Below are 61,298 nucleotides of genomic sequence, written 5' to 3'. Positions count from 1 at the left end.
CTTCAGAATTTATTTTGGAAGCCCAGATAACCTTAATTTTTATAGTTTAGGGATTGAAATCCATTCAGAAGTTAAAATATACAGTAGCTTTAAAACATTTATGTTCAGAAATGTCTTCATTCTCAAAGTAATTTAAATTTACTTGAATTTTAAATCCTATAATTTCTCTGACACTGTGTGCCTAATCCTGCAGCTTTACCTTATTCCATATTTTACATGGGCTTAATCCCTACGTCCAAATCATATTCAGAGGGTTATAAAGGGTTACAATATAGATCACATGAAAATCAAGAGACTGATTTCCATGTGATCTATATTGTAACCTTTTATAATCCTTTATTATTTAACACCCATTGCAGATTAATTCATACATAACTTTAAGAAATAACATGGCTTACTTTTGGTTTAGTATGATGTCTGAAACCAACTTAAGAAATAAACCATGAATTGCTTTTGTAGCAAGTGGTATCTGGGAATTAGACCAAGGTCATGGTTAGAACCCCTGGTTTATCATATTCCTGTTTTGAGTCCAGAGCTACAGCTTTTGTTTCTGGGATCAACAGATAATTGAGGAAAATAAGCCAAAAATTGGAAAACACACCTCATTTTTATGCTTATCTGCCAGATCAACTCTGATTTACTCCTAATTTATCCTGGCCTCAGAATTATAAAGAGATGCTGAGCTTGTCGATCGAAATGTTGGCAGTTCGGCGGTTTGAATCCTTAGTGCCGCATAATGGGGTGAGCTCCTAATCCTTGTCCCAGCTTCTGGCAACCTAGCAGTTCGAAAGCACGTAAAAAATGTAAGTAGAAAGATAGGAACCACCTTTGGTGGGAAGATAACAGTGTTCCGTGTGCCTTTGGCGTTGAGTAATGCTGGCCACATGACCATGGAGACGTCTTTGGAGAGCGCTGACTCTTTGGCTTTGAAATGGAGATGAGCACCACCCCCTAGAGTCGGGAACGACTAGCACATATGTGCAAGGAAACCTAAACCTTTACCTTTACCGAGTTATATGTTAACACATCCATCAACTCAGAAGCATACTTGTCATACTGAAGATTCTACAAAAATTGTGGTCAATTGGTCACACTTCAATCTATTTGTTAAAATATCTACCAAATATGCAACTATAATCGCTGCTCTCTACATGTTGTATGGCTTATGATGAGGGTGTTATCATACAGTTCCCAGTATTATTCTGTGCTTTCTTCTTGTTGTTGCTGGAAGGAAAAAAAGCTACCAGAAAGGGGGTAAAATCCATATTTCAATATTTTGTTATTAGCAATTCTAAGAGTCTGCATCTGAAGGCACCAGTAGTGAAAGTACAGACTTGTTTATAAAGAAAGCTTGTGATAAATGTTAGGGACTGTAGCAGACTTGATTATTCCATTCTTTTCACATAGATCTCTGAACAGAGTAAGAAGGCACAAAGCTCCTCATTCATATGGTACAAAATTAGATGCCCTATCTCCCTACATGGCAATTGGAAGATGTGAGGACTTCTAAGTCTCAGAATTCCTCAGCTACAGCTACATCTTCCATTTGCCATGGTTGAGAAACACTGCCCTAGAGTAAGTTTTAGTTTCCCCTATCCCTACTAGTTTGCCTGGGTCAAAGTGTAATTATATGGAATTAACCTTGAAGCTGACAAATTGATCCAATCCCACATTTATACCATTTAAAAGTTCAAGGATTTATTACACAGGAGTTGATAAAAACATATCAGAGGAAGAGTACAAGCAACAATAAAAATCAATTCACAAATATTTCCTAACCTACGTGTAAATGTTGCACCCCTTTTTAAGGTGACAGTATTACAACACTGGCAAAAGATAAAGGTCCATTACAGTCATGAGTTTTTTTGTATGGTACTCCTATCATCCTTTTCCAGATGGGTGCAGAATATTTTTGAGAATATAAAACTGTTCAGTCCTGCTATGTAGTGTTTGTTTGTCCATGCTTGTTCGTTGATTCAGATGTGATAATTTTCTCATTCTAAGGCTATTATTCCCTTTATGAGCTGTTTTAAGTACATTCTAGAATGTTCTTGCCGGGAATTCTTTTCCAGATTGTTGGACCTGATATAGATTCAAAATCTGTAGATCGCTATCTAATCATCTTTCTCAATTTTCTCTCTCTCTTAAATGGATAAAGAGTAAATCAAAAATTCTCAAAAGAATGTTTTGAAAAATAATGCACAATAGATTAACCCATGACGATTGTTCAGCATCCTTCTGGCACTCCAGGGGGAAAGCAGAGGGCACTAGTAATTGGTTAATCCCACAGCTGTACAGGGCAGAAACCATCATGTCCTGGGAACACGGTTTTTAGGGCAAGATTAAAGTACAACTCAGAAAACAAAATCCCAAACTTGTGAGATAATCCATTAAGCAAAGCTTCATTAACACTGAAATTCTACCCATGCTTTACACGTAAGTAAGTTCTACTGAGATGAATGGCACTTGTTACCAACCAATTATACAGAATGAATGTGTTGCACCAAAACTAAAGACAGAAGGCCAAATACCTTGAACCTCTTTCACATTTCTGGTTCTTTGGCCAACGTCAGAACTTCCCTAGAAATTCTTTCACAGATGAATAATCCTGAAGTGCAAGAACTCCATTAAAGTATACAGGTAGCTCTGAACTTACAACTATTCACTTAGTGACAGTTCAAAGTTACAACGGCACTGAAAAAAAGTGACTTACAACCAGTCCTCATACTTATAAGCATCATAACATCCCTATAGTCACATGATTAAAATTTGGTTGTTGGCAACCGGCATGTACTTATGACAATTCCAACATCCCACGGTCATGTGATCGCCATTTGCAACCTTCCCAGCCAGCTCCCAACAAGCAGGGTCAATAGTAGGGGACAATCGTTTAATGATCACAATTCACTCAACAATTGCAGTGATCTGTTTAACAATCATGGCAAAAAAGTCATAGAATCTGGCCGGACTCATTTGCAACTGCTTTGCTTAGCAAGGGAGATTTTTGCCCCACTTGGGGTCATAAAATGAGGATTACCTGTATTCCAAAACTGATCCAATTCAAGCCTTAACATTTGTTTTATTCTCATAGCACAGTTCCAATAATATCGACAACGTAATTTTTTCCTATGGTAATCTTTTATACAATTATTAGAAACATAGCTTCATGTAGCTCAGTTATATCTTTGAGTTATCTTTATGTATTTATCTTTCCATTCTCTTAGCCAATATTAAAATTCAAGCATGTAAAGTACAGTATAGGTAAGTCAGAACTGAAACATAAAAAGTCGTAAGAGTTTATGTGAATAAAAACAAACTTTTAATAATGTACAACCAAAAATTTGACAGCCTCATTCTTATATTAAAACAAAAGATTTCTTTCCTATATTACATCTATTTACATTTGCATACTGAGGAGATAAAGTGTCTAAGTGGCTATTTTACAGTCTTTCTCTAGTAAAACATATAAAACCTGAAACAAATATAAAGGTCAAGAAGGAATAAATTTTTGGGACAAGAAAGACAGAAAAGAAAAGACAATAGTACCAAGAATGATCTATTCTGAAGCCTGTGTGACCCCCCCCAACTGTAAGTCATACCATATAAATTTTGGAAAAGTTTAAGGGCATTGCAAATGCAATTTTCTACTCAGAAATTTCATATCAAAACTCTTTAATGTCTGTTTTGATAAAGTTGGCTAATGTTCCCCAAATGGAATTTAACGTGGAGATTCTATCCTGCTATTTGTAACCCCATAACTGAGTTATTTGGCCACTGGACTAAAATTTCATGAAAAAAACCTCAATGTACCATGACAGTTACTGGTTTAATTTGCAATGGAACCTCCTACTAGTTTTACTTTTAAGCAACTATGAAGAAATGGTTAGAAACATTAATGGTATTGTTATCACAGTAAACAGAATATTTGCTCCTCTTAGTCAAAGATGCCAACTGCCAGTAGCCAAGATGCCAGTAGCTAACTACCACATCACTGGAGTGATACAGACACATCAAATAAATGTCTTAAAGCACCACCCAATTCTGCTTTATTAAAATGGTGCAATTTGAGGGCCCTTTTTTTGAATATGCCTAGTCTGAAATCAGGCAAATGTTCCTATTTTCCATTTAGGAAAAACAATTCTTTGGTCATTTTTACTTTGTCATGATAACACAAAATAAATAAATAAATCTTAAGAGTCCAGTTTGCTGGATTAATTTGAGGGCTTCTTTATGAATAAAATGGTTCTTGTCCTCTCTGGATTGAATGCCAGGAAGGCAGAGCCTATTGTGGGGCCTGGGGTGCCACCAGATATGATCTGGATTATTTTGAGCTGGTGAAATCCAAGGAAGCAGACAGAATCCTCTGTAGTCTGATCACCCACCATTATGTTGTATTCCTTTGGGTGGCTGGCTAGGGTGTGATCAGCTGGATCTGGAAGGTTATTTATGCTTCTTTGAGAGAGAAGCTAATGCTGCCTGCTTTGAAGGGGGTAACTGAAAAAGAAAAACCTGGGTTCAGCTGTGCTTGATAAAAGTTTGCCCTACATGTAATCTACCCTTAGGAACAGGTGTTGCAAAGTAGCAGGTAATTAGCTAGAGAAGATCCTAGAGGAAGCAGATTATCTGGACCTTGTTCAGTCAGGATCCAGACCTGGTTATGCGACAAAAATGGCACTGGCTTTCCTGATTGATAAACTTGCTTTACATGCAGATGGGGCGAAGGGACAATGCCTCTATTGGTTTTATCAGAACTAAGCAGTGTAAAAATGCCATCAAGAAAACCATGGTGTCCTCCTTACAGGGAGTTTGAGGCACCATTTTACAGTAGTTCTGCTGCTACCTGAGTGTGGTCAGTCAATGACTTGTGGGAGACACACCTGAATCCATGAAGCTTTAGTGTGGGAACCTTCAGGGCTCCATGTTGTTTAAAATCTATATGAAACTGGTGGAAGAGGTGATTTACTGGTTCAAGCTAAGCTGATAAATAGTTTCAAATAGTTTGGAAGCGTCATCTTGAGTGATGGTTTTTTGGAGAAAGAAATTGACTCCAGGATCAGCATGGATAGTTAAGCACTGGGATGGTTATGTACTAGAGTGCTCAATCAATACAGCATCCATATCTCCATGAAGCAAAAAGTCTAGAGAGCTGTGGTTAGCCCATCCCTCTTATATAAATGTGAGTCCTGGACTCTGCATCGAAGATACATCAAACTGGAGAAATTTCATATGTTCACTCTCCAATCAACCCTTGGCATTCATTGGCAACAGTCTCCAATCTGGAGGTCCTGGATTATGTGGAGTCCGCCAGCACTGAGTTCCTAATTATGAGAGGTTGGAGGAGATGGGTGGGATATGTCCTCAGCATGGATGACCACTATATGCCTTGCCAGTTGCTCTATGGAGCCTGAGAAGAGACTTCAAGGTCGACCATGCAAGCTCTAGAAAGACACTGTGATTGAAACCCTATACCACTGTGACATCCAACCATGGGAACTAGAAGCCACAACTAATGACAAAACATGCTGGCAAGTCCTGTGCTATGAAGCCTTCAAACAGCTTTGAAAATAAGGTGCCATTAAAAACTAAAAAACAAAAAACAAAACCTGGGCAGCATCAGAGAATAACATCCACACTTACTATAACAATGGACTTCCATTGCCCCCACTGCTAGACTCTGTACTTCCAGGCTGGGACTGCAGAACCACCTCTGTGTCCACAGATGAACTCTAAAACAATGCTCAATTATACATCACAATCCTACGGATGTTTTGAACCAGCATGATGAGGTTTGGATGGTGCAAGCTAACATCAAATTCTGCAAGGCAGGGTTGATAATGGTCAGTAGACCACTCTGGACTGCATTATCTCTCCCTGAAGGATGTGGTTGTCAATTTGGGGTCTGCATGGATTCACAATTCCTATCTAAATGACTGGCGGAAACTGTAGTCGGGTGGCTTTGAACTATTTACAATCCTATACAGAACAGGATGCCTTGTCTTCAATAACTCAGACTTTGACTACTATTTGACTACTGCAATGTGTATTACAATGAGCTGCCTTTGAAGACAATCTGGAAGCTGTACCTGATACAAAATGTGGCAGTAAGATTATTGGCAAGACAGCCCCATCTAGCCAGAATTACACCTATATTAAAGATCCTGCATAGGTAGGTGGTAAGCTTCTGGGCCAATTCAAAATGCTGGCCATTAGCCATAGAGCCCTAAATGGCACATGGTGGAACACATACGGGCAATATTATACCAGTGTTCACAGAAAGGATCTGTGAAAATTCGCTCCCTTTGTGAAGTTTACAATATCTTCCAATTCAGGGAATATTCTCCCCACAAAAGTACATGCAGTCCCCACCTAATGTAAACAGATTAAAGCTATTTTATTTCAGTGCACTTTTAATCTTGGACGACCGTCTTATCTTTTTATTTCTGCTCTCTCTAGTTATTTTTTGTTATTGTTAATTATTTAAATTTGGCTATTGTTATAGGTTGGGATTTTTTGTTTTGATGTTGTACAATCCCCCAGTTTCTTATGGGATTTGAGCAGATTACAAGATCTATTAAATAAATAGCCTTTCATGCAGAACTAGAACTGCTTTATTCTAAGAAGGAAGCAACTGATGTAATATTTGTAGCATAAGGCATAATTGGGGGAATTCTACTCAAATTTAAATTGAACACACAAAACAGATTTATCTGCCTCTAAGCTGTAGATCTATGAGTAAAATGTCAAGAAGTATGCAATACAAACAGTACACACATTTTGGCAAAATTATTTACCACTTAGGAATACTTGGAAACAAAATATGTTTTAAGGAAGTACACACTTTTTAGCCTCATTAATTTCATGTCTACCACTTAAAATCTTCAACTTATCTATGAAAATCAAATGGCTCTTTTTAATTGGAGGTGGATTTGACAGTAAATTATACACATGAACATTTCCATTACCTGAGCTCCAAGTGTAAATCTTCGTGATACATTGTTCTCAATTCCAACTCCAGCAATCATAGATGCCATTTCTTATTTATGAAAATATATGATTAACATAAATTTCAAGGTGCCTTTTACTTTAGATCAGAAATGCAAGGAAGATTTTAGTAAATGGTGTCCCTTTGCTAGAGATTTGCGGTGGTCTCTGGCTCAGAAATGATCAGACCAAAATAATAGAAAAAGGCAAGTTTTACAATCAGAAGCACAAATCCCACATATGCCTACAAACAAAAGCGCCTGAGATTTTCAAAACACAGCATTAAAGGAAGCTACAACTTGTTACAGACCTAAAGGAACATGTCAAATTGACTCCAATACACAATGCAACTCTGCAATGTATATAATACAATCAAAGACACAAGAAAGGTTAAGGGAGAGGGAAGGAAAGACGAACACATGCCTATTCTGACAAACAACAAATACAGGATGTTTTATATTCTTATAAAATCCCCTGTCCAAGAAGGGATAACTCCTCCTCTTAGTAGTCAAGGGCTCATGGTTTATATAGAAACAGTTCCAGTGTAAAATTGAGCTGTGTGCATTTCTCAGTTTTTTTCTTTTTTTGCAGTGATTTCTTTATAAACAAATGAGAGGTAATTATCTATTTTATAAACAATAGTAAAAAAAGTTAAAATCCAGCCCCTCCATTAAAATAAGAATTAAAAAAATTAATCAAACCACTCCAGTTAAAAGTTATGGCTTCAGGAGTTATCTCTCAAACACCCAACCTACACATAATGGAGTTTCTAATGCATTATTTGCATCACAATACAATCTCAGGCTGTCCCCCCCCCACAAAAAAAAGATGTGACAGCCTAATCAGTCCTATTATGCCCTGATCATTGAATTCAAACAAAATGCATGCAGTTAATCCATTCCCAATCCTTCCCTACCCCACCCCACCCCACGCCCAAGTGACACAAAGTAGCTTCCAGAATAAGGGAGATCATATTATATTTATCTATCTATCTATATACACATAAACGTACGTACACACATACACACACACACACGCACACACACACACACACATCAGCTTTATTTTGCAGTCATTGTTCCTTGAAAGGACAAATGTTGCCAGGAAGTCTCTGAGTGCATATTTCTCCATAGCCATTTCATTTGGTAGAGAAATGTAAAACACCGGAGTTGTTCTGCCAAAGGCACCTTGAGAAATGGAAGGGCAATGATCCTATATGGTCAATTTTGTTTGTCTTTCTTTAACTAGGAAAGCACCAATTTCAGCAGATACCCAATTCTTCCACAATTCTTTCCGCTTGCTAGGTAATCATTGCTACCCATTATGGGAGAATTTTAAACTAAAAAACAAACACGCACGAAGTATTTTCCCTGCTTTAAAAAAAAGAGGGGAAGAATGGCAGTGAAACAATTTGTACGGTGCCCCCCAAAAGTCTACCATTTGCCAGGGCAGAACCCTACTCCTTCCCAGTGAGAAGACAGCTAATTATCAGCCAGTGAGAAATAGGGAATTAGCACCTGCACTTCACAAAAGGACACTCTACATTTTCAACATGCACAGGAGCACAAGCAGACACAATACACACCTACAGGGCAAAGGGATGCACACCTTTGCACATGCACACACTGTAGTTCTGGCTTAGGATCTACTGAGCTAGAAAAGGGCCACTATCTGGCCAGACAAAGTGCACACAAGGTGCCTGTGTGTACATGTCAGTCCTCGAAACCTTCCCCTTGCCACACTTTTTAATCCACAAGAAAGTATCATCTTCTCCCAAGCCATAAGGCTTTCCCTAATCAGCACAGAACTCAAATTTACAGGGATTTCCATAAGAGAAACAAGGTTATATTGTGACTGACATTCTCCTATACAAGCCCCTCAGAACGCTCTCAAGAGGAAATTCAAAAAAGATGCGTTTCACTCTTGAATGAGGAAATGAGTGAAGTCTCTAATGTCGATCCTCCTCACCTGGCCACCTGCAGGCCAAGCTGTCCAGTTGATAGCAGCAGGCTGAATATAAAGACGAGGTAGGCCTTCTTCACCACATCAATTCTCGCACGGCAGCTTTTTGTGCACTTTCCTCAAGATGGTGCTTGCAGTCTAAATTTTCACATCTTCCTGGATACTGAGTTGAGAAAGAGTTTTCTTGATGCGTAAAGCTGTTAGCCGTGCTGCTCCATTGGCATACCAGCACTCTCGCATCATTTTCCCCATAATTCGCAAAGCCTGGGAACATGAGGAGAACGGCATCAGGAGAAATCTCTTTTTAACAGATCAAATCCATTTTTTAAAAAAATCCATGAAGAATAGGCTGCTTTTATGCTTATGATGCTGCTTTGTGCTTATTCTTTTTTATTAGTATGCATTTAAAACTGCAGTGGCATCGTATTTTCTTATTAGGACTTTTTAAAAAATCTAGTCAAAATAAAATTCAGTGTTTGCCAATTGCCTCTTAAAAGAAGCAAAGATTTGTCTTTCACAATCATGAAATAGACAATTCTTTGTCACTAACTGCATTTCCACAGAACTATGGTTTGTTAAATATTCCATATTAGATAAACACTATGCTATAATTTGGGATTTTTTTGCTTTGTATTATATGAAAACCAAGCTAGAGACAATCCAACTTTTTAATACTTTGAAGCCGAAATCTGCACTTCAGTTTTGTCTTTTGCATGTAAACTATTAATTTTTATCTTTCTACAAACAAGTAAAGAAAATCTGAAAAAATGGTTGTGTTTAAATACCATGTCTTTGGCTTGCTTTGGCTTGAAATGTGTGATGTGTGAATCCAATGTGTGTTATTCAAAGTGCCACAATTATGCAAATCTTAGCTTAATGCAATGTATAACCTAGTCCCATGTTGGCACACCTATGAAATGCATGCCGGAAACGGTATGCAGAACCATCCCGCAAGGAATGCGTGGCCTCGTTGGCTTCTCTTCTGCGTTCCTGTGCACACACATGCACCGGTCAGGTGGCTGTTGCGCATGCAGGAGTAACAATTCTGTCGCGTATGCTGGCATTCGAAGTTCCAGGTTTACATCGCGCGCATGCGTGATGGCCAGCTGTTCATTGGGCACGCGTCCGTGGCGGAAACTGGATGTTTGGGAGCCAGCTTACGCATACATGATGGACCGCTGCTCTTCCAGGTATCTGTGCTCCCACGTGCGCAAAGGTTAGCAGGGCTGCGCGGCCCAGGTGGGATGGTTTCGTGTGCCATTTCCGGCACGCAAACCGGCACGTGGTGACGTAAAAGGTTAGCTATTACTGACCTAGTCCATTTTTAACTGACTGGCTAGAACTACAATCAAAACCAGAATTTTAATATATTTCATAGAAAATTCTTTTTTGTATGTTTGGATTAACCTATAGATTGCACAACTTCATTCAATAAGACAGAATAAAATTCTTCAGTACAAAATATTAAAAAGAGAGGATGAGTTGATAACTGGAGTTCTTTATTCAATTCCTACCAAGATTTCATGCCAACAGTTTGCTGAAGCTTTCCTTGCCCCTCTAGCTAATATGACAAATACTATATTAAGAATTATGCTTTATGGCATGCTTTTTAGTTTTCAAGATCAGCTGTACCTCATAACTCTGCCACCAGTTGGGAATGTTCGGTCGTAGTTTCTGTTCACATACCACTTTTCGCATTTCTTCAATGGACGGGTCAGAGGGCACAAGGTCATAGTATGGGAGCTGATATTCTTCATGAATACCTAAAAGAAAAAAAAGAGAAACAAGCTATTATTTCTTATGAAAGTATCTTTTACATAGACATAGTAGCATTAATGATATAGGAGGAACAGCCTGCAAAAGGAGCAGGAAGTATTATATAACATGGAACTTAGCAGTGAAGCTGATATCTGATGTTGTGTGCAAGTCGGTTTTCAATAATAATAAATTACGATAATTATATAATAACAATAATGTGTATAAGAAAAGTCTGTAGCCTGCTTCTTTAACAATATTTTTATTACCAAAATAGAAAACAATATAGAAAATAAGAAAAAAGCAGTTTTATATATATATTGAACAAATATTACATGAAAAATAGTCTTGATGATCCTAGAATAAACAAGAAAATTATTATCCACTATTATATTCTTAACTCTAACAGTGCATTACAAATATTTTTTTCTCCTAAGGAGATTATAAATAATGGCCAAGTTAAACCTAGAAGTAATGTATTAATCTTTCAGTTTTGGTAGTTGAGGACTTTCCCAATATACAGAATATACTATCCAATCCATATGAAACTATTTTTCTTAGATTTCTTGCAATGAAATTATTAAGATCATTTTAGATTTCACTTCTTTTTCCAAACTATTTCACCACTGCTTTTTCCAAACTATTTTTTAATATTACATATCATGATAACAATGACCAAAATCTCTTTCCCTCCTTTTAAACACAAATTCAAAACATGTTTATGTTCATTTCAGCTTCTGTATTTGGGAACCAGTGATGTTCTTGAATAAAGAAGACATATACTTAACAACTACTACACAGTTGTATCTTGCATAAAAATCTTCAATGAGAGATTAATTGCCTATTTTATTATAAACACCACTTAGAATTACTTTGGTGATTGGAATGGCATAAAAGTAAACAAACAAGATTTTAAAAAATGCTCTTAAAATTACTATTTCTTATCGACGGATGTTTTTTAAAAATACCTAATTTATATAATATAAAAAGAGAGTTTTTAAAAACAGGAACTTGCTCTAGCAAAATTATTCCCACAACTGCTTCCTTTGCTATTCCAAAATTCTGATTTCAATACTTTTTTACAGAGTGCTAACAAAACTGTTATCCGAGTTAGCTTTTTAACATTTCAATTATATTTTAATTCTTTCTTTTTAATTAAAGTTATTAGTTTTATCCCTGAGATTTAAGAGTTGTGTTATTAGACTGTGGCAGAATAATTATTTTATCTTATTTTAAGGTGTGGCAATTTAAAAAAATCAACCATGGAAAAGAGTGCTTTTTGATTCATTATATTTAAATTGTCTTTTGTTGCCTAATTCAGTTCAATTTATTTGATTTAGAAGCTGTCTGACTGCAAAATCTTTCTTCATTTCATCCAATTCATTTTTTAAACTATATAAGGCTTGTCTTCTTTGTCATGGATCTTCTTTTTGTCTAATTTAACTTTGAATGTGTTTTTTTTTTGCTATATAACATTAAATGTGAGTTTTTCTTGTACAAATGAGTATAATTCCAATTAGCATATTCATTTAAGTATCTACAGTCTGTGTAAGCATTTCAATTATACTATTCCATGTTATCAATTTAAATTTAACCTATTTAATGAGATATGAACAATACCATGCATAGACATTAAAAAACTTTGCCACATGTAGTTTTATTGAGATGTTGAAACAGTAATATGCAGATACAATGTACTTTCAGCAGACTTTCCAGAAGTGGAAAATTTTGAACCTGGAAAATTTATGTTTCTTACTTATCTTTTGTCCTTCCTCTTTTCCATTTATGTAAATTTAAATAATACTTTTAATAAGCATAGAGTGTAACTATGAGCTATTTTCTGCTTCCTGCTTATTTCCATTTAATAAACAATATTGTTTTTCAGCTGATGACAAAAATGAATTATAATCTCATAACTAGTCAATAAAAATATAGTAAAAAATTACCTTACTTTGGAATACATTCTACAGTCATGCAGATTAAGGAGGAATGACTTTCTTAAATACTTTATGACATACCGCCTCTGTTAATTAATATACCAAAGAGAACAGGAAAATACCATTTAATGTTAATCCTGAACTGTAGCTTTGTGGTCTGAACCAATGATTATCATTTGAATGTATTAAAGGAAAGTCCTACTACAATGCTAAATGAGTGGAAAGAAAGTCAGATTTCGAGTCAGCAAATTTATTTGCTTTGCATTAAAATGTATTGAATTGGAAGATCTGAAGCCAATAGAAAACTCTTTTAACTTTTATGGGAGGGAGAGAGTGAGAGAGGGAGAGAGGGAGGGAGAGAGAGATAGATTACCTCCTGAGTTGCATCTGCGTGCAATTTCCCAGTAAACCAGGCCAAGGGCATAGATATCTGCACACTTAAATGAATCAAAATGCTTCATGTTTATTGTTTCATCAAGAACCTCAGGGGCCATGTAACTGTAGCAAAAGAACAAATCAGATTAATGGCATCTATTTGAGACACATATGCTTCACTTATGCCACATACAGAAAATCATGCATCTATTGTCTACTATTATGAATAAAAACAAAAATTCATTCAACAACTTTGAGAAAAGCCTATAATATTTTAGAATGTTTTATATTATTTGACTTTCTGTTAACAGCATTTTAAAAATATTTACCAACAAAATCAAGCTAAAAAGAATGATAGTTTTGTCTTGCTAGTTAGCAGCACTGTAAAAGTTTTCTTGGCAGGAAAGGTGAAGCAGGAATAGAAACACAAGCAATCATTCTACAAAACTTCCTCTCATTTGTCAAGTGATTTAGTTGTCTGCTCTGTAATACAGTATTTTTGTGAATTATTGGATTTAGCTCTACAAAAAGTATGTTGCCAGAAAAGCTTGTTGAAATACAGTGCACAAGATTTTACACTAAGGATATTAAGGGTTATCCAAAATATTTATTTGGAAATCATTTTGAAAGAAGAACATATTAAAACACAAAGCAAATTTTTAGTTCATATAGATAAAAGGCGGTTGCCTAATTAAATGTGTTCAGCTATCATTAAAGAATATTATTCTCCTTCTACAATTCACCATTTAATGAACTGCTCAGGTTTATAGAAATGTTAATTACGTTTCTAATGCACATGATTTTGTTAAAGAATATTTTATGCTGTAAAGTATCTTATTGGGAAACACTTTAAATTTCAGAAGTAATTTAACGCTGTAATTGATTCACAAATACCCAATCCTAATGATGCATGTGGAAAAAACTAATTAGAGTTAACAGCTAATGGCTAAGAAAATACAATTCTAAAAATGAAGCAACCAACAGGCTACAGAGAAAGGAAGCATTCAAAATTACCAGCTGTATCTTTATCTACCCAACCCAGTCAGCTCAGGTATAATTACTCACCGTTTTGTTCCAACTCTCTGATTAGGGGCAATATCAATTGTATCAGTAACAGAATCATGGCGGACAGCTAGACCAAGGTCTGCAATGGCACAAGTTCCATTCTTTTTTACTAATATATTTTTGGATTTCAAGTCACGATGTGCAATCCCAGGTTTTCCTAGAAAGGGTGAGAGAGTGAGTTCTGTTTATACACTTTGGTCAAGAAAAAAACAAAAAAGAGTGCCATGTAAAAACCTTGGCTAAGCCATGATAATGTTCATCCGAGATCTAGAAATTGTATTTATCCTGAAGGGAAAAAAAGCAAAATCTTTTACCCAACTTCAACAATGTAAGTTGAATGCGTCTTCTACTGCCAACTCCTCCTAGATTAAGACAATAGTACAGTTCATATATACTATTTCTATCTTGTTAAATCCCCATTTAAAATGTAGAATGAAGAACAGGAATTATCTATTCTCGTTTATATCCTTCCTTAGCACATCAATCCTAATTATCTTAAAGTACAATTCCTTATTACTTTGAATAAGAGAAACTATGCTTAACATCAGTTCATTAAGAGAGTCTCTAGCCCATATATTCCAAACATCTCTTCCTCTTAAATAAACAATATCAGATTTCTAAATCTTTTCAATATTAATCTATAGGCTAATTCAATCCAGCAAGGTTGGCATGATGCAGGTTCCTTTCATTAAACAATATCACCAATTGGGACCCTGGAAGTGGATCTTCTTTGCACTTTGTACTTCTTTGTACTCTTTAGAATAAGAATACTTCTTTGTACTCTTTAGAATGCTTTTTTCCTGAGAGCCAGCTGGCCTCTACTCTGCTGTAGTTTTGAGGAGCCATGAAGACCTGGTTTTTCACCCAGGCTTTTAGCAAGTGAGAATGAGATCCCTTGCTTCATTCCTCCTAGTCCAGGTGTATCAAACTGGGGCCCCATGTGCAGGTCACACCCACCCCAGCTCCACAAAAGGGGAAAAAATGTCACAATACATCATGTGATGGCAACTTGACACCACAAGTTTGACACTCATATTCTAGTCCGTTTTGCTTGGATTTTATTGTCATTTTAAAAAAAATGAATCACCCAGTCATTGAAAGTTTAATAAATTATCACTGTTGCTGACATCGTTGCTAATTCTTTTATATCAAAAGAATTTATTCTCTTTTTCAACTCATGTCTATCAATAACAACAGAAGTTTGTCTTTCTAATTTCCAGCTGTTCATTATCAAATGTACATTAGTACCCCTTACCTTGAGTCCCCACAATTTCCATGTGCAAATGTGCCAAACCACTGGCAGCAGACAGAGCCAATTTAATCATCCCTTCAATAGTTACAGTATATCGGTTGAGGTAATCAAACAGAGAGCCATGCTCATGGTAATCAGAGACCAACCATAATTGTGTCCAAGTGCCATTATCTGTTGGCAATACAAAAAAAAAAAGGAAAATATACTGAAACAAGAAAATAACAATTGTCTTTTTTAAGATGTCATTGAACAATAGCAGATTCATTACTGCTTGTTGCTATTTAGCATAGTTCAAAAATGTGTTATATTTTAACTGTATCTGTGTAGCTATTTATTGTGCGATTTATACCAACACAAGTTTGTACTATTCCTTTTCCAATTTAATCCTCACAATAATCATAATATTATGGTAGAGATTGGATTTGGCAATAATTTCCTCTTCTCACCCTTGCCCCAGAAAATGTTGCTAAAATGCCCTCTGATATGAGACCAATGGGAAATGAGGTGAGAAACAGGAACATCTGGAGAAGCAATGGCATTCCATGGAGAGCAGAGCTGACATCCACAGTAGAATGAGGAGTTGATGAATGGATCAGTAAAGATCGAACTTGGGATGGTCCATAAATTCTCTATACTATCGGTCCCCAACTATTCCAGCTCTGAGGACCGCTGGCAGCAGGGGGGAGGGAGGGATGGTTTTATGTGTGTGCACTGGTTGCACAAATGCATCTTCTCAAGCTTGCCTGCCACTTCTGAGGCCTGAGCCCTAACCCCTGGCTCTGCACCAGGGGTTAGGGACCCCATTCTATATAGTGGCTCCCTGCAAGATGATTGTAAGACACTTGCTCTGGTGAGTTTTAAAACCCTGGGAGCTGAAGGAAAAGCAAGTGATTAATTTATCTTGGATTTACAAAAGAGATGTGTTACAACTTCCAAGTTTTGGTAAACTATTTAAAGAGATTAAATATCAGGGTTTTTTTTTTTTAAAAAGGGGGGAAGGAATATAAAGTTGGACTCAATGGCAAATAGATTTTTAAATATGTATTTATAGATAAGAGATAAAATATGGGACAACATATTTTTGTTATATTTTCAGAAAAAGTGATAAGGAATTGTGTTAAAAGGAAAGAAATATGAAACTGGTTTATTTGATTAATGTTAAAATATATACGTTGTTATTTTCTCATAACAATGGATTTTGCTGATTAGGACTAAATGGAAAGGCATTAAATTTTGTTTATAGATAAGCAATGAGATATAGGAATAATTTTTGTATTAATCAAACTTATATAATCCTAGAATTTATATACATGATTTTTAAGGTAATTATTCAATATTTCAATATTCCATTTTAATACTAATGGTGTTATGAATGTACATGGTAATACCATCTTTCACCCTCTAGTCTTTCCCATCAAATTGTTACTTCTATTATATAAAAAGGGGAAAAAATTATATCTGCTGATATTCTCCCTAAATCAGGTCACTATTACTAATTCTAATATACAAAGGTGTGTATTCTTATTTCTTCCTCTATAGATTTCTAATCAGGCCATCATTATATTAGAAAAAAGAAGAAGAAAATCTATAATAATTTCTTTCTATCCATCGACTCTTGCCCGTTTTAATACTTCAATTCTTATTCGTTTTTTGGGTTGCCTCCCATATTCCTGTCTTGGATCTTTATTAACATCTGTATCTTCACCATTCAGACTGAATATTTCTCCCATCTCTATCCTTCTAAGCTGCCAGGTCTCTACCCATGCCCCATCTCCCCTTCAAAAGTATCTTTCCAGTTATCTAATTCCATTTTTAAATCTCTTAAACTGCTTTTTCCTTGGTTTATTTCATTAGTCATTATTATCTTTATCATCTTCTCCTTCCCATCTTTTGGTTTTGTTTGCTGGTTTGTCCATTCTGTCTTTTCTTCCATTCTTTCTGCTCGCTCTTCTTTTTCCTGGACTCTTTGCTCTTCGTTCATCATCTGTTGTAGCATATTTTCTATTTTCCCTCATATGCCTTGCATTAGGTACTTTATCTCTCTATGATTCTTTTCCATAGTACTCCTAATACTTTGAAACATCCACACCATTTCTCTTGAAAACTCACTCCTTTCCCCCGATGAAGCATCTTTTCTTAATTTAGTAAGTCCCACTCATACTCAAGTCCAAAAGCAATATATTCCAGTCTAATGTTAATCCTCAGAAAGTTCAGTAATCATAGTCCTTTACACCTCAGAGTTGTTAATCAATTCCATTTAAGTAGTCTAGGAAGCTTCCGCTTTACTTTGCTTCACTTAAAAAAATCTTCCTTATTCTCATAATATGATTTCCAGTAATTATAAAGTAACTAGTTATAAAACAGTAAGTGTCACCACAATCCTTCAGATGGATGTTATTTTTCTCATCAAAAAGTTTTTTTAAACTTGTAGGGGTCTGGTATATTCCATTCACCAGTAGATGGCGCCCTCAGCTTAGATTTCAGCATTGTTTCAAGTCTTATAATTAATCCAAATTTAGTTCAGTTTATGGGAACAAAGTCCACTATTCAAGTAATTTCAAGTAGATAGTCCAGAGTTGTTACGCCTTTCCAAAACAACACCTGTCCAATTTAAAAGTCCAGATTTTCTATGTTTTAAAAGGTTTTTTGCTTTTCTCTTCTTAGTTCCTTTCTTTCGGGTCTAGGATTTTTCTCTTTATGGTAGTTTGCTGCTTTAAAAAATAGTTCTAAGAGTCTCTTTTCCTGGATTTTCCTTTTTTTTCCCCTTTAAGGTTAGGGTCTAAATAAAAAGGAATCTTCTCCCCCAGCTTCAATTACTGTTCATCTGCACCGATCCTGCACGTTTTTTTGTTGCCTTGGCTATCCCAGCTTTGTGGCAGCCATGATGGCTGCCTCTTTTCTTCATTGAGGGAAGAAGACCAGAGTTCAGAAGGAGAGTTACTGCTCTCCCCGAACTACAGGGCCTCCCCTCTTTTCTTCATCACCCCTACAGGGTGGCTTTAGCTCCTTTCGGAGCCCTCCAACAGGAAGTCAGTGTGGGAGCATGGAGACCCGCTCCTAATGTCCGATACCGCTGCGATGTCAGCCGGAAGTCAGTCTGTACCCAATTTTTGTGTTCAGGTTTGCCATTTTACAATGCAGCTAACTAATCCCGGCCTATATACTTCTCTTCACAGAATAGTGATTGCAGACTGCTTTTGTGCCTATAAAAGGTATTATCGTAAAAGCAGAGAATAATAATGCTTAGGGGATGGAAATATAAAAGCTGATTCTTTGGTTTGTCAGTCTTTGCTCCATTAGAAGGCAGTTAAAAACTAATGTGCAGGAATGTTGTCATTTCATACAGCATTAGATTATTGAAGCTTGAAGAGCTTCAAAATAATGTGCTTTTCTGGATACTTTTATAGATGTTAACTGTGCCTCACAGCATACACTTGAATTAGATTACCAAGTTATTTTAATATTGTTCAGTCTTGAATTCATCACACAGTGAAAATTGTAAATAACTGATAACCAAGCCGATATTCAGAGGTGTTTCCAGTAACAAATTTGCACGAACTGCACAAGATCAGATCAGTTTCTCAATTTTGGTTTATGTTTTTGACAGGATATGTTTCCAGGTATGGAAATGCAATGAACAGAGTGAAGGAAGCGAATCTTAAGAGCTAATCTAGCACCAAACCATCATCAAACATATTTTGTTAGAATGTCTCACATTCAAGGCAAAGGAATAAAAGAAACAATAAGAAACAATCTTAAAGGTGGTAAAGTTCAGAAACTAAGAGTTTTGTGAAATTATTTTTTTCCACAGTTTCAAATGTAAATCTGATAAAAAAGTACTTTTATGAAAGTATTTTTTTATTATTATTATTATTTATTCGATTTTTATACCGCCCTTCTCCCGAAGGACTCAGGGCGGTGTACAGCCAAGGTAAAACAAACAGTACAATATACAATTAAAATGCAAATTAAAATTACATAGTTGGCCTAAAAACTTTAAAATATATAAAACTAAAAACCTCTTAAAATTAATGATAGAAAATTTAAAACCAATAAAATTTAAGCCAGCCCCGCGCGAATAAATAAATGTGTTTTCAATTCGCGGCGGAAGGTCCGAAGGTCAGGTATTTGGCGTAAACCCGGGGGAAGTTCGTTCCAGAGGGTGGGAGCCCCCACAGAGAAGGATCTTCCCCTGGGGGCCGCCAGCCGACATTGCTTGGCGGACGGCACCCTGAGAAGTCCCTCTCTGTGTGAGCGTACGGGTCGGTGGGAGGCATGAGGTAACAGCAGGCGGTCTCGTAAGTATCCAGGCCCTAAGCCATTGAGCGCTTTAAAGGTAGTAACCAAAACCTTAAAGTGCACCCGAAAGATCACAGGTAGCCAGTGCAGTCTGCGCAGGAGCGGTGTTACACGGGAGCTACGCGAAGCTCCCTCTATCACCCGCACAGCTGCATTCTGGACTAACTGAAGCCTCCGGGTGCACCTCAAGGGGAGCCCCATGTAGAGAGCATTACAATAATCCAAGCGGGAGGTAACGAGCGCATGAGTGACTGTGCACAAAGCATCCCGATCAAGGAAGGGGCGCAACTGCTGAACCAGGCGAACCTGGTGGAAGGCCCTCCTGGAGACGGCCGTCAAATGATCTTCAAACGACAGCCGTTCATCCTAAGTTGCGCACCCTATTCTTTGGGGCCAATAACTCGCCTCCAACAGTCAGCTGCGGCTGCAGCTGACTGAATCGGGGTGCCGGCATCCACAGCCACTCCGTCTTGGAGGGATTAAGCTTGAGCCTGTTTCTCCCCATCCAGACCCGTACGGCTTCCAAGCACCGGGACAGCACTTCAACAGTTTCGTTGGGGTGGCCTGGGGTGGAAAAGTACAGCTGAGTATCATCAGCGTACAGCTGGTATCTCATCCCAAAGCCACTGATGATCTCTCCCAACGGCTTCATATAGATGTTGAACAGAAGGGGCGAGAGGATCGACCCCTGTGGCACCCCACAAGTGAGGCACCTCGCGGCCGACCTCTGCCTCCCTGTCAACACCGTCTGCGACCGATCGGAGAGATAGGAGGAGAACCACCGATAAACGGTGCCTCCCACTCCCAATCCCCCCAACCGGCGCAGCAAGATACCATGGTTGATGGTATCAAAAGCCACTGAGAGGTCTAATAGGACCAGGGCAGAGGAATAACCCCTGTCCCTGGCCCTCCAGAGATCATCCACCAACGTGACCAAAGCTGTCTCCGTGCTGTCTCCGGGTCGGAAGCCGGACTGGAACGGGTCTAGATAGACAGCTTCATCCAGGTATTGGGGTAGCTGCCGCGCCACAGCACTCTCTACAACCTTCGCAACAAAGCGAAGGTTGGAGACCGGACGATAATTACCCAAAATAGCTGGGTCCAGGGAAGGCTTCTTGAGGAGGGGTCTCACCACCGACTCTTTCAAGGCGGCAGGGAAAACCCCTTCCAACAAAGAAGCGTTGATAATCCCCTGGAGCCAGCCTCGTGTCACCTCCTGAGTGGCCAGTACCAGCCAGGAAGGACACGGGTCCAGTAAACATGTGGTGGCGTGGAGCCTCCCCAGCAACCTGTCCACGTCCTCGGGAGCCACAGGGTCAAGCTCATCCCAAACAGACTCAACAAGACGTGCCTCCTCCCTCTCGCTTGGATCATCCCAATTTCGGTCTAGACCATCCCGGAGCTGAGCGATTTTATCGTTTATAGATAACCACTAAACTCCTCGGCACGTCCCTGCAAAGGGTCATCCCGCACCTCCTGATGAAGGAGGGAGCGGGTCTCCCGAAACAGGGCGGCCGGGCGGTTATCTGCCAACGCAATGAGGGTGGAAGCGTAGGAACGCCTTGCCTCCCTCATTGCCACTAGGTAGGTCCTAGAATAGGACCTAACTAGTGTCCGATCAGCTTCGGAACGACTGGACCTCCAAGTACTCTCTAGGCGTCTTCTCCGGCGTTTCATCTCCCTCAGCCCCTCGGAAAACCAAGGGGCCGGACGAGATCTACGCCGGGTCAGAGGCCGCAAAGGCACGACACGATCCAAGGCCCCAGCCGCGGCCTGTTCCCAGGCCACAACTAGTTCCTCAGCCGAGCCGTGGGCCAGATCCTCAGGGAATGGCCCAAGCTCCGTCAGGAATCTCTCAGGGTACATCAGGTGCCTGGGACGGAACCAACGTATAGGTTCCGTCTCCCTGCGATGGTGGGTGGCGGTTCGGAAGTCTAGGCAAAGAAGAAAATGATCTGACCATGACATCGGTTCTGTTACTAAATCATCTAATACCAGATCATTTAACCCCTGTCCAGAGATATAAATTAGATCCAGCGTGCCTCCTCCCATGTGCGTAGGGCCATCATTTACTCGAATCAGGTCCAAGGCCGTCATGGAAGCCTGGAACTCCCGAGCTGCAGTCGATGACAAGCCAGTTGATGGCAGGTTGAAATCCCCCATGACTATAAGTCTGGGGGTCTCAACCGCCACACCGGCAAGTACCTCCAACAGCTCGGGCAGGGCTGTGGTCACACAGCAAGGAGCCAGGTACGCGATCAACAAGCCCAACTGATTCCTATGGCCCCACCTCACATAGAGGGATTCACAGCCGGTAATCTGAGGAACAGTGACCTCCCTCGGCTCTAGATCTTCCTTAATGACAACCGCCACCCCTCCACCCCTACTTTGGGCCCTCGGTTGATGAAATGCTCGGAAACCCAGAGGGCACAGCTCAACAAGGGGAACCCCCCCCCTCTGGACCCAACCAGGTCTCTGTAATGCCCATAAGGGCCGCGGACTCCCCCTGAATAAGATCGCAAATCAGGGGAGCTTTATTGACCATGGATCGGGCATTACATAACATCAACCAAAAATCCAAGCATCTGAGGACCCGAGGAACGGGTAGGGACTGAGGGGCCGGAGCACATGATCGCTTTCAAACATCGAGCACGTGCTCCCAACACTTGATACGCCCCCCCCTCCACCATATCTGCCATTCTTCCCCCCCCCCAAAAGTAATCAATTAAACTTCAAGAACTGGTTGCCATCAAGGAAGAATGTAAGATTCTAGACAGGAAATTATCAATCATACTTTGAATTACACAGTGCAATTATGTTAACATGATGAGTTCCTTTTTCTTATAATAGTTGCTTACTAGAAGCTAAAAACTGTTTGCGCAGGTTATGTGAAAAGTAGGAAGTGAAATAAAGTGCCGGTTGCTATTCATTGCATCCTGCAGTCTAAGCCATTATAGCAGTTGTATTTTTCTTGGATAAAGCTGTCTCTGTGATGGTGAGAATAGACTGAGAGATTAACAATTAATCATTCCAATTTCTTACACACTTCTGATTGAGTCTCTATTTAACAGGGATATAGGTCCAAAGTTGATTTCTTTCCTCCTCCATGATAGATGTTTAGCTCAAATCAATGTTTGGAATTCAATTTATTTAAATACTAAGAGCTAACATTCTTGAATATTTTAGGTTAGGGTAATAAAGTAATCCCTACTGTTTATGAAATCCACAAGAGATAACTTTTTAATTATACAACATTTCAGTCTATTGTAATGACAAAAAATTGTCCTGACTGTTCTCCTGTATGTAAACTTTAACATTAGAACTTCTAATTAATTATCACCTTCAATTTTTAACAATTCTCCAGTGCTTCATGTTCCCTCAGCCACCTCTTCCTGTTGTCAATATGTATTCCCTCTTGCTCTTAAATCTGACATTGTTCCTTTTTTCTTCAAAACTCTGTTACTATTTCTAGATTCCTAGCATATAAAATGTTCTACAATATTTTATGATATTGTATCAATACAGCCAACAGATATACAAACTTTTATCACTACTGCTAAGTAATCATGCAGCCTATTAATTGGGTTTAATTAAAGCAGCATATACTAGCTATTGCTATATCCTTAATACACAATAACTGAATTCAAAATCACATTTAGTTTAAACACTGCTGTAAACAGTTCAGAATCAAGCATATGAACAAGCAAAGATAACAATTGCATTTTCTGTCTTTTTTTCTGTCTAGTTTTAAAACTGTTTTGCCATACTCTGCAGATTGGTAAGAAGTATGGGTGAGGAAAACTTGGAATAAGCCAAGAAGCCACAAACTTCAAAGCATATTCACAGATCATTCTAAGAGACAAGTCTTAATTTCAAGGTGATCTCTTTTTTATTTTTAGTACATGCTAAATCACATTAAAAAAAGGAAAATTAGATTTAAGTATGAACATATCATACATTAATATTAGGCTTCAAAGGCAATTGATGCATTTGTTCATTTACTTTATCAAAGCAAAAAATACCTTTGTTGTCTGCAGCAATAAATCCCAGAATGTTCTCATGGCGCAACATGACTGTTTGATAGATTTCAGCTTCTCTAAACCATGATCGCTCTTCCCGTGATGAGAAGATTTTCACAGCTACATCACCACCACGCCATCGGCCACGCCACACTTCCCCAAAGCGGCCTTTGCCAATGATTTCCTGGAGGACAATTGTTCGAGCCACAGTACGCTGGACAAACAGTGGTAAGCCTGAAAGCAGAGAATGAAGGATGGAAACAGAGACAAAGCAGAAGATAATGACAAGAACAATAAGCTCACCTTGATTACACATTTGATATAATTATACTAGATATCAATGTGACATTCTTCCCCCCCCCAAAAAAAATGGGAACATTTGCACTACTCAGGTGACCCTGAAGACACAGATAAACCTCCAAGTGGCCTCAACGACTCTCTAAAAGGATGCAAATGACCTGCAAGGAGTATAAATCCTTCCATTCCCTACCATCCAGGCAGAGCTGAAGAAGCTTCTTGGATGAGAAACAAAACTTCTTGAAAGAAAAGCAAGAAAGTCCAGTTGCCTCTTGAAAAAGCACCTTTGGGACCTCTCTTGGATTAAACAATAGATTATAAGATATTTTAGAAATGAATGGGTATGTTTATGTCAGTTCTAGTGTCTGTTTTTTCCCCTCCGGGTACGCCATACCTTCAAACTTGATGTAAGCCCTACCTCTTTACTCAACTAATAAACTACTCAACTTTATTCATCAACTAATTGAAAAATAGTTTGTTTTGAAGCTTCTCAGTTTTTCTTTGAGTGTAATTTACAAATTGGACCTGGATATTGGTCTCTGAATGTTAGTACTACTGGTTGCTTTTCTTTTAAAGAAACATGGGGATTTTTAAAATTAATTAAAACTTACTGTTTTGAATCTATGCCTGTGGAATTGAAACTTGGACAACTTGTGGTGGGCTCTCATGAGAACACTTTGTTTTTCTACTTAATCCTGTACTAATTGAAATGGACTTATAAACAATCTAAGTTTTCTTACTTTTCCCTTTATATTTATTTTTAGACACTAGATAGTGCTATTGACTAGAGTGCACAGATCAACCTGTAAGTAGCAGTAGCACTAAGACTTATATACCACTTCATAGTGCTTTACAGCCCTCTCTAAGTGGCTTACAGAGTCAGCCTATTGCTCCCAACAATCTAGGTCCTCATTTTACCCACTTCGGAAGGATGGAAGGCGAAGTCAATCTTGAGCTGGTGAGAACTGAACAGAATTAGCCTGCAATACTGCATTCTAACCTGCACCACCACGGCTCTTAAGTAGTCAGTTTATCATTGACTGGCTCAAAATATCACAGCATTTGGACCTGTGAGTTGGAATTCTTTAGAACTATGTTTGAAGAATTTACAATAAAAGTGACACAATCTATAGGAGCTAGATTTGAGATGCTGGAAAAACAAATGGACAATAAGTTGAATAAAATTACTGGCAAAGTTAAACAAATGAATGACAAAATGGATTTTCTGGAAAATAGAATGGGGGCTAGAGATGCTTGGCTGGATAGAAGACTAGATGATATTATGTTACTGAAACAGAGAGAAAGATTTTAGAGCTATTCCTGAAAACCCTGATAAAAGTATAAGAAAGGCAGTAGTAAATAAAAAACAAAGATGTTGGTTAAAAAATTAGTGTACAAGATCAAGAGAAAAACACTGGTTTTAAAATTAAGATGAATGTTAAATATTTGGGGATTACATTGACTAATATGAATTGTATGCTGTTTCAGAATAACTATGGGAAAGTGTGGAATGACATTAAAAAAGATTTATTGAGGTGGGACAAATACAGCTATTTCTGTAATAAAGATGAATTTTTACCAAGGATGCTGTTTTTGTTTCAGACAATACTGATATTAATATTTATTAAAATGGTAAAAGATTTTCCCTGCTAGTCGTGCCTGATTCTAGGGGGCAGTGCTCATCTCCAATTCACAGCCTAAGAGCCAGCATTATCCAAAGACGCTTCTGTGGTCATATGGCTGCCATGACTATACGCAGAGGTGCACAGAACACCGTTACTTTCCCATCAAATTGGTACCTTTTAATGTGTCTGTATGCTTTTGGACGGCAAGGTGGGCAGGAGCTGGGGCGAATAATTCTATCATGTGTACTTAGGTCTCAAATTGTCAGCTTTCTGGTTGACAAGCCCAGTGTCTTAATTGCTTGGTCACTGCATTCCCCCCCCTCCAAATCACTATCAGGCATGCCAAATTGAGGGTTTGGAATAAGTATAACCCAAGAATGACTCCCCTAAAATTCCTCTATTGTTGTCCCTCAAGAAGCCTTTTTCAAAACAGAAATGATAGTTACATGAAACTGGTTGATGTACCTAAATTAAATTCAAGAGAAGAATTGATAAGGAAGTTCATACCTGTCAGTGCTTATGCTCAGTGATAAAAAAAGTTTAAATTGGATAAAAATTATGATTTTGCAAATGAGAAACCTGACTTTGAACTAGACTAATGATGAATATGCTGTTGTTAAGAAGTATAAACTTAATAAAAGTTTATATGGAAGTTGACTAGATTAAAGATTGTATGATTACATGGACAAAACAATTTTGATACAATATAATGCTTGATCAGTGGGGAATATATGTGAAGTCAAAGATTGACATTTCATTGATTGGATGCTGAAAAGAAAAATAAAATCCAGGAATTTTTTTTTATGTTTAATGTTGGATGTTTGGGTCTTTTTTCTTTTTTTGTACACTAGTTGTTGTTACTGTTGGATATTTGGTTTTTTCTGTTTTGTATTTTATTCTCATTGATAAAACATACCAGTAATAAATATATACACAAAAAGAAATTACATTGAAATATAATTTGAAAGAGAATTTCTAGAAGATAATGTATCGTTGGTATTTAATACTGGATAAATTGTCAAAGGTATATAAATATATGTTGGAAATGCAATCAGAGTGAAGGTACTTTTTATCATTTTTGATAGACTTATAAGAAAGCTAAGAAAAATTGGGATCAGATTATGTACTTAAATTCAGACAATTCTTAAAATAAATATACAATTGAAATAAGACATTTTCCTTTTAGGTTTGATGGACAAACTGAAAGAAAACAGAACTTTATTTTTATATAAGATAATAGCAAATCTGTTGCTTGCAGAGGTGGAAGGGTTTACAAATTCTTACAACAGAAGAATAGATAGTGAAATTAATGGAATCGAAAGAAATGGCAAAACTGATTGCTTTGATCAAAGAAAGGAGTTTATCTAGCTTTGTTTCTCTTTAGAAACCACTTTAGGATTTTTTACTTGAAACAGAAAGAAATAAATTTTTTATTTTGGGATTTGGTTATAACTGTTTACAATTATGGAAGTACAGTGTATTATGATGAAATTTAGAGTAAAAGGTTACTGTACTTTATATTTATAGCTATATCAAAGAAAGCCAGAAGCTATTCTCTTCCATGTTTTTTTATATTTTTCCTCCTGTATTCTTAGTTTTTCTTGACTCTCCCATTTTCTTTCTTAATGTTTTGTTCTTTTATATTTTCTCATTTATTGAAACTTAATAGTTTTGTAAAAGAATAAGTTATTAATTACTAATATTTCATCTTGTTTGTTAGTATTCTTATCACTAACTTCAGTAGACTCAGTACTAATAGAACACTATATATCTTTGATTTCAAATACAGTTGCCTGTAGCTTTGTATGACTTATTTAAAGGAAGCATGAACTGCATGCTTTGAGGACAAATGAATTAATTTATTCTGAAGTGTAAGTTTAGTTTTTGCAGCTACAGTTTGTGGCAAACACTCCAGTACAAATAAAACATTGGATAGCCATTTAGGTGGAAGTTGTGCAAAAAACTCTAGGACGCATGGGTATTCTTAGGTTAACAGTACAGATTATTTATATATTGAAGTTTATAATAAAATAAAGCTAAACATCTTTATATAAAAGACACATTATACCTGAGCCAGAGCCAGAAGTAGACAAATCATAGACTAGATCTTGCAGAGTCTTGTCCTTGGATAGACACATCTCACAAGATGGATCCTCCATGTCCAATCGCTGACGGTTGTGGTATCCACGTGGATGGTGATGGAAGACAAAAACTACTATAATCATAATGATGAACACAAGAAAGACTGGTCCTGCAATGACAGCCACCAGTTCCACAGGTCCCCACATTGAAGAAGTTTCATTATCCTTCCAATGTCCTGGAGAGGGAAGACAAGGAAGAAAAGCTTCAAATTCAAACCCAGTATATATCTAAGGATTTTAAAAAAATCAATAGGTCTACATTTAATAGATTTGAAGGCATATAATTGAAAAGTAAGGGTAAACACTTAAAGGAATTGACACTGACTTGGAGTCTCAGGGATGCATGTACTTTAGCCAAAATGAAATAAGAAACATTTATTTTTACTGATTAAAAATGGAAGGTTGTAATTACACCAAAATCATAAAAAGTAGTAGTAGATATTTCTGTTATTCCCCCATTGCTGTTGCACCAAAAACAGGAAATCGGGATTCATGACAAAAGACTCCACTATACTTTCAAAGATTATTTAAATAGTATTAAGCATTGCTTTCAATTTTCCATTTCATCTTTCCTAACTGATTAAGGAATAATCTTGTGAAATTATTCAGCATACAGTATATTAGTAATTTTTGTTAAGATTTCCATATATTCTAAAAGAGGATTATTTTTCTGAAATCACTCATGCAGCCTAACCTCTAGCTAAAAATAAGCATGCTGCAATGAAATGTACTGCCAGAAGGGGGAATCAAACCCTTCCCCAACAATATTTCTTACTTTTTACACATAAAGAGACTGATAGTATTACCATAGAATTTAATATTGCAACCTAGCTAATGAATAGGGCTTTTAAAAACCTGCCTGTGATTTTATAATATAGTGGAAATTGACATTTAATTAGAAGTTCAACTGCTAATTTCATATGGCTCTACTTTCACCAAATTTTATTAGTTTTGGTACAAAATGATACCATAAACGGATGCAGTAATATACTTTTCCAAGTACCCCTTAAACATTAAATACAATTCCAGCTTTTAAAATTCAATCTTCATTGACATAAATCGAATTCTAATATCTCAGGCCAATTAGAATTCAAGGATTCCAGAGAATTCAAGGATTAAAATAAATCATTTTTCTGAAAATTGCACACAAACTCTTATGGGAAAAAAATTAAATTAGCTTATGTTGTTGATACTAAAAAAAAAAATCAGCTGCTTTACTATGCTTTTTATCCTAGATGCTGTAAACCACCGTCACTTGGGTGAGATGAGTGGTGTAGAAATTTTAAATAATTATATAAAATAATGAATGCCATTTGGGAGTATCAGGAAGGGAGCTTTTTCTTTTTCATTGACCTATTGTTGGAATATAGTTCCTATAGAGATTAAAATGGCTCTGGACCCTATCAGCTGTTTTGTAAGCCCTTGAAGACTTAGTTTTAGCACCAAATCTAGCGGTCAGAAATTGGAGTGGATACACTACTTATATTGACTTGTGATTGATGGCTTGTTTTTACAATGGCTTCTATTTTTATTTTGTCTTCTTAATTAATTAAATTTATATGCATTCTGTTAACACTGCTAGTTGTCCAGAGTCATGAATTTGAGATGGGAAGCTATTTAAATTGAATAAATAGATAAATAATAACTAAATAACTACCAGGATATATTGAGGCTGATATAACTACAGCATAAAAATAACCAGGCTTGCTTTAATTGCCTATAAAGACTCACAGAACATTCTCAGATTCAATCTATTGTACTTACCGCTGGGCACCATAAGATCAATTTTGTTACAGTAGTCAAAGTAGCAACAATGTGTATTGCGTACAGCTTCTGAACTAAGACAGAAAAATGGTTTTCCAGCAGGAATCAACTTTACTTCAGGAATACATGTCCGGGTGTGATGCTTCATTCCATTCACATTTGTTATTGAGACCATACAGGCGCCATCTGTTTCGCATGTGGCATTGGCTTGATTGCAGTCAGAGCACAAACACAATAAAGCTGAAGTAAGGAGAAAAATAATTCTGTGGGACAACCTACTTATGAGAAGGATTAATTGGAATTATATTACCTTTGAAATGAAACTATATATTATTTCAAGGTTTAATTGAGCCATTAGGAGTTTAAAGTAATACAAATGACATTTGCAAAATATTTTGAACCAAATTACGTCAATATTATATGAACAATGCTTTTATTCCTCAGGCTTCCTCTCCATGGGAAGCCTATAGAACAAAATAATTAATGTCTATTCGCTGTAGTTCTGATGTTTAAATGTCCCCCTAGAATAAGACAAGCCCATTTCTCTTATGCACAGCTGCTTTCTACAGAATGCAGATTCTTATTTCAAGGTTATTCTGTCAATTCAGTTTTGAAGGAAATCTGATATTAGAAGTAGGTATTTAATTTCTTTACACTTGAGCTATAAAACAAAATATTTTTGAATAACTCAAAGATATTCCATCTATTGCAATGAAGGACCAACACTATTTAAAATCCTATGTTGGACAAAGGCCAGTAATACATTTATTTTAGCAATATTTCTGCTCCATCTGACTTTTTAAAGATTGAAAGCATCAAGTCTATAGATGCAGTGCTCTTTGTGGCAAGTGAGCTGAATTTTAATAGGAATAATGAAAATCTACTGTACCAAACATGCAAAAAAATAATATCCACTGAACTTCCACTTGAAAAGAGAAGGCTCAAACATAGGCATGAATATCAATGACCAATTAGGATTACAACTGAATATCTGAAATGAAAGATTCAGCAACTAGTCTCTCACCATCTAGAAAAACAAAGTTATCCGAGGCAACTATCAATTCTCTAGAACAAAAATAAGTTTCCTTCTTTTAAAAATGATGAAGGCTATATGCAGACAAATTAATATATTTTAATAATTAATTTGCAAGTACATGAAATATTTAAACAAAATAAACACAGCGGTATTTTCTTCCCTCTCTCTATTTTACTGGGGCCAAAGAACAAAGAAAAATGTTGTAGATTTAACCTTGTTTTGTGAAGTGGCAGAAAGAAACAAAGAGCTATCCAATTCTGAAATAGTGCAAATTCCAGCCAGTTTTGCCTCTAGCTTTGTCACAACTATCTGTAACTTATACTACTTTTCATGTGATTTTTACTTATAATATGAAGGCTTCACTTAAAAAGGTTAAACAGAGTCAGGTCTATTTGGTACTTGGATGAAAGATCACCAGGAAATCTTTGTCCTGTAGGTGATCCTGAAAAGTAAAAAAAAAATCCTGGAAGGCAGCAATGGCAACGCATTTCTATACTATTGGGAGAAAAAAGCTACATACATATGCACACGAAATCACCAGCAGTCAAGATCAGTTCAAGACAGATTTGATTTGATTTACTATAAATTAATAATCCTTTAAGGGAGAAAGAATGGTCATTGCAATTGAAAAGTTGGCCTGTCCTGAATTTACTGGGTAGTCTAGAATAAACCCTATTCTATGAATGTACTGATATTGATGTCAGCTTATTTTACAGAGCATGACTAAAGATTTATTTGGTTGGGGCCAAATCTGAATGGTTTACTAAAGTAGTTAAAAATTCTCACTTTCCTCACTTTCAAACACCAGTATTCTCCTGTATTTTAGTTTCTTCCAACTGTACTTATATCTTAACTGACCAAATTACGCTTAGTAACAATTTCAAATTGTAGACCACAAAACCACTTTAATCCACAGTTTGAGGTTAACAACAATCATAATTTGCTTGATTCAATGTCATAGCAAATGGTGGTTAGATAAAAACATGTTATGAAATTGATGTACTAAAGTGAAAACAAAATTTATCCTATAGCATGTGGTTTAGAGAAGTGAATGCAATATGTGAACAGTATGAAAAAAATCTTCAAATATTAAAATGCAATCTATAAGTTATTTGTAAGCCCCATTATGTTTAGAAGGATTACTGTTTTCTTGATAAATATGCATGTAAATATAACTCAATACATTTATGTATGGATATTATTTACATGTCTCAGCACATGGTAGCAGTTGGCTAACCTTTTCTGGGTTTGATAGCTAAATAAGGTCAGACTTGATTAATACTTGGATAGGAAACTATCAGGAAATATCAAGGCTAAAATGGAAAGTCCAGCTAAACTAAATAGCCAGCTAAAATGGAAAATCTTTAGAAGAAAAATTCAGCAGATGGCATTGACAAACGATTTCCAGACTGTTACTTAGAAAATTACATGAACATATCTATGGAAGGATTAGGAGTCAATCTTGATTCAAGGACATTTTTATTATTTATATCTGTACTTCAGTTTGACTTCTGCATACATTAGTAAGTCACAACAGTTACTACAGAGCGCCAGTTTGGGACAGTGGTCAAGGTACCAAGCTAGAAACCAGGAGACCATGAGCTCTAGTCCTGTCTTAGTCATGAAGCTGGATAATCTTGGGTCAGACATTTTCTCTAAGCCCTGGGAAACAGGCAATGGCAAACCATTTCCAGAAAAAGCTTGCCAAGAAAATTGCAGATACTTGTCCAGAAGGCAATAATGACTAAAGAACACAAAAAAACCAAAGCAAAACTCTACAGGTAGTCCTCAATTTACAACAGTTCATTTAGTGACCATTCAAAGTTATAACAGCACTGTAAAAAGTGACTTTTGACCATTTTTGACATTTACAACCGTTGCAGCACCTCCATGGTCACATGATCAAAATTTAGATGCTTGGCAACTGATGCATATTTATGTAGGCTGCAGTATCCCAGGGTCATGTGATCCCCTTTTGTGACCTGACAAGCAAAGTCAATGGGGAAGCCACATTCACTTAATAAAACATGATAGTAAACAACTGCAGAGATTCACTTAACAACTGTGGCAAGAAAGGTCGTAAAATGAGACAAAATTCACTTAACAAGTGTTTCACTTAGCAACAAAAATGGGCTCAATTGTGGTTGTAAGTGGAGTGCTGGCTGTACAAGCAAACACCAGCAATTATAACTTAAATTATGCTATTCCTCTTGTTACAAAATCTCATGTAAAGGGAGTACTATATTGCAGAAATTGGTACCATTATTTCTCCCTCATAATACAAATCTATGTGTGAGAGAGGAAGAATTGCTAATTTATGGAGAAGAGGAATTTTACAGGAGAATTGTAAGAGGGCTGCTTGATCTTTCTAGATCCAGTTCTCCCACCTAAACGATATTGCTCCTAGATATCGTGATAACTTCCAGCTTTCCTCAAAAATAGAAAATGAATCTGACTGGTATAACACTACTTAATGGCAGAAGAAGAAAAATTTTGCAGAAAAAATTAATATGCACAGCAATAATTAATCCCCCTCTGCCAATGGTTGAATGCCAGAAAAATCAAGCTTGGGAACAAATATTTGCCAACACTGCACATAATTTCAGTTCAAATGTTGTGAAATGTCACTTGCTTTCTACAAGTCAATATCCACTTGCTATGTCACTGGAAAATAACTACATTCTGCTTTTTAATCAAACACAAAGCAGCTATCAAATTTTGCCTTTTCAGCTGTTGAACAAAAACCATTCCTCTGTCAAGGTACACGGAAAAAACAAGCAGTGAGGATAAATTTACTAATGTCAAGGAAGAAGGTGTGTGAACCTAAGAAACATAACATACTTTCTACAATAGTCAGCAGATTCTGTTTCCCAGAAGGAATAAAGAGCATGTACATACCTGTTGGACAGCTTAATGCAAAAAGTTAGATTTATCTAAACAAAGGAAAAAAATAGTTTCCCATTCCTAACAAGAAAGTGCTATAAATCAAGAACATCACAGGATTACATCATATCTCTTCGCAACTCATCCTCAGTAGAGTTTATTATGGTCTTCTATATACTTTCATGAATTGTAAACACACTCTGTGAACATCTGCAGCTATAAAGTACTAGTTCATTGCTTCTTTATGGACACTGGTGTGCCTTCTACAATTTGTCTTTATATATACTGAAACAGACACATTCTTATAACATCAAAACAATAATAAAAGAGAGTCATCAGATGATTTGAAGCAATAAACATGTTTGCCAAGTTACGTGTTTTTTGGAAAAACAATTGAAAGGAAATATTCTAGATACTACAAGAAGAGTGACACAAAGAAACATACTTCTCAATATTACCACTATAACAAAAGCTTTAATGTAGCACTATAGAGCCTTGATAAATCATGGGATCTTTGCAGAAAATTAGCCATTAAAACACAAGTAATTATTGACTACTGTGATTAGAATAATTTATTTATTTATTTATTATTCAAATTTTTATACCGCCCTTCTCCGAAGACTCAGGACAGCACAGATAAAACATGGATACCAAAACACTTAAAATCCAATATTAGTTAAAAATCTAATTCAATATGCTGAGTTATTAAAACAAATATGTAAAAATTCTAAAAATTTCTAAAAACCCCACTAAAACCCTCAATAAAATCGTTAGGCCAGCCCTGCTTGATGAAAAAAGAAAGTTTTGAGCTCGCGCTTAAAGGTCCGAAGGTCAGGCAGAAGACATAGCCCCACAGGTAGTTCATTCCAGAGGGCCGGAGCCCCCACAGAGAATGCTCTTCCCCTGGGGGCCGCCAGCTGACATTGTTTGGCTGACGGCACCCTAAGGAGGCCCTCTCTGTGAGAGTGCACCGGACGATGGGAGGCTGTAAGTGGCAGCAGGCGGTCCTGTAAATATCCCGGTCCCATGCCATGGAGCGCTTTAAAGGTGATGACCAACATCTTGAATCGCACCCGGAAGACCACTGGTAGCCAATGCAGCCTGCGGAGGAGAGATGTTACATGGGAGCTGCGCGACGCTCCCACTATCCCCTGCACGGCCGCATTCTGCACCAGTTGGAACCTCCTGGTGCTCTTCAAGGGGAGCCCCATGTAGAGAGCATTGCAGAAATCCAAGCGAGAGGTAACGAGGGCATGAGTGACTGTGCACAAAGAGTCCCGATCAAGGAAGGGGCGCAACTGGCGAATCAGGCGGACCTGATAAAAAGCTCCCCTGGCGACGGCCGTCAAATGGTCTTCTAGAGACAGCCGTGCATCCAGGAGAACGCCAAGGTTGCGCACCGATTCCTTGGGGGCAAGCGATTTGCCCCCATAGTCAGCGATGAAGTTAGCTGACTGTGCCGGGACGCTGGTATTCACAGCCACTCTGTCTTGGATGGGTTGAGTCGGAGTCTGTTCGTCCCCATCCAGACCCGTACGGCTTCCAGACACTGGGACAGCACTTCGACAGCTTAGTTGGGGTGGCCTGGGGTGGAAATGTACAGCTGAGTATCATCAGCGTACAGTTGACAACTCACCCCGAAACCACAGATGATCTCCCCCAGTGGCTTCATGTAGATGTTGAACAGGAGGGGCGAGAGAATCGACCCGAGGCACCCCACAAGTGAGTTGCCTAGCGGTCGACCTCTGCCCCCCAGTCAACACCGTCTGCGAATGGTCGGAGAGGTAGGAGGAGAACCACCGAAAAACGGTGCCCCCCACTCCCAAACCCTCCAACCGTCGTAGCAAGATACCATGGTCGATGGTATCGAAAGCCGCTGATAGATCTAACAGGACAAGGACAGAAGAACATCCCCTGTCCCGTGCCCTCCAGAAATCATCAACCAACGCGACCAAAGCCATCTCCGTGCTGTACCCGGGCCTGAAGCTGGACTGGTACGGGTCTAGATAGACAGTTTCCTCCAGGTACCGGGGAAGCTGCCAAGCCACCACACTCTCGACCACCTTTGCCACAAAGCGAAGGTTGGAGACTGGACGATAATTAGCCAAAACCGCCGGATCCAGGGAAGGCTTCTTAAGGAGGGGCCTCACAACCGCCTCTTTCAAGATGGCTGGGAAGACTCCCTCCATCAAAGAAGCACTTATAATACCCTGGAGCCAGCCTCGTGTAACCTCCTGAGTGGCCAGTACCAGCCAGGAGGGACACGGGTCCAATAAACATGTGGTGGCATTCAACCTCCCTAGCATCCTGTCCATGTCTTCGGGAGTCACAGAGTCGAACTCTGCCCAAATAATGTTCTCAAGACTTGCCTCCGTCGTCTCGCCTGAATCCACCCAATCTGCGTCCAGTCCGTCTCGGATCTGAGCGATTTTATCATGCAGATACTTTCCAAATTCCTCAGCACGGCCCTGCAAGGGGTCCTCCCGAGCCCCCTAAAAAAGAAGGGAGCGGGTCACCCTAAATAAGGCGGCTGGGCAGTTATCTGCCGATGCGATAAGAGCGGAAAAGTATTCTTGCTTTGCCGTCCCTATCACCACTAGATAGGCCTGAATATGTGACCGTACTAGTGTTCGGTCAGATTCGGAACGGCTAGCTCTCCAGGAGCCCTCTAGGCGGTTTTTCCGGCGCTTCATCTCTCTCAGCTCCTCAGAAAACCAAGGAGCCGGTTGAGAGCAGCGCCGGGTCAGAGGCCGCAAAGGCACGACACGGTCCAAAGCCCCCGCTGCCACCCTTTCCCAGGCGGCAACAAGTTCTTCGGCCGAGCCGTGGGCTAGAACCTCGGGAATTGGCCCAAACTCCACCAGGAACCTAATAGGGTCCATCAGGCGCCTGGGACGGAACCATCGAACTGGCTCCGTCTCCCTGCGGTGTGGGTCAGCGGTTCGAAAGTCCAGGCGAAGAAGCGAATGATCCGTCCATGGCAGGGGAGTGATGACTAAATCCCCCACTTCCCGGTCATTCAGCCACTGTCCTGAGACAAAAATCAGGTCCAGCGTGTGTCCCCCGATGTGTGTGGGCCCATTCACTAACTGGGACAGGTCCAAGGCTGCCATGGAGGCCGTGAACTCCCGAGCTGTCGGTGATGTTTCGCCTACCGACGGCAGGTTGAAATCCCCCATGACCATAAGCCTGGGGGTCTCAACCGCCACCACGGCTATAACATCGAGCAGCTCAGGCAGGGCTGCCGCCACGTGGCAGGGAGCCAGGTACGTGATCAGCAAGCCCACCTGTGACCCCTGGCCCCACCGCACAAAGAGAGACTCACAACCGGCTGTCTGCAGGACAGTGACCTCCCTCGGCTCCAAACTCTCGTTAATAATAACTGCTACCCCCCCACCCCTGCCTTGAGCCCTCGGCTGATGAAATGCTCGGAAACCTGGTGGGCACATTTCAACGAGGGGAACCCCGCCTTCCGTGCCCAACCAGGTCTCCGTAATGCCCATAAGGAATGCTCCCCCCTCTTGTATCAGATCTGAGATGAGGGGGGCTTTATTAATCATGGACCTGGCATTGCATAACATCAGCCGAAGGTCAAGGCCCCGAGGAATCCCGCCACTCGGGGAACGGGAAGAGACAGAGGGACCGGAGCGCACGATCGCTTGCAAACAGCAAGGACGCGCTCCCCGAACAAGATGTGGTCCCCCACTTCCACCATATCTGCCCCTCCCACAGACCATGCTAATCGAATGGCACCCCTGGACATGGGCACTAGCAGTACCACCTTCGGACCTACCTTTAAGCGAGCTCTAGCAAGGTCTGGCCCCCACTCAGATGGGTCACCCCCCCGACCCACCCTCACCCTCCCACCCCTTAAAAACCCCTTAAAACATGATACTAAAAAATTTCTAAGCCCCTTTTTGGCCACATGCCACCTCTCGGGATTCCAAAATCCGTCATCAAGGTAGGCCCTCGATAGATTATAGAGGGCCAAATCTGAGAGGGGGGAATCTCTCAGAGGAAGGAGCTGCGCCGATGAATCTCATCTTTACACCTCTAACTTTGTTTCCCCCTCTTATAGCTTTAATATGCTGCGGGAAAGTGACTGCATTATCAGATAGCAAATATATCATTCATTAAATGTGGATTTTTGTCTATGTAAGACAATCTACAAACTAAAGGAAAAGGTTAAACATGGTTTCCTATAAGAAATAGTTTACAAAAAATAAACATAGGTTAATACATCAACCTTGCTGTCTGCTACAGGCAGATATCCTTTCTCTTTGGGGACTGGGGAAAAAAGGAACTGAACAAATAGAATTTAGTGTTCCAAGATAGAGAGATGGTATGGATTCCAACCACAATAAAGGAGAAATGTTATTTTTTTGTGAAAAAGAATCAGACAGTCCATTTAAGGTTTCGGCTGTAATGGGTTATTAAGCTAATGTATTTCTGACAATAAGTCTGTCAAAAGTTGATCGAAAATACAAAAAAACTAGATAACACACAGTAGGCACTTCCCCCAAATTTTTGTTAAGATAAACTGTTTTTGAGCAGTTTTCCTCTCGTTTGGCCATAAAGTTATGATGACTCTACATAAACCAAGAAATTAATCTTAAAGTTTAAGTGGACCATGAAAATCCAAGCTTTATTTCTCCAACCCAGTGCAGGAATTCCCTCGTGCGCATGGAAGAAAGGAATTTCTATGCTGGGCTGGAGAAAACAAAGTGGGGATCCCAAAGACCCAAGTTTTTCTTATGCACAGGGAGGTAAAAACAACTCCTGTGCGAGGCTGGAGAAATAAAGCTCAAATCTCTATGATCCCTGCAAAGATCACAAAAATCTGAGCCTCCTTACTCCAGCCCAGCACAGGAGAACCTCTCCCCTCTGTCCTTGCTCCCTGCTGAAATTCTCCTCCATACTCAGAGGGGAACTGTCTGGCCTTGTTTGGCAGTCAGGTCTTTTCCTCCATCCACTTAATGACTGCAACCGGGAGAGCCAGGGTTGTGGTTATTGTGTGAAACTGTCATGTAGGCATGTCACTGAATGACTGCTTTACTCAACAACCAAGTTGCCAGTTCTAACTAGTAGTAAATTGACAACTACCTACATATCAATGCCAGCTGCCTTCCAATGGTACCATTCTGATGGTTCAGCTGTGTTGAACTACTTCTGCTTGATCCCAATCAATTCTTTTTGGGGAAATGTTGTGAAGAAGATGGTAGAGTGTCAGATTTAGAGGATCCTGAGTGAAGTAGGGAAACTGTACTGGCCACTCTTGTGAGGATCTGGAGTAGAATCTGAGCAGAGCAAATGTGAGCCTTTGTATACCACTGATCATGCTATTCTGGAGTGCTCATTCCAGTCTACTGAGGACTGGATGTTAGAGACACTGTATTATGGTTTTGTTCTTTCCTAAGCAGGAGGTTGTTGTAAGTAATTGGGGGGAGGGGGGGATGAGATGGAATGAGAAGTTAAGTTACTGGCCATTCCTGTGTGGAGTACCTAAAAGCTTGATCCTTCTTCTTATCCTATTGGACATCTGTAAGAAAGTGTTGGGAGTTATCATCTATTAATTTGGAATAAAACATCAGCCTATTGATATCCTGTTAAATATCTCCAAAGAGGAGATGTAGTGGAGGTTACAACTTGGCATTTGGAGGAGTGAGGGACTGGATGGGATAAAAGAAGTTCAAACTGAATTTCAGAAATATAAACATTCAGAAATATATTAGCAGATGATTTAATCTGGGTGATAACTATACAGTAGGCAGCAGTTGATAAGCATCAGCTATCACATGACTTATATGTTCTATTTAGCTTCCAGTCTGTCCTTCCTTTTGCAACACATATAATCCTGTTTGATTTGTTGAGGATTCCCCCCTCATATGAAGCTGGAAAGTTACAGTGGGTTCAGAAACAAGCCTTATGGAACACATAGCCCCACAAATTTAGTCTAATCTCCCGTATTTTATCTTTGGGAAAGAAGTTAAGACAGTGGTTTTGTTGCATCTTTGGTACATAAAGGACGACATATTGGAACTGATTGCTCTGTTGTTGGGGTTTAAGTGAGCTTTTATTAGTTATGTTATATTCCTTTTATTATTATTTTTTATTTTAGGAATTGTATTTGTGAGCTGCTAAGAATCCCCGATTAGTGTGGCATACAGTATTTGGTAAAATAAATGAACAGTAATACAGGTTAACTGTATTTACTAGGTTAACGTAATGAAAATTAACTCAGACAGATCACAGTTCAGTTCATTTTTAATGGATGGGTTATGTGAGCTCTCTAGTTCAAAAACACAGAACTCTTTATCTTATATCTTCCCAATCGAACCATTTTTATAGTAAAATGGTATTTAATTGTGTCCAATTCTTGGAGACATCCTGGACAGTCCCTGCAGTTTCTTGCCAAGTTTTTTCAGAAGTGATTTGCCACTGCCTCCTTCATAGGCTGAGAGAAAGTGATTGGCCAAGGTCACCCAGTTGGATTTGTGCCTAACTTATGGTCTCCTGGTTTCTAGCCTGATGCCTTAACCAATATTCCAAACTGACTCTCCAGCCATATTTTGTTATTGGCCAATGACACAATCTAAGTAACCATAGTAAATCTCAGAAGCCAAACAATGCTGGCTATACTTGGATCGGATGTCTTGTAAAGTTGTTTGATAATTTGAAAAACATATTGACTGGAAGAAAACAATGGCAAATCACTTAGAAAACACCTCCAAGAACTGCATGGATGTAATCATTAAGAATCAAAGTAGACTTGAAAGTATCTTTTAGTAGATTATGGTTAATTCTGCAAATTTCATTATAAAAAAATTATCAGCTTCAACACTGCTTGGTCTGCTTAACAAATTTTAGAAATATTTTAGAAAAGAGATTAAGAATTTCCTAATAGTTTGTTTTAAATTATATATAAAATGTGAATGTATGAAAAAATATTCACATTTAAAAATAAATCAAGAAATTAGATAGACTAATGTGAAAAAATAGAAAGCTTAAGAGACACAAAAAAATGTGGTTCAATGTGGTTTCTGGAAATCCATGAATATACCGTATTTTTCGGTGTATAAGACGCACTGGGGTATAAGACGCACCTTAATGTGGGGGGGGGGGGGGAGACAAGAAAAAAAGAATTCTGTGTCTGCCTACCAGCATCAGGATCAGCGGCGTCCTCACTTTCATTCGGATTTTGATAATGGGAGCGGCCTGGGGAAGCGTGGAGGTCGGGACTTGTTTGGCGAAGCAGGCACTGTGCAAGGGGCAAAAGGCAAGGCACTGCCACCCAAAAACACTGTTGCCGCAATTTCTGCCACCTGGAAATCTCCGCTGCCTCTGCAGTTCCAAAAATGGGGTGTGCAGAGGCAAAGAAAGAACATCACGTTTTCGGGCGGTTCCAGGCAGCAGAGATCGCGGCAACAGTTTTCGGGTGGCAGCGCCTTGCCTTACACCTCCTGTGCAGCGCCCAGCAAGCCACCAGTTCCTTGAAGATGCAAGACCGTTTTCCTGAGGACATGTGGCTGTGCGAATTGCATCAGGGAGGAAAATGCAATGCATGGAGGAAACACTCTTTTTCTTCCCCAATTGCCCGAAGCAATTTGCAAAGCTAAGTTTGCTTGGAGACCGAGTTAATTTTTCTTTTTCCACGCCTTCCTTGCCTGGATCCTCTGTCGTGTCCCACTCCTCCGCTGACGGCCGGGTCAGGGAAATCCGAATCAGGTGTGCCTCTGCAGCTCTGCCAAAGTCCTAGCAAAGTCCTCAGGGCAGGCAGGAGACCAGAAAGTGACTTCAGCAAGATATGTTTAGACTTTGCCTGACTCAGAGACTGCCAGAAAGCAGATCCTTTATATAGGCCATGGGGTGTGGCTCCATGACTCAGCACTTATCCAGGCCTGCCCCTCCCTTCCTTCTGACGCCGCCGCCTATCAATTCTTCTGAAGCGAGGGTCACTCCAGTCGGCAGCTGTTGGTAATAAACCTCCCTCAGGCTCACATGCTGTGGGGGAGGGGGAGGGGTCTAGTTGCTCCGTTTGCCTGGGCATGGAGCCAGAGCTGGGGGCTGGAGGTATTTCTTCCTCTTCAGCCTGTCTGGGCATGGAGCCAGGGCTGGGGCCGGGAGGCATACTAGAACATTCCTCCGTGTTCGGAAGCAGATAAGAAGACCCCGGCTGAGGTGAGATTGGACGAGACACAACATCCTCCAGTTCGACTCCGTCTGCCATGAGGAGAGACTGAGAAAATGATGCTCACCATTCTTCATGACAAATTCAACGGAAACAACTTTAATTTCTACTGAACAAGGCTCGACGATAACGGGAGAGCGATCCGGGATCTAGGACTGTCGGCTGTCCTAGAGCCGAGCGTTGTCGCTGCTTCTTCAAAAGGATTTGGGCAGCCTGACTTGCAAACAGTGCTCCTACCACAAAAACAGCAGCCGCTTTCCACACATAAATCAGGCAGCCTGGCTCGTCATGAGTGTTCCTGCCACGGCTCTTGGAGTGCCAGACGCACTTGCCGCTATCAGTGTGCCTGGATGAACCAGGCAGGGACAGAGTCCCTCTCTGCAGTTGCAGAATTGCCAGGGGCTGCCCAAGGCAAAGCCCCCTCCACAGAACGCGAGACTGGCAGGGACCTCAGCCGATCTGAGGCTGGTAGGGAGGATTACCGGCAGACCGGTAACCTCCCAGATCGCTCTCTCGTGATTGTTGAGCCTTGCTCGGACTACCTGTAGAGTTTCTAGAGCAGTCTGCCCATAACCTGATGATCCCTAAGCACCATGAATGCCACTTTCAATAATTAACATGCATAGAATGAACCACAGAATGGAAACTTTGCTCTGTATTCCAAAACTATTTTTGAAGTATATTTGCCTATCACATGTATCTGGATTTTTAACAGAAAGTAAGATGTTAAGCCTGCTAAGTGCATGAATTGGGCTTCTCCGCTGGTAAGAAGCACTGGTAAGGATAATGAAAGCACCATCTGTCATCCAGGAAGAATGATCAGTGAAGAAGCGGTTGCTCCAAAAAAAATTTCTCATCTCCTTCCTTCTGCTCTATGTCTATTAGAATCTGAAGCTGCAGACAGATACCATCTTATCTTTTAATTTCTGTACAATAATCTTAGGAATTTAAGAAATGCTAAATAATAAATATCCCAAACTGGCAATGTAATGAGATTTCTTCCTTTGTCTACAACATCTTGTACTGGCAGTACAAGAAGCAATCAGCTAAATCAGTTTCAACCCTTCCAGGGAAAAAGTGATGACCAGCAAATACCAGTTAAAAAAGCATTGGGACAATTCTGGCATTTCAAGTTTTAGGTAGTAACAGAGAATGAATCTTTTTGCATCATTAAAATCAAACTAGCAGACTCCCTCTTATTTCAGCTTGGAGAATGTACATAAATCAACAGCCATGTATGAGGCAAGTATATATTTTTTTAACAAAATGATTCAGACTGCAGCTGAGGTTGTCTGAGCAAGTCCAACATTAAAAAAAACCCTACACAAGTGCAAAATTCAAAAAATACTTTTTTCTAGCAGTTAAATAGAGGGTGGAGATAGAAGTCCTCAGTATATAATCTAATATAATTAAACAAAAGAAATTTTCTCATTGGATACCATAAGGAGAGCTCACTGATTAAGATCTTTATCTACACCTCTGATAAGATGCACTGGAAAAAAGGTGCAAGACAAGCTTGTTGTGAATTGTATTTATATCTGTTTGGCATGCTTATGTCTGACATTCTGCTGCAAGTCAGACCCAACCCCTGAAGAAGCTGTTTAAACAAGCTTAACATTAAGCTTCAGAGCCTAAGAATGAAAGCTTTGTTCTTGTACAAGAGATCTACAAGGTATGCATTTTTGCTAAAATGAATTGACACTGTACTTTAATCACAGACAGAACACCAACTTGTTATGACACAAATTTGGGTGGGGAAATAAAGGCCATTCTCACCTTTTACTCTTTTATTTTTCAATAAACAAGTGTTTTTTATTGATACATTTAAAACCATCTGTCCAGTAAAAAAGTGTCTGAGTTGCATTAATTTTAAAATACCATAAAAAAGGTAAAGGTAAAGGTTCCCCTCGCACATGTGTGCTAGTCGTTCCTGACTCTAAGGGGCAGTGCTCATCTCCATTTCAAAGCCGAAGAGCCAGCGCTGTCCAAAGACGTCTCTATGGTCATGGGGCCGGCATGACTAAACACCAAAGGCGCATGCATGGAACGCTGTTACCTTCCCACCACTAAAGGTGATCCTTATTTCTCTACTTGCATTTTTTACGTGCTTTCGAACTAATAGGTTGGCAGAAGCTGGGACAAGTAACAGGAGCTCACCGCGTTACGCAACACTAGGGATTCGAACCACTGAACTGCCAACCTTTTGATTGATAGTTTAAAATTAAATCATCACATGACTAAAATCAGCTACAAGGCACTGTGGAATATCTGGAAAAAATATCCTTTACAATGCCAAACGTATTGCTGCCTTTTTAAAATAAGCCTTTTTCAGTAGTGGAATTTAGTTGTGACAGAATACATTCTTTTTCCAGTTGCCAAGTATTAAGCTTCAGATGGCAAGAGGACCTTAAAAACCTTCATATTCTTCCACGTCCAAGATTTAGTAATGCTACTATAACAGATTTAAATAAATACTACAAGTTGGTGTCAACCAGAGTATCTTATGCTTTCCAATTCTAGATAAATGCAAATACATCTGAGAATAAAGTACCACTGTTTTTAAAAGGACTTATCCACAATTAATTGATATAAGATTGCATCTTTAAGGGGTCTTTAAAATGACTCCTGCAGGCTCAAATAAACAGAAATAGGTTTCATTTAAGAGCAGGTACATCTATCTATTCAGCTCCTCTTCAAAGACCTCCACCCTTACATCCCCTCCTGATTAGACTTCTGCAGCTGTGTGAAACAAGTGAACCACAGCTTGCTACAACATATTCATGTGAATAACTCCAGTCATCTTCATTTTAGGTCTACATAATTTGTCTACTGAAATATTACTTTTGTATTTTAGCTGTTCTTTAAATATTTGCCTGTTAATATTTAAGCAACATTCTAAGCTATTAACTGCATCTGGCAGCAAATCTCCAATAAAAGCTCATGAGAGGAAGTCAAGCTAAATGCAGCCCACTCAGCATTTATATTAGACTTAAAACATTCTGTGATTAAAGCTTATAAATATGAAAGATGAAATTAATTTAGCAATATAAAACCAGAACTGTGAAAAGTGGGACATGACAAGCAAAAGCATATCCTTTCAATCTGGATTCTGAATGTTTTGAATACACCTGAGCTAATAGTATGAATTATATTAATTATATTAATATAATTATATTATATTAATTCCTTATCTTGAAATAACTTTTAGATTTCCCCTTTTTAAACTTCTAGCCAATGTACAAACAGATTAAGTGTAGCTTTATATTGTGCAAAGTTTCACACAGCATTCTTATTTTTTAAACTGAAAACCCGTATTGGAATCTAAAATCAGTAGAAACAGGACTCCTGCATACACACACAAACACACACATTCAGTCAGAAGAAAGTACAACATGGACCAGTATTAAAACATTACTTCCTTTTCTATACATATTCTGTCTACAGTAAAACCCAATAATTTTTTGCTTACACTTAACACATATTTGTGGATAAGCATGAATGTTAGGTTCCAAAATGTGAACCAAATTTTGAGGGTGTCTTATCTGTGGACCATAGTTCAGATTTCTAAAGACCATTGCAGCCTTAAAAATGCAATTTTGTAAATGATGATGTAACAGTTTGAAGTTTCCTGCCTGTCATTGTGGTTAAAAATTGAAGGATCAGTTTATATGCGAGTGAAACATATTTCATGGTATTTCAGTTGAAATTCTGAGGACTGGCTTATCTATGGATGATCTTATTCACAATTACGTATGTAAACTTTTGGATGATTAAATCATTTTCTTTAAAATAAATTTTACCAAATATTCAGGTATTGCTGTTCTTGATTTTAATTTTATTAATCCCAGCAGTTATACCTAGAATCACTATAGGGCTGCCATCTCAGTTTTCATTGCCTTTCAATAGGCTTCTTTTGGCTGGTCTCATAGAAGGTATCCCTTTATTATCAGCCCTCTTGAAATGCAAGAACTCAGAATCAACCTGATAATAAACCCATTTGATTTATGCAGAAGGTAATCAAATTATGCACTGTCAGTCCCTGAATATTGTAAGATGTTTTAATTGAGATCACTTGCAAAAGCAGTTTCCCACCAAATCCTTCATTCACAATAGTGCACAGACTGCCCAGTTGCCAGAAACGGGGAAATAGAATTTTACCTGTCAAGCTGAATTATTGTTGTTTTTAAAGTATCAATGCTTTTTGGGACAGTGCACTCCATTTAAATGATACCTTTCTTGGAAAGGTATAAAGCATAAATTATGTTGCATTCAAAATCAATCTCAGCTATGTACATCCATGTTCTAAGAATTACTAAGATTACAATATACTATGTTTTATTTTTTTTAAGAAATGAATAAATTTTTCATCATAAAGCTTCCTCAATCATATGATGAGGCAACATCATGTGAAATCAAACTGAGGAAACATCAACCTGAACTATATTTTGTATTTTGTGTTGAGATTATTTAAATTTACACTTTTAAAAAACCTTACATATCCAGTGCTACAAGAAGTTTAAAAACTGCCCTTCTTTGCAAGGAACAAAAAGCACATTGTGCCTGTAAACAGACAAGTGAAAGAATAAGCTTTCACAGTTCTTGCTGTTTGCTATACATCCTGTAAATAACTTTCACTTACTGATACCCTTCACCTGTAACTAGAATTAGTTCCTTCCTTGATCTCATTCACTGATAAATACATCAAACTCTGTTTGCATAGTTTACACTCCTGCATAGTCATTACAGAAACACATGCACAAAATTTATCAAGAAACATTATAAAAATAAGCAGCAGCATTTCCTGGAAATAGTAATCATCTACCCAAACAAAGCCATCAAAGAATAATCAAGTCAATTTCCCCATTCCTGTTTATTTTTCTGAACAAGCATAAATTACAAGGAATCAATATAAGCTTTTCAGAGGAGTAAAATATCAAAGACAAAAGCTTCTTCATCTGCACGAGGATTTCAGACAGCTATTTAACTATAAATGCACCCATAATTTTCTAAAATTCACTTTCATCTGTTGTTGGGCACCTGTCTGTAATTGAAGTTAAAAATTAAAAATTATTTGATATCCTATCTAAAACAAATGAGTATCTTAGCTCTTATTCTCCTTAGAAAGAGAACACTCACTATCTCTGCCATTCTTTCAGGCAGCTACTGAAGGAATTAAATACAATAAAGTAAAAAAGAAAAAATCTTTACCTTCCATGTTAGATAGCTATGACTACTGCCACTATCCCCAAAATCTTATTATGAATATCTTGTAGTCTGAATTTATTACATCACCTATTCTTATAACTTTTAGCTTTCTTCAAAAAATATTTGCTAGCAATTCATCTTTAAGAGACAAGATAGCATAATGCTAATTTATTTACCAAGCTCACAAGGACTGCTACCCATATTACACAATGTAAGCCGCCCCAGTCTTCGGAGAAGGGCGGGATATAAATGTAAAAAAAAACCAAAAAAAAAAAAAGCATTTCAGGATGAAATCCTAAATATTCTAAGACTAATTGAATTTGTATCTGTTATATAGCTAATCTATTTGTGGCTGACCATCTTGATTTTATTGATTTTTTAAAACTGCTGGTTATTTTGACGTATTTGTAAGAAAAGCAGATCTTAAATTTAAAAAATAACATTAGAAGTCTGATTTTGACTTTGTACTATATGTCAACAGGGATGTATGAAAAAATAATGTTAAATTATGTCTTAGGATGATGTATGAACCCAGGTACTGAATTTGGTAAAACCAACATATTCAAGACTGCAATTTTATTATTTTTAAACTATTTTAGATAATATAAATGTATTTATTCTTTAGAATGGCATTATTCTTTTCATAAGAGGTAGTCCTCATGAAGCAATCACTAAGTGAAAATCATGTGACCCTGACTGATTTTACTTGTTTTTCTTTGCTTCTTGTTACCTCCTTCTGAACTGGGGTTCTCTCTCTCTCTCTCTGTGTGTGTGTGTGTGCACACACCTTGGTATGGGATAAATAACCAAGTGAAAATAATGCTGTAAAGATGCACTGTTTGGTAGGGAACAGACCATCCCCAGTCCTAAGCATAAGCATGGAAAAGTGGTTCAGTTTAAAATTTCCACAACACCCAGTCAGATGCCCATATAAAACATAAATGCAATACTTCCTATATATTCTCAATACATGGTAAAGAAGGCATCAGTTTTAAATCTTCTGTTAGCCACCCTATCAAAAATTATTTACCTGTGTCCGTCCCCCCCAATTAACCTATCCAAATTGCTGGTCCTCATTTTGCACAGTGTGAGGTAGCGTCTCTTTTTTTGCCTGGACTGAAACTTCCATCCTCAGTTTCCCTGATAATCCCAACATGTCTATGAGAGTATTTTTCTCCCCATTCATTTTCTATACTCCACATATATATCATGTTTACTTTTGTTACTGGAAAACTGGTTGATTCATACACTCCCCAAAATAAAATACATTGCAGCACATATTAGGTAGATTTCAGATAATCTTCGATTCAGAGATTAAATGTACTGAAATTTAAATTACTTTAAATGACTATATGTGCACATCATAATTTTGGTCATCCATGAGAAAGAAGAATTGTAGGCTAATATAGACTAACTCATTACAAATTGACCAAGTAATTTGAACATATTGAAGCATTCAGTCAGGCAGGTTACCATATGGCAAAACTCACCGAGACTAAATTCAACACAGGTTTTTAATATATCAGAAACAGGACTGCCGTTTTATAATAGTACTCTAGCCATTCACTTTTTTTAATTTTGCTTTCCAGCTGTCCAATGGAAGTATCTACAGATAACAAGGTATTTCATCAAAAGCTTTATTAATATATAGTATGTTATCTAAGGCAATATTCTACATTTTTCTTTTGAAATATTTTTTATATTACAAACAATATATTATATATAAACAAATATTAGCAAAGAGGTCTGCAAACACAAAATTAAATTTTACTTATTTGAGGAATTTTTTTTGAGACAGCAAAGAGGAATCTTCAGCCATTAGGCTTAACAGGCTTTTGGGTGAACTCAAGCTTATAGCCCATTTAAAAGGTTTAGATTTCAAATCGAATACATCTTTCTAGTACCACGTTTCTGTTTACTATCTATCTATCTATCTATCTATCTATCTATCTATCTATCTATCTATCTATCTATCTATCTATCTATCTATCTTTTTTTTTAATTCAACGCTATGGTACCCATTTCAGGGTGGTTTTTTTAAAAACCAATTACAAAATGTGATCTGCAACAGTTCATGAAAACAATGAGTCTCATTGGCTTCGTGGCCATGTGACTTCCATCAACCCCATCCAAAGCATCCCAAATACAGAACTGAAGACCACGAAAGGATCAAAGCAACCCCCCCCCTTTCAGCTTCAAAATAAAACAAAAGCAACACACACACACACACATACACACATTCTGATGGTTGTCTTGCCAAATCAAGATTTTTTTTTCTATGCCTCCCGCAATTACTCCTTAACTCCAGCCTCTCCTCCCCCACACCTCCATCATTTTATCCGCCATACCTTCCCTATTCCCTGCATGCACCTCGCTACCTCAAGCCCGCGCGGGCCCTGCACCTCAGCCCCAAGCCCTCTGCATGGGACACCCCGCAACTCCAACCCCAACCGACTCTGTGGGGAAAGGCTTCAGGAAGGGGGTAGAATACCGACAGAGGGAACGAAAAAGGGAGACGACTTCCTCATTCCCTCAGACTCTCGGTCGGCTCCCCTCACCCGCCCCCAGGCCCGGGAAGCCCTGGCGGAGGCACCTTTACGCTCCCGCGGACCGCCACCCCACACACCTGGAGGAAGGTGCCCCCAAGGTTCCCGCTCGGGGCTGGGGGCTCCCTCACCCTCCCACGCCCAGTCCGGCGCCGAAGCGCTGGCCGCCATGTTGGCTTCAGGCTCCTTTCCCACCTCACCGACGCTCACCTTGGGCCCCCCGTTGGCCCCCGAGCACCAGCGCCAGCAGCGCCAGCCCAACGGGCGGGGGGAGGGCGCGGAGAGCGGCGCGAGCCAGCCCCCCCGCCATGGCAACGGCTCCCTGGCGGCGACGGCGGCAGCGCCGGAGGCAGAGCGAAACAGCCTCGCGGTCGCCCCTGTAGAGCGCTCACGCGGGCTCCGAGGAGACGCGAATAACAACGGCGGCAAAGGCAGCGGCAGCGCGAGACGAATTAGACATAAGGAGGGAGAGAGAGAGAGAGAGAGAGCGAGCGCGCCCGAGCGAGCGAGCTCTAACAGAGGACAAGCCAGCCGGGTTTTAAAGGGGATGTGGCGCTGGGGCTTTAAAGGAGAGGAAAGGGAGGGAAATGGTAAATTATCCTCCGACAGTAAATCCGTGGCGGTACACAAAGAGCGCGAGGCGTGCCCAGAGTATGAGGAAGGCGGGTACAGGGTTGTTTTGGGTGCGTGCCTATGGAGGTCGTTGCTTTTACCTTTCAGGACACGGCTGTGTGTGTGTGTGTGTGAAAGCGTGCGTGCGTACATCGGATGGTGGAATCTAGGGAAATGATGATCTCCCCGAAGCGCATCGTTGTAAGCGCTTGGAAAACATCGAGTGGGTGTCTCGGGCTCCGTTTCGCTCGCTCACAGATCGGAAGCTATCCGAGGGACCACGCAGAGCATATTTCATTGTTAATAAGACATTTAGGCTCGCCTCAGATGCCTTTTGGGGAGATGAATTTTGCGCGATTGGTTGGCGGTGATAAAATTTGGTTCATATAAGCCCTCTGTGCCCGCAGACACCCGCACGGCTCTATCAGGCAGCTCAGTTAAAAAAAGGATGTTGCTCTAATGATTGTGGGGAATAACACGGTAACGCTGGGTGTGATTGAGCTTTCATATTCCTCCACCAAATATGTACGAAGACATTGGGTGGATGATTTCTTTGGATTTCCCTGGGAAAAAATAAATACATTCTAATGATTTTTCAAGGCTGAATGAATGGTCAGTCCTTCGCAGTGGCCAAACAAACACTGCTATCAACAATGCCCCCCCCTCCAAGGATCTTCCTCATGATGTCCGCTCTTGGGATATAATGAAAATATGGGAAGTCAGGCGGTATCTCCCACCCCCCATGACTGCATAAAGAAAGATATTCATTGCACAACTTAGCCACTTTGTAACTGTCAAGTGTAAGACCCCCATAGCCCAAGAAAATCTCTGAAATTCTCTTCTCGCTTGAAATAATTTGTCAAGCCAGCTCATCAAATCAATGAGGGATGATAAAAAAAAAAAGTATGCGTATTTAGTTATCTGGTATTATATGATCTTTTTTTGTTGCTGCTAGAATTGTACCATAACATTAATTAAATAGTTGCAGGAACAACTACTATTGCTGATACTTCTAAACTTGGTGCAAGAGGATCAATCACCAGTGCTTTTCAGACAGATAGCTCTCCAACTTCTGTCTGAATACCTCCAGTGGTAGACAGCTCTTACTGTTAGTTAGGAGATTCCTAACCTGTAATTTCAGTCCACTGGTTCAGATCATAACCTCTGGAGCAAAAGAGAACAATGGTGCTCCCTTTCTTCTCTGTCACAACCATTTACCAGTAGTTGTCTGCTGATTGGTAGCGGCTGTCTCCTCCCTCTCCCCCAGTTTTCTGTTCCAGACATATCTGGTTTCTTAATGGTTCTTCATAGGATTTGGTTTCCAAACACCTCACCATCTTGGTGACCCTTTTTAAAACTCATCCTTGTTTCTCAATGTGGGGCCAAGAACTGGACACAGAGCAGGGTGGGACAGTGCTTTCTTATGAATGAAAATTATGAGCAGCAGCTAGAGAAACAGAAGACTCTAAAAGGCCAAAATGAACAGAAGAAATCTTGCAGGTAAAATATATATTTCAAAAGTGAAAGGCACAAGCTTAGGATATGAAAACAGTAACACACGTAAGAAGGATTTGGGTGTTTTAGTAAATCACAAGTTAAGGAGCCAGCCATGTAATGCAGCTGCTAAAAACACAAATACTATATTGTGATGTATTAACAGGAACACATTCATTTTGTGTCATCTGCAAACTTAATAACTGTCTCCTCAACCTTTTTATTCAGGTCACTAATGAAACGATAAACAGCCCAGAATAGAGCACTGTGAAACTCCACTGAATACCATTCCCATTATGCATCCTTGCTTATTCACATGTACAAATTGTTTGGCATATGACTAAAAAACATGGTGAGGCATGTGTGAAGAACTTAGTGTTTTGGATCAGGAAATATTGAAATAGTGAAATTAGATAGGGGTCAAGAAATAATGAAAGAGTGCACTCCCTGGGTAGGAAAATGTTAACCGAAAATTGTAACATCCAGAAAACATATTTATTATTGTATCTGACAGTGATTTGGGTCTGCTTTATAGCTGCATGTTGAATTCAGCTACAGAGGAAAAAAATGTGTTTGCTTATGGAAATAGGCTGGAATCACAATGGAGCTAAGCCATAAAGTTCATTCGTTTTTGTGGAGTCCTTAGTGCTTCTTTGAGCTTGGCTGCAAATATTTCATTACCCGACTAGATAACACCATCAGTGTTAGTGAGTATGTTCCTTGTTTAATGCAATGTCTGTAAGCAAACAACCAAGCTCAGAGAGCACAGTTCAACCCTGAGCTATATATACACTGTTCTGTTGGAATTATTTGTTAAGTCTAATGAATGAATTCAGCCACTGTAGTTTATTTAATAAGCAATTGTTAAAGTAAACCACAATTTAGCATGGTATATAGACCCCCACTACAGAATATCAGGTTTTATTTATTTTATTTATTTATTTTATTTTGTCACAACAATATATGTAGGTATCATACAAAAAGATTGTATAGTATATAAACACATATATGAGTAAATATAAGGAGGTATAAGCATATATATATATAGGAAGAAGAAAAGAAAAACAATAGGACAGGAACGGTAGGCTCATTTGTGCGCTTATGGTTCTTGTTACATGCAAAAAAAAAAGATAGAATGCAATATATGTGTAGTTTTTGCAATAAAATAGGTAGTTTGTCATATTTTTAAATGTTTTTTCTATGTTAACTGATATTTTAATGGATAAAGACACTGCATAAATAAGTTTTCTTACCATTAAATTATGGACTTGAAAATTATTTCATTTCAAATAAAACTAATGGCCATAAAATTAGAATAGTGTTGATTGGGATTCAGAAGCCAGTGGTTTAGTGCTTCATGAACAGTGGATGGTATGTAAAATGCAGACACAATGACATTGGATATCCCTATGTCTGAAGAGCTATTTTCAGATACTCAACATCTGAACTGATCAGGGAGTTGTGCTAACGTCAGGAGGATAGGCTGGTGAGAGCTCCTTGGTCTTTGAGTCCTTTCAAGCCATACTGGTGGCTCCTCAGAAACGCATATATCCATTTGCATCCAAATGCAAATGAAAATGCATTTGCTCTGTTTGAGACCTGGAGTTCCACATTTATTCCTGTATATTGTGCTACTGCTGGTCCCTTGGGAAGCAGATGTGCTGTTGGAGAAGTTGCCTTCTAGAAAATCCTTATCTTAAATTCTTTCTGAAAGCTCAGCTCATGATTCACTTGTGGAATTTGTAGTCTGTGAGAACTCCAAAGCTTAAGTCAGAGAGCCTGTCTAGCTGAATGACTCCTGCCAAGAGAGGTTCTGAGGTTGCAGACCAGGGATGCCTGAAAAAGAAGCATGCTATGTGAAGAAAGACCGGACAAATTGGGGGAAAATATTTCCAAATAATCACATCAATCAGATCTCGTACCCTCCCCTCTAATTTTTTTAAAGGAAAACAGCTTGTTCTGAAATAGTGAGGAGTCAATTTAAAATAGAATAGAATAGAATTTTTTATTGGCCAAGTGTGATAGGACACACCAGGAATTAGTCTTGGTGCATATGCTCACAGTGTACATAAAAAAAGGTTCCTTCATCAAGGAACAACACTTACAACACTTAATGATAGTCATAGGGTACAAATTTAACACTTAATGATACAACTGTTCACATGTTTTGCTATTTCAATATTTGCTTATTGTATAAGATGCATTTGGATTCATATAGCACATGGATCCAAAAGAAAACAAATCATATTGCTTTGTGCTGTTGGAAGAAATGTCCATCTGGCTTCAGTTACAAGTGGGGAAAGACACTGGAAACATGGAGACTGCTTAGAAAGATGGTTTAATGGCGTTCAGGTTCACATGGCTTGAGTTCCTGAACAGAAAAGGGGCGAGGTGCAGAACGCGCCCTGGCTTTATGCTCTCTCTGAGCTTTGAACTTCCTGGAGCACAGGAAGAGTATCCTGATTGGTTGTCAGACTCCTAGGGGGTGGGGGTCTTAGCTAGCCTTGCTGGCTGATGTAATCTTCCCAGGTGCCATATGGTGAGTTTCTGTTGTGAGATGGGTCCTATTGTGTTGCAGATGATGGTCCCATTGACAAAGGTGGGGAGAATGAGTTTCTGCGTCTGGCCCATTGACAAAGGTGGGGGGAGGCAGGAAGCTGCTTTGTCCTTAAAACATGTTTCTCCATTTCTCATCCAGGGAAATATATTCTGCCCTTTTTAATATTTTCTAAAGTATTTCATTCTTCTAGGAAGGGGTGGGTGCTAACTTCCTACAGTGCCTTAGCATGAAGTTTAAGCAAAGCACTATGAGAGGCTAGCCTTTCAAACAGGTATGTGCTGATGTCAGAGGATCCCAAGTCACACACACACACACACCTGAAACTTTTCAAATTGACCATTACCTTAGACTTATACTGGTTTAAGATTTCCAAATTAATATGTGGAGGAACTTCTTTTTCATCTATTCAATCCAGGGTTCTCTATTTAAGCAAATGCATCATTCATCCTTGACCTTGTTCCTTCAGAAGAGCTAACAGGTGGAGAAAGAATCCAATATCCTGCCTTGTTGGTTGTGATTTCTCACCTGTGGCTTAGTATTGGGAGTTTTGATATAATTCTGGAGCAGAGTGGGAAATCATCATCATCATCATCAACCATCATCATTTTAGCCGTTGTCTATCCACTGCAGGATGAAGAAAAAAAGGAAAAAAAAAACAGATAAAAGGAAAAAAAACAGATCCAGGAAACTACAGACCTATCAGTCTGACCTCAATACCGGGGAAGATTCTGGAAAAGATAATCAAGCAACGAATCACCGAACACCTAGAAGCAAACAAAGTAATAACCAAAAGCCAACATGGGTTTGTCAAAAACAGATCATGCCAGACTAATCTTATCGCATTCTTTGACAAAATGACAAAATTAGTAGACCAGAGGAATGCTGTTGATATAATTTACTTGGACTTCAGTAAAGCATTTGATAAAGTAGACCATAACCTACTACTAGATAAAGTAGAAAAATGTGGGTTAGACAGCACCACCACCAGATGGATTCGTAACTGGCTGACCAACCGCACTCAACGTGTAGTCCTCAACGGAACTACATCCACATGGAGGGAAGTATGCAGTGGAGTACCCCAAGGCTCTGTTTTAGGCCCAGTACTCTTCAACATCTTCATCAATGACTTGGACGAGGGGATAGATGGGAACTCATCAAATTTGCAGATGACACCAAGCTGGCAGGAATAGCCAACACTCCAGAAGATAGGCTCAAGTTACAGAAAGATCTTGACAGACTTGAACATTGGGCGCTATCTAACAAAATGAAATTCAACAGTGAAAAAAGTAAGGTTCTACATTTAGGCCAAAAAAACAAAATGCACCAGTACCGTATATGTGGTACCTTGCTCAATAGTAGTACCTGTGAGAGGGATCTTGGAGTCCTAGTGGATAACCATCTAGATATGAGCCAGCAGTGTGCAGCAGCTGTTAAAAAAGCCAACACAGTTCTGGGCTGCATAAACAGAGGGATAGAATCAAGATCACGTGAAGTGCTAGTACCACTTTATAATGCCTTGGTAAGGCCACACTTGGAATATTGCATCCAGTTTTGGTCGCCACGATGTAAAAAAGATGTTGAGACTCTAGAAAGAGTGCAGAGAAGAGCAACAAAGATGATTAGGGGACTGGAGGATAAAACATATGAAGAACGGTTGCAGGAACTGGGTATGTCTAGTTTAACAAAAAGAAGGACTAGGGGAGACATGATAGCAGTGTTCCAATATCTCAGGGGCTGCCACAGAGAAGTGGGAGTTGGGCTGTTCTCCAAAGCACCTGAGGGTAGAACAAGAAGCAATGGGTGGAAACTGATCAAGGAAAGAAGCAACTTAGAACTAAGGAGAAATTTCCTGACAGTTAGAACAATTAATAAGTGGAACGACTTGCCTTCAGAAGTTGTGAATGCTCCAACTCTGGAAATTTTTAAGAAAATGTTGGATAACCATCTGACTGAGATGGTGTAGGGTTTCCTGCCTGGGCAGGGGGTTGGACTAGAAGGCCTCCAAGGTCCCTTCCAACTCTGATGTTATGTTATGTTATGTTATGTTAAGTCAAGTCCTTTCACATGTTTCCAGCCAATACAGTCCTGAACTTTCTTTTGTCAATTGGGCCTGCAACACTTGCTGATGCCATCGATCCATCTTGTTTTAGGTCTCTTTCATGGATGCTTTTTAATCGAGTGGGATCCATTCTATGACTGCCTTGGTCCACTGCCTTCTTGCTATGTGACCAGCCCATTACCATCTCAATTCTTTTACTCTCCTGATTATACCATATACTTTCGTTTGTTCTGTAATCCATGTACAGAGAAGAAGATAAGATGGAAAATTGGAAGCTATTGCTCCTTCAGCATATGCAAGAAGGAACATGAGAGCCATTGAGGACTCTGAATTGGGTTCTGGATCAATAGGGTTTGGAAAAGCTTGGCATCATTGCAAATCCTAAGTGTATCTAATTGTACATATTGCTTGTTCTGTTGCCTTGGAGAAAAAAGGTGCTAGGAAAACATTTAACAGAATATGGTGCTAGCACTGAAGTGACTTCAGGTCTCCCTGAATGATATAGTAAGGTAGTATGTCAGCCTCCACGATCATCTCTATTGCCAAGGATGCCTCTGGAGTTCAAGTGGGCACCACATTAGCACTCTTAAACAATACAAATGTTGAGTGCCAACCAAAACATAAATCAATGTAACAATTTTGTGAACAACCATCATACAAAAAGTCATTTAGACCGATGACATATCTTCAAAATTCTAAATGTGGCAACAAGCTTCCACAAGAGCAAATGCTGCTAGAAAGGTACTCGTGACTAATTCCTGAACACACTTTCCAACTGCACTTCTTATCCACCTTTAGTCCAGAAGAAATCTCCACTCAGCTCATGGGGACCGACTAGCAAATAGACTTGTAAAGACTATCTCAAACAGTAATGTTACTTCAGTGATCAGGTTTAATCTTCTGCTCAGTTTCTGTTTGAGAAACTTAATAGAGTTTCTGTCTTGATAGAGAAAATATCTACCCGTAACTTATCTCGTAGAAGAGCTTTTCCCAACAATGACCTGCAGTTGTGACGGGCTTCAGTTGTTACAATTTCCAGTTGTCATGGTACATATGAAGTACAGGCACAGTCTAATGTTTCTGGACTGCCCCAAGTTTGGGGATGACACATTTAGAAGATAGTTATTGCTGGCAGCCTACATGTGCTTTTGCATACAGTAATGTGACTTTGAGAACTGGAGGTGTCAATTTCCATTCTGAATACTGGCATGTAATCTTCATCTCTTAGTATTTCCAACAATAGCCATGCTGCCTGGGAATTCTGGGAATTGCAGACTGCCCAGGCTTAGAAAGCAACTTGGCAAATGCATTTGGCCTAGGAATAATTTGGATCTTCTCAGATCCATGTATTTATGTACTTCATTGCTCAATTGAATTGAACTCACAGTGCCATTTTTAATCGTCTCAATGATAATGTCTGTTCTTTTGAACAACATGAACACCTCTCTTGAGATATGAGAGAGGGATTTTGACAGTTTTATCGCTGGGATGGTCCTAAAACTGCCCCCCCCCTTATTAACAAGCCAAGGCATGCGGCGTATTTCCTTGGTAAAGGGCTTTTAAGTCTAATGATTATCTAATAGGTCACTTTCAGTTCATGTACATTATAATATTTTGCAATATTACTGGAATCAGTGACAAAGAAGTGGGGAAATAACATATTCCAGGAAATGTAATTGCACATTCAGATTTTTATCATAGATTTATACCAGAGTCATTTCAACAAAATCTTTGGCCTATGTACTTCTTTCATCTCTGTCTCGGTTGATTTCTTAAAAAAAAAAATGGGGTTGAATTTGTTGCTGCTATCAACAGGAAACTCCTGGAATTCTAGCCGTAGTAGTTTGGCTGATAAAAGCTTGGGTCACGCAGGATATTTTGGGTCTGTTTTATAGTCTTGTTTAAACAATGAGATTGATTTCCAGTGGCTGCAGAGTTGATCTGCTTAATCAAAATGGAATCTGCCCCTGAACATGGTCTTCAGGCCCATGTTTTTTTCTCAGTCAAAAAATACATGCAATGTATATTATTTATTCCCTTCCCATTAAATCTGTAAATACACATGCTACCTCAGCAAAGGCATTTTCTGCAAATTAAATAGTACATTGAGACTACGTTTAGCAATAATAATGGAACAAAGTGTGGCCATCGAGATGTTGCTGAATTGAAGCTGCCAGCATCCTTACCATTATTTGGCTAGATGGAAATCACTAGGATTTATAGTTTGCAACAAAAGTTCCACTACTTTCCTGCATCTAGAACAGAACAATATAGCCTGTGTCGTGAAGGTCAATGTCATTCTAGACATTTTTGGTTTTAGAAGTGAAGATGGGGCAAGGTAGGGAAAGCTGGGGCTAGTTTAGAAAACAGGCATCATCATAGCTTGATAGTAATGAGGCCTCCATATTGTTTCTTCAGTTTTTCTGCTAGTGCTAATTACAAAAATGTTCAGTATTGCCACAGTAACAGGTTTCTCCCCCCCCCCCCCCCCGCCCATGCCTCATCTTTATTTTTCATCCTTAGGATTTCACAGTTTCTTCCAGATTTTGTTATAGTAAAAAAAAAAAAGGAGCCGGGGGCGGGGGGAGGGATATAAATCCCTGCAGCTTTTTGTATGGGACAACAAAGTATCCATAAATTAGAGGACACCCTGTCAACTCAGATTTATTGTAAACACTACTTATATAGTGATGGGATTTGCTTCTTGATAAGCACGTCTGTTTGCCCCTCTAAACTCGAAGCTGAACAGAAAAGATTTTTAACAAAACACACAGTCATATTGTATCTCAGAGTGGGTTTACAGCCCGTTCACTTTCTCAGGGTTAGGGCTGCAAAGTTCAAGGAGATTTATTCCCAACCAAATGCAATTACAGTTTTACTGGATTAAGGCAAATCAGAAGTTTATTAGAAGGCTGAAAATGCCCATAAAAGAACAGCCAACTATCACTGAAATCATTCAGGGTACACAAATGCTGGAAGATCAAAAATTTGCACAAGAAGTATGACAGGGCCACTGGCAGGGTTCCCTGCAGGGAGACAATGAAACCACTGTGTATGGGCTTTTTCTGCTAAGGGGCTTCAGACAGATTGAGGTTCCCTTAATCAAGTAGGGAGCTGGACTCAGCCTAGGGGTGCATTCATAAAGTTGAGAGCACATGATGAGCGTTACTCCCCAAAGGGCCCCCAGTCAGACTTGCCTGTTTTGATAATGGCTGCTGCAATGAGCAAGGGTAGTCCCCAAATGCCGATTTAGTCAGAGAACACCCCCCCCGGTGTACTTTCTATTCTCTCAATGGGCTTTTATTGGGCCCAAAGGTATTGCTCCAAATTAATATGGTCCTAGAGCATTTTGCTTTGCATTGCAGCAAGCCTGTTTCCTATTCTTTAAAAAATAATAATAATAATTTAAAAAAGCATAAAAATCAGGTGGGACAGAGAGCTTGGGGAGGGTACCACTTTGTCTGACCCTGAACTAAAGTTTTATCTTGTGTTAATGTAGTTACGCAAGACTAGAACAACTGTTGGCATATTATCAGCTGTAGGATCCGTCTGTCTTTCTTTCAATATTAATCTGTGTCTGAACAGAGACACAAGTGCGTACATTACATGAATGCCAAAATTTCACATATTCACTGGAAAATTATAGACATTGTATAAGAGTTGTGCACAGAGCTCATTCACAGTTGAGTTGTAAATCTAATTATGAATGCCTAATTATATTCAGTGTTACCTAATGTTTACAGTGTGAAGAAAAGAATGTAAACTAAACAGTGAGAAGCTATATGAACAATATTGGCAGCACTTTGACAAAGTATATCCATTGGTCCTTCAACAATCAGATGTCAGGATGGACATGCAAGGAAAACAGAAGAATTTCTGAATACATGCTGAGGAAAAAAGCCATCTATTCCAGGGATGTCAAACTCAATTTCATTGAGGGCCGCCTTAGGGTTGTATTTGACCTCGGTGGAGCCAGGGGAGCGTGGCTAGCTCAATGGCAACCCTCTGCCAGCGAAAACAGAGCTCAGGAGAGCCACAAGTGGCCACACAAGCTCTGTTTTCACTGGCAGAGGCACTGCAGGCCTGTCCTTCGCTGTTTCCAGGGCGGCCCCGCAGGACAGATCTAAGCACCCCGCTAGCCGGATCCGGATTCCGGGCCTTGAGTTTGACACCCCTGATCTATTCTCTAAGGAGAAATTATGGCTCCTAATTATGATCCAGTAAGCATGTGATCCTTGTGCTAAATTGTACTTGTCTGCCTAGTTAACCTAAATTTTTCTTCCTGCAGACTTGCACATTTCTGCTATCCGTGTCAGTGGCTATGGAGACCAGAGGTTTTATTTTTTTTATCAAATCCATATTTAGCTTAGACTCAGACTTGTCCCTGAGTTTAGAGTCTGCACATGAGGGCTTCTTTCCAGCACATGGAATGATTTATGCTTAATTACTTTTGATCAGAGCGGTTTGGATATGTAGACTTATTACTACATATGTTACTGGTTCACATGGGCAAGCTTCTGATTAAAATAAATATACAGTTAAGCTTCTGTGCCAATTGGAGGGCTGTGGGGGCACCGTTTTACTAGCAAATAAGCTGAGATGATGGTTTGGAATAGCAGATGCATCTAACACAGTTTTCTTGGCTTATCAATGTGCTATTTTGTAGTTTTGTCCAACATCCATTATCAAAGCGGGAAAATTGATTGGGTTCTTAATGGGCAAATAACATGATAAAAATTCCAGCTTGTGCTACATGGAATTCAGAAGTTCCTAGACTAATAAAAACATGGAGCCAGCCGCAATATTTTGAACACTTATCTATCCTGGATAAACAGCAGTTTGCAATCAGCAAGAAATTGGCTATGAAATCATGTAGCTGTTGAGCTCTTAGGGAACATAAGAAGCTATCTAGTTTAGTCACAAACTGACTTGCTGACTTCCTCTGTTGCAGAGAGTTAACTTTCCCACCATCCCAAGTGATCAGGATTGAACCCAAGGCAAACCATGCATTTGACAAGCATCCTGGCAGCTAATCCTGTGTCTGATTAGTATACGATAAGTATATCTGCAAAACCTTTTTTATTACTGTATGTTTTATTCCTGACATTTTTAGGTTATATATAAAATACTATGTGCATCTAAAAGCCAGAAAGCATTATGAATGCAATTTCCTGAAAATCAGTGAAACTAATTTCCCAGTATAGCAATAGCACTAACACTTAGACTTATATACCACTTTACAG

General features: G+C 39.0%; 1 protein-coding gene across 2 annotated transcripts; it reads right to left on the bottom strand.

Annotated features, from left to right (window-relative positions):
* Positions 1 to 1,681: 1,681 nt before the first annotated feature.
* Positions 1,682 to 49,847, bottom strand: ACVR1B (activin A receptor type 1B). Of its 2 annotated transcripts, none has more exons than XM_058173830.1 (9): positions 49,541 to 49,847; positions 29,473 to 29,712; positions 27,636 to 27,884; positions 23,649 to 23,879; positions 15,331 to 15,498; positions 14,076 to 14,232; positions 13,009 to 13,133; positions 10,576 to 10,706; positions 1,682 to 9,207 (listed from the first exon to the last, which is right to left on the bottom strand). In XM_058173830.1, the coding sequence occupies exons 1-9, from the start codon at positions 49,638 to 49,640 to the stop codon at positions 9,082 to 9,084; spliced, it is 1,527 nt and encodes a 508-aa protein (XP_058029813.1). In that variant the 5' UTR covers positions 49,641 to 49,847; the 3' UTR covers positions 1,682 to 9,081. The 2 variants fall into 2 exon arrangements, with proteins under 2 accessions (XP_058029813.1, XP_058029814.1); XM_058173831.1 differs by lacking the exon at positions 49,541 to 49,847 and adding an exon at positions 40,550 to 44,720.
* Positions 49,848 to 61,298: the final 11,451 nt, after the last annotated feature.

This window comes from Ahaetulla prasina, chromosome 2, assembly GCF_028640845.1.
Source record: "Ahaetulla prasina isolate Xishuangbanna chromosome 2, ASM2864084v1, whole genome shotgun sequence".
In the NCBI taxonomy this organism is placed as follows: domain Eukaryota; kingdom Metazoa; phylum Chordata; class Lepidosauria; order Squamata; family Colubridae; genus Ahaetulla; species Ahaetulla prasina.
The sequence above is the reverse complement of the archived record's forward strand: the minus strand, read 5'-3'. Positions and strand labels throughout refer to the sequence as shown.

Coding starts and splice junctions, on each gene's coding strand:
- ACVR1B (XM_058173830.1), bottom strand. CDS start 49,640: ATGGCGGGGGGGCTGGCTCGCGCCGCTCTCCGCGCCCTCCCCCCGCCC. Junction 10,707..13,008: donor ACGCAGATGCAACTCAGGAG/GTAATCTATCTC, acceptor TTTTTCTTTTAG/GTATTCATGAAGAATATCAG. Junction 9,208..10,575: donor ACTGGTGGCAGAGTTATGAG/GTACAGCTGATC, acceptor TCATGTTCCCAG/GCTTTGCGAATTATGGGGAA.